The 70,908-nt window shown below is 51.8% G+C and overlaps 2 protein-coding genes and 1 long non-coding RNA gene across 3 annotated transcripts; 1 reads left to right on the forward strand and 2 right to left on the reverse strand.

The window, feature by feature from the left end:
- Positions 1-2,026: 2,026 nt before the first annotated feature.
- On the reverse strand, positions 2,027-41,322 carry LOC139008456 (uncharacterized). Its single transcript, XR_011471143.1, has 5 exons — positions 41,041-41,322; positions 8,277-8,380; positions 6,448-8,149; positions 5,305-5,587; positions 2,027-3,827 (listed from the first exon to the last, which is right to left on the reverse strand). It is a non-coding gene; the product is annotated as an uncharacterized lncRNA (long non-coding RNA).
- GAPT (GRB2 binding adaptor protein, transmembrane) lies at positions 17,229-17,856 on the reverse strand. Its single transcript, XM_070411715.1, is given in 2 exon segments — positions 17,229-17,666; positions 17,668-17,856. Coding segments are annotated over 2 exon segments (459 nt in total). The 3' UTR covers positions 17,229-17,396.
- A 120-nt stretch (positions 41,323-41,442) lies between the features above and the next one.
- PLK2 (polo like kinase 2) lies at positions 41,443-46,634 on the forward strand. The gene is made up of 14 exons (XM_070411712.1): positions 41,443-41,682; positions 41,841-41,948; positions 42,034-42,150; positions 42,314-42,443; positions 42,669-42,756; positions 43,197-43,292; positions 43,398-43,596; positions 43,681-43,828; positions 44,174-44,271; positions 44,775-44,904; positions 45,142-45,382; positions 45,470-45,599; positions 45,789-45,899; positions 46,026-46,634. The coding sequence occupies exons 1-14, from the start codon at positions 41,443-41,445 to the stop codon at positions 46,215-46,217; spliced, it is 2,028 nt and encodes a 675-aa protein (XP_070267813.1). The 3' UTR covers positions 46,218-46,634.
- The last annotated feature ends 24,274 nt before the right edge of the window (positions 46,635-70,908 follow it).

Genomic DNA, 70,908 nt, shown 5'->3' on the forward strand with positions numbered 1-70,908 from the left:
CATCCCCCATTCCCAAGGATCTCTGCACCTGGACAGCAATCACAGCCTCAGAATCAAGGAAGTGCCCCAAAGTTACAATATTCCAGCTCCTGTCGAGAACACAGGGAGAGAGCTTTGGAAGCCTTCTCCACTGTCAGAGGAATCTGGGGTTAGTTGATAGGAAAAAAGGGTTTAAAGGAAAAATGTAGTTAATAGAAAGCAAAGGGACCACCGTGAATGTCAGTCTGCAACGTGGGGCTCCCGTATTGACCCTGGAGCAGGCTCAGCGGCCCTGAGGTCTCACCCTCAGAGGCGTGGCGGGTGCGGACTCTCCAGTCTCTGTCATCGCTTTGTTTCTCCTCTTTGTCCCACATCACTATTCATTATAAACTGGCTTTTTGCTACCCTGTGTTTATTGAACATTTACTAATATTCACTTTGATTGTTGTATTTCTCTCGTTTTTCTATATCTGTTACCAGCTTGTGTCTGTGTCAGCTCTACTAAATAGTGAAATTCTATCAAGTAGGGTCAAGTGGGGACAGTCTGGCTAACACAGAGCCAAGAACAAAGGCTGTTAATTTAGTATTAATTAGTGGTATTGTGGCTGGTTGCGTCAAAAATAGAAATAGATGCTTTGTTTCCATCACTGTCACCACCCTCTGTTGGGATTTACACTGCAAAGTCAACGCCTGGGACTTGGTGTAAGAGGGCCTCACTGGCGCCCTCCTCAGGCCCCACGCACACCCACAGAGCGGATGGCAGGTGTCGAGCCTGGATACCGCCTGGCCATTTCCAGTCAAGGCCCTCTCGGACTCTGCCCCGGCTTTGATTTCAACTCTGTGCCTCCCTCGAATTAAAAATGCTATTGTGTCATGTTCCCTTTGGAAGAAATCAAGCATCCTACAATGTCATTGATTTATTCTTAATTAAAAGGAAAAACCATTTTAACTCATTCCTGCTCGTGATGTTTCCAACCCACACATAATCAATATAAGTAAAAGGTGTTTTTAAAAAATAAACACATGCACCCCAATTTTCTTTTTATAACACAAATATGAGTCTACTAATGGTAACTACCTTTCCTCCATATCTTTTTGTGGGAGGCATTTTGTATATGTTATTCCATCTAATCCTGAATAAGATTGCAAGGTAGTGTTATCAACCTTATTTTACAAAGAAGAAAACTAACAGGCAGGTTAAGTATTTTGCTCACAGACACCAGGCTAATAAGGTACTGGGCCAGGACGTGAAGCTCCGGGTCATCCGGTTCCAAAGCTCAGACTCCTGCCCATAGTTTTTCTCATGAAAGGTAATGTTGCTTCAAAATAATATGTTTTATAATCTCTTACAAAGAACTTCTATCCCACAAACATACTGAGTACTGTTCAGCTACAGGTGTTAGAAGTTTGGGTAAAGGTTATGTGACCTACATCTTTATTAAGGTGTACTTCTAAAAAATAGATATTATCTTTTAAAAAACCACCAGCACTCTTTTTTTAAAATTTAATCTTTATTGTTCAGATTATTACAGTTGTCCCTCTTTTTTCCCCCCATAGCTCTCCTCCACCGGGTTCCCACCCCACCCTCTGCCCTTACCCCCACCCCGTCCTCATCCATAGGTGTACGATTTTTGTCCAGTCTCTTCCCGCACCCCCCACACCCATTTCTCCCCCCCGAGAATAGTCAGTCCACCCCCTTTCTATGCCCCTGATTCTATTATATTCACCAGTTTATTCTGTTCATCAGATTATTTATTCATTTGATTTTTAGATTCACTTGTTGATAGATGTGTATTTGTTGTTCATAATTTGTATCTTTACCTTTTTCTTCTTCTTCCTCTTCTTAAAGGATACCTTTCAGCATTTCATATAATACTGGTTTGGTGGTGATGAACTCCTTTAGCTTTTTCTTATCAGTGAAGCTCTTTCTCTGACCTTCAATTCTGAATGATAGCTTTGCTGGGTAAAGTAACCTTGGTTGTAGGTTCTTGGTATTCATCACTTTGAATATTTCTTGCCACTCCCTTCTGGCCTGCAAAGTTTCTGTTGAAAAATCAGCTGACAGTCATATGGGTACTCCCTTGTAGGTAACTGACTTTTTTTCTCTTGCTGCTTTTAAGAGTCTCTCTTTGTCTTTTGCTCTTGGCATTTTAATGATGATGTGTCTTGGTGTGGTCCTCTTTGGATTCCTTTTGTTTGTGGTTCTCTGTGCTTCCTGGACTTGTAAGTCTATTTCTTTCACCAGGTAGGGGAAGTTTTCTGTCATTATTTCTTCAAATAGGTTTTCAATATCTTGCTCTCTCTCTTCTTCTGGCACCCCCATCATTCGGATGTTGGTACGCTTGAAGTTGTCCCAGAGGCTCCTTACACTGTCTTCATATTTTTGGATTCTTTTTTCTTTTTGTTTTTCTGGTTGGGTGATTTTTGCTTCTTCGTATTTCAAATCTTTGACTTGATTCTTGCGATCTTCTAGTCTGCTGTTGGAACTCTGCATAATATCCTTTATTTCAGTCAGTGTATGCTTAATTTCTAGTTGGTCCTTTTTCATAACCTCGAGGGTCTCACTAAATTTATCGGCAGTTTCTAGAAAATTCTTGAAAAACCTTAGAAGTGTGGTTTTGAATTCTATATCCAGTAGTTTGCTTTCCTCCATTTCTGTCATTTGTGACCTGTTTCTTTGTCTCTGCTTTTTTAATGCTTCCCTGTGTTGATAGAGTGGCTTTCTGTGCTAGGTGTCCTATAGGGCCCAGTGGCTCAGCCTCCCCAATTACCTGAGGTGGACACTCTTGGTGCACCCCTTTGTGGGCTTTGTGTACAGTCTTGTTGTAATTAAGCCTTGATTGTTATAGGTATCACTGGGAGGAATTGACCTCCAGGCCAATTGGCTGTGAGAATCAGCTGTGTCTGCAGTGGAAGAACTTCTGTGCTGAAGACACCCTTATGGGGCAAGACTTGTGTCAGTGGGACTTTAGTGCTGAGTCTGCCCCCTGAGTGTGTCCCTTATGGATCTGAGGAGTTGTAATCTGGATGGTCCCTCTCTGACCACTGGGCACACTGGCCTTGGATCTCTAAGGAGGTGCTAATTTAGCCTCTGCCTGAGGCTACCCAGCAGGAGCTATGGAGAGATCTGCAGATTCCTCTTCTTTGTTTGGGGTTTGGAGGTACCCAGATGAGGCCCAGCTGTGAAGCAATGCAAGCTGCTGTGGGGCCTTGGGACTTCTTTTGGAAGTTCTGTGTCTCTCTGACCCAGCTGCAGTTTGTTAGGTAATTTTCAGATTGCAAAGGGCCAGGCCTTTCATATGCAAAAGCCTCTGGGCACAGCTTGGGTCGGGCGGGGTCTCAGGGGATCAACAGGGTGGAGCAAGCAGCTATGGCTGCTCCTCAGTCCTAATCTAAGAGGCCCCACGTCTCAGTGTCCTGGTAATTGCTGCAAGCACCTCTGAGAGAAAGCCGCCCTCGAGTTCCACCCACTGCCAGACAGTCCAGTTTCTCCCCGTATGAGTCTGGGTCCCCAGAGACTCGCCTGGAACTGGAGTTCAAAGCAGTTGGGATCTTGAGACTCCCTCCGGATTGAAAAAGACAACCGCGTCCTCAGTTGCCAGCCCTTGCCGCATGCGCCTCCGTACCTCTGCACTGTACTTCCGCACCGCACCTCCTCTGAGTCTCAGTGTGCTTTTCTCTTTCCTTCTAGTTGTAGAATTTCCACTCAGCCAGCCTTCCTGTGGTTCTGGATGATGTCCGTTTTGTCTTTTAGTTGTATTTTTGAAGTAGTTGTGATAGGCAGCAATTTCTGGTGTTTACCTATGCCGCCATCTTGGTTTTCCAACACCAGCACTCTTATAAAGTTGCTACAAATTTTGAAAACAATGTTATAATCAAGGCTCACAGTTTAGATATAAGCTTTTTACCTCTTAAGTTTCTGACCAGAACAGAATAGAGGGTGGCTCTAAACAGAATCCATTATAGGACTTGCAAGGTGTGGAGCATGTGTGTGTGTATGGAGTGTGTAGCACATGTGTGTAAACTGTGTGATTTGGAAGCAGGGGCAGGAGGCTGGAGGGGGCTGAGGCAGACGTCATGCTGCTGGCACCCAGCCAGAGCACCTGAGACAGCCTGCACACCTCCCATCCTCACCCACTGCTCTAAGCTAAGCTCACATCTCAGAGCCAAGTCCAGCCATGAACAGGGTTCATGACAAACATTTCTGTCCTGAACTTCCAGAGCATGTAAGACATGACAGATCTGCACGTGGAGAAGTGCTCTCACAGATCACCCAGCTCGATCCTCCCACTTTGTGGATAAGAAATTAGGTTCCACCCCGGCTGGCATGGCTCAGTGGTTGAGCATTGACCTATAAACCAGGAGGTCATGGTTAGATTCCTGGTCAGGGCACATGCCCCGGTTGCAGGCTTAATCCCCAGTAGGTGGTATGCAGGGGGCAGCTGATCCATGATTCTCTCTCATCATTGATATTTCTATCTCTCTCCCTTCCTCTCTGAAGTCAATAAAAACAAATTTTAAAAAAGGAATTAGGTCCCAGAAAAGTGGAAAGAGCTGCCTAAAGCCCCACATTTCGCCTGATGCTGTGGGCCTCTGGCAAACCCTGGGCAAAAGACTGTTCTGAAAGTCTAATCTACATATATAAAAGGCTAAGTGACCAACTGTCTGTCTGTCCGAGCGGCCAGCCAACTGGCCAGTACATATGACACGCACTGGCAATCCTATATAATAAAGAGGTAATATGCAAATTGACCCTCATGCTGTTGCACAAGATGGTCACCCCCATGTGGTCAAAGATGGTTGCCACAAGATGTCCGGCAGGGGAGGGTAGTTGTGGGCAATCAGGCCAGCAGGGGAAGGCAGTTGGGGGTGACCGGGCCTGCAGGGGAGGGAGGGCAATTGGGGGGAACCAGGCCTGCAGGAGAGGGCAGTTGGGGGGACCAGGCCTTCAGTGGAGGGCAGTTGGGGGGACCAGGCCAGCAGGGGAGGGTAGTTAGGGGTGACCAGGCCAGCAGGGGAGGGCAGTTGGGGGGACCAGGCCTGCAGGGGAGCAGTTAGGTGTCAATCAGGCTGGCAGGGGAGTGGTTAGGGAGTGATCAGGCTGGCAGGCTGGCGAGCAGTTGGGAGCCAGCAGTCTCGGATTGTGAGAGGGATGTCCAACTGCCGGTTTGGATTGGGCCTAAACCGGCAGCCCGACATCCCCTGAGGGGTCCCAGATTGGAGAGGGTGCAGGCTGGGCTGAGGGACAGCTCCCGCCCCCCCCCCCGCCCCCCCGCCCAGTGCACGAATTTTGTGCACCGGGCCTCTAGTCATTAATATAATCACCTTTGTGTGTATCAGTAATTTCCATGGAGTTATTTTTAGGTTTACATATTGTAGTTAGAATGGAGAGTCAAAAGGGATTCTGTCTTCATCCTCAAGGGGGCTCCAAACTGATTCTGGAGGCCAGACCCAGAAACAAGTAACAACAACACCAGGGGCCTAGGCGGCACCAAGCAGGCCCGGCAGCGCCCACTCTCAGCTCTGTTCCTGGGGTTCATCCGAGAGCCACTGGTCAGGGCAGGTCTGCGGAGAGTAGGTGGTGCCTCCGGATGAGACAGGCCCCCAACTGCAAATGTGGAATGAGAGGCAGACTCAGAGGCCTTCAAAGGAATGGAAAGGTAATTTCGTTCTTCTTTCTGAGTCTGCAGATTAAAAAAAACCCAAGGCTCCAAGACCAATAAGGACTCAGGCAACGTCACACTAGTAACACAGCCAGGACTAATATGCCATTCACTGTCTCCACTTGACATTTACTTGCTATCTTAGAACTCAACCAAACTTTTGCCCTCAAATCACGCAATTGCCACACATAAAATCAGAATTAAAGCCTCTTCCCAAAAGACAAGTGTCTGAGGGTGACCTCGCCTGTGCTGGCTGAGCTGCAGGGCGCAAGGTCTAAGGAGAGTTGAGTATAATAATTGCTTCTTCAAATGAGGGCTTGGAAAATATTTTAAATTTCATTATTTTTAAAATGTGACAGTAATTTAGCTACAGAACCAGTGTCACTATTTTGCTAATTAAACTTGACCCAAGTCCCCACATGTTCAGAAGGTTACATAGTTCAGTATCCGATGGCTTCACAGAATGGGGGCAGGGTTTCTCCTTCCTTCCTCCTCTGATTACACAAGAACCCGGGACAGGCAGGACAGTCAAGTGGCAGGTGCTGGGAATCTCCAATGGTCACAGGTGCTTCTCTTTTCCAGGTCAGCATGGCCCGTTTGCAGGCAAGCCGAGCCTGGCCTCAGAAATACTGACCCAAACCCCCAGGGCGCAAGCACACAGTGTATTGGTGAGCTTTGCTGTGTAACAACTTCAAAGGTTAGTGATTTGACAACAATCACTGCTGGTTCGCGATTCTGTGGGTGACGGCTGGGTGTGCTGAGCCAGGTCTGCCCAGCAGGTCCCTTCTCGGTTGGGCACACACACCTGAGCAGCAGGTCAGCAGAGGGGCTGTGCTTCTCGGGTTGCTGGGCTACTGACGGGCGATGGGAGAGGGACCAGGCTGTGTGACTCTGACATCTCATAGGCGACCTCGAGTCTGTACCCAGAGCAGCTCTTCGGGTTCTAAGAGAAGGAGCAGAAACACCAGGCCTCAAGGGGCCTTGATTCGGAACAGGCATAGATTCCTTCAGCCAGAAGTCATGTTCAGCTCAGAGGCAAGACATGGAGAAATATACGCGACTTCTTGAAGAGGGGAGCTACAAAGTCACGTTTCAAAACCACTCACATGCTGGAAGGTGGAGAGTGTGGCACCGTTAGGACCCACCGCACAGGCCCGTGCTGCGTGGGGCGCAAATCCCCAGCCCGGCCCCTGCTCCCCACACAGGACCCCGTCACCTTCCTGCTGCGGGTTCTGTCAACCCCCTGGGCCCCGCTTCAACCCTCAGCCACCGCACTGCTGCAGATTAACCTTCCATTTGAGAAATGCAGTTTCATTATTCACAGGGACAAAAATGTGTCCAGGCAACTCCTCCAGCTCAGCCATGCCGGACGCACACCACCCCCAGCGGCAGGCAAGGTGAGGATTCCTGGACAGAACTCACAGGCCTGTCTCCACCAAAGAGACATGCTGAGCATCCTCAAGCTGCACATGAATCAGAGTCAGCATTTACAGAGACAACGTCAAAGGAATGGGTGGCAGCTCCCCACTGTTACAGTATGAATTGGGGGGACACAATCCATCAGTTCATAGCAGGCACTTAACTGAAACATGTTAGGCCTTATTATTTATAGGGGACGGAATAAAAGGGTAAAGCATGTTATTTAATGTGGCAATTGTCATTGATAGAAAACATGCCTGTGTGTGCAGACAGGAGAGATTATGTCCAAGTGAGATGACATCACATCGACCATATGAAAAGCCAATAAATTGTGGTCCAAGCATATTCTTAAGAAATGCAATAGTATTTACAAAAAGGTCTATTATCTGCAGCAGTGGTTGCCAGTGGAGAGGTGAATTAGGGCTGGTAACATTTAGACCCAATTAGTTCTGTCTCTGTACTATAACGTCTTCTATATTCTTTGATTTCTAAAAAAACAACTGTGCATGTATTATTTGGATAAAGCAGGTGTTTCAAAGAAATAAAAAAATACTGTAATTCAGTTTATTTTTTCTGCCCAATGTCCTAGGCTTTATTTTAAGCCTAGACAATCTGGAGGTTAAGAGATACAGAAATAGATGGAGCAGGATTGCATGTGGTTAGGAAAGATTATATCAGAAAATATCAGAAAACATATGCCCAGAAAACAGGACCTCTGGTGGCAGGAAGATTTGTGTAGAAAGAGGGGCAGCAAGAGAAAGACACAGCGAGCAATCTGGAATACAAAAGGCAGGCTATCCCACTGCTTTGCTATGTGGTTGCTCATGCAATCAGAACCCTTTGATTGAACACTTACTCTCAGGCTGTATTTAACAATCACAGTTAAATATTTAGGTTTGTGCCAGGACTGTGATGACAGCTCAGGACAAGGGCAGGAGGGATTCATGCCTTGTGCTATGATTACACAAAACGAAGTCACCTCCCAGGTGCCTGAGGTCGCAGGTGCTTCTGCTTCTGCTTTGCTCCAGCTTCTGGCCACCTCCCCCCACAGCAGTGGGCGGTGGCCGGGGCAAGCGAGACAGTGGCAGCTGTCATTGAGATCAGGTTCAGGGAAGAGAAAGGGGAATAAGTGACAATGAAATGAGCCATACTGTTACCACAGAAAACAGACAAATGGGGGAGAGGGGATGAAATTAAAGATTATAAAGGACTTACTCTGCCAGTGTTTCCCTGGAAGTGTCAGCTGAGCCTTAGAGGGCAGGGGTCTCAGGCCCGTGGTGAAGTGAGTGGCAGCTGCTACTCCCCTCCTGGTGACTGTCCTGTTGGTGGATTGGAAACACGCGAAATCGTGGGAGATTCATACTCTTCCATCGTAACTAGCAACAGCCTCACGTGATGAAGCCTCTTGCTTCCATAACACTACATCATAGAAAAAGCAGCCTAGAGATGTATAACAATGCAGCTTCCTCTGCTCCATTCCAAAGGTTTGGGTTGCAGAGTACAATAGTGGAAGTGGAGAATACAGTATAGAGAATCAACAGTGGAGTAGAGAAGCAGAGGATCAAACCAGCGATTTGGAAGATAAGGAAGCAGAAAGCACCCAATCAGAACAGCAAAAAAAAAGGAATTTTAGAAAATGAGGATAGTGTAAGGAGCCTCTGGGACAACTTCAAGCACCAACATTTGCATCAGGGGAGTGCCAGAAGGAGATGAAAGGTAGCAAGATGTTGAAAATCTATTTGAAAAAATGACAGAAAACTTTTCTTACCTGGTGAAGAAAATAGACATACAAGTCCAAGAAGCACAGAGAGTCTCAAACAAGAGGAACCCAAAGAGGCCCACACCACGACACTTCATAATTAAAATGTAAAAGGTTACAGACAAAGAGAACCTTAAAAGCAGTAAGAGAGAAGCATTTAGTTACCTATAAAGGAGTGCCCATATGACTGTCAGCTGATTTCTCAACAGACACTTCACAGGCCAGAAGAGAGTGGCAAGAAATAGTCAAAGTGATGAACAGCAAGGACCTATAACCAAGATTACTCTACCCAGCAAAGCTACCCTTTAGAGTTGAAGGTCAGATAAAGAGCTTAACAGGCAAGGAGGAAAAGCTACAAGAGTTCATCACAATCAAACCAGTATCACAGGAAATGTTAAAGGACCTTCTTTAAGAAGAAGAAAAAGATTAAAACTATGAATAATAAAATGTCAATAAATACATATCTATCATCCATATGTTCATTGCAGTATTATTTACAATAGTCAAGATATGGAAGCAACCTGAGTGTTCATCAATAGATGAATGGTAAAGAAGTGGTGCATGTATACAATGGAAAATGACGGCCATAAAAAGAAGGAAATCTTGCATCTGCAGCAACATGGATGAACCTAGAGCAGTGGTTCTCAACCTTCCTACTGCCGTGACCCCTTAATACAGTTCCTCATGTTGTGGTGACCCCCAATTTCATTGTTACAAGTTGAACATAATTAAAGCATAATGATGAATCACAAAAACAATATGTAATTATATATGTGTTTTCCGATGGTCTTAGGCGACCCCTGTGAAAGGGTCGTTCGACCCCCAAAGGGGTCTCGACCCACAGGTTGAGAACCTCTGACCTAGAGGGTATCATGCTGACTGAAATAAGTCAGAGAAGACAAATGCCATGTGGTTTCACTTACATGTGGAATCTAAAAAACAAGATAAATGAAAAAGCAGAACAGAAACAGACTTAAAAAACAAAACAAAACAGAACAGACTGATGGGTGCCAGGGGGGAGGGGTTGGGGAACTGGGTGAAAAGGTGGAGGGACTGAGAAGTACAGATTGGTGTTGCATTCCTGAGAGTCACAGGCATGTAAAGTGCAGCAGAGGGAATAGAGTCAATAATATTGTAATCGCTATGTATGGGTCAGGTGGGCACTAGATTTATCGGGGTGATCACTTCATAAGTTATGCAAATGTCTAATCACTGGGCTGTACACCTGACACTAATATAATCTTGTACATCAACTGTAATTGAAAAATAAAAAATATATATTAAAAAAAGAAAAATAGACCCCCCCCCCCCCCCCCCCCCCCCCCCCCCGCCACACACACACACACACAGACGCAAAATAGATAAAACAGTGAATGGATGGCGGGCAATTCTGGTTGTAATTTGAAAATATATCAAGTCAGTTGTGATGATGCTGATCATAACTTCTGATTAGTAGTTATAATATGAGATTGCTGGCAATTCCAAAAGAAATGATTATATAATAAATGAAGTTTATTTTGAGAAAAATACTTCAAAGCACAGTCTTTGAAGAAGAAAACCATGAGCCGTCCTCCCTGGAGAAAAGCCCAACACAACGCAGGCCACGCCACTGAGGCAGGTGGCACAGAGGCTGAGGTCTGTGCACCGCGGGCTGGCACAACCGTAACGTTTAAGATTTTCACATATTATCTCATTCCATTGTCAGAACAGCCTTGTGGGGGTTTTAACTCTTTCAGCTGTGGGTTTTCTGGCTCAGAGAAGTGTTAGCGAGGCCACATGCTAATGCTCATCACAACTGACAAGAGTATAGGTCTGCTATAGGTTTTATTTTCTCCGGTGAATTACACTGCCTAGAAATATTTAAGTTTGTGCCCCAGACCTGTGTAGAAGGAAAGCTCTATGAATTTTTCTCAACCAATATTTTATGTTTTTTTCTAATTATTTTTAATAGCAGTTTACAAACCCTTCAAAGCAATTTGAGATTTCACCTTTCAGCAAACGAGCTGTAGCACAAACGGTAATGTTCAGTAAGAAGGCCCGCTCTGCAGCAATGCGGTCATGAATTCCTGCTTCCTTCCCAGGTAAGCTCTGCTCATGCACTTCGTCCATCAGTGACCCAGGGTAGCAGCGTGCCCGACTTAGTAAGTCAGGTTCAAGATCTTCTATAGAAGCTTTAATATCACTGTTTCTTTCCTTCATAGCCTTTTATTTATATTTCTAATTATGCATTTATTGGTGTGGGGTTTTTTGTATTTCATCTAGACTGTAGGCATCGTATGTTTTTATTCACCATTCAGTCCTGGGTCTTTAACCGAATGTCTGAAGCGTTTTCCGTGCCTCATCTCATTTGACCCTCACAGAAGTCCTGGAGTAGGTAGATAGGAGACTCAATAGAATCCTATTTTCTTCTCATTAGCCGGAAAATGGAGATTTATAAAGCTTAGAAGCTTGACCCAACTGAAAAGAAGTAAGAAATGGTGGACCTTGAAAATGACTTCAGGTTTTCTCGCTGTGCAGAATATAGTCAAACACTGCTGCAGTTAAATATTTCACCCTTTGTTCTCCCTGTGTGATTTACAATAATAATCTGCCTTGTGGTGATATTTACTGCTGTGTTGCTGACAATTACCTGAAAGAGAAGTTGGGGTGCTTCACTGGGCTGGAAAAGTTTACCTAAATCAGAAAGCAAGTTTAATTAAGCAAGTTTATTCTATATCTATAAAAGGCTAAGTTGACTCGCACATGCACGATACATATAAAGCTCTCGCTGGCGCCAGTTGCACGTGTGTTTTGATCTGTCACTGTCGATCAAGAATGTGGTTGACACTCTATTATAGAGAAAGAGCGAATAGCGATATTAAAATATTTCTTCTAATTAATTTCCTTTCAGTGTGCACAAATCCATGCACTGGGCCACTAGTGTATGTATAAATGGGTAAATGGATAGACAGATAAAGGAGGGAAGTCAGGAAAGGGGTCTCTCATTTCGGACTGCTAGGATTGAAGACGGCTTCATAGGTGACCTGGGATTTAATCTGGGCTTTGGAAAGGGGGTAAGAGTAGGATCTCAGCCCACATGTTGAAATACACAACCTTTATCAGAGCTTTAATTTTTCTGTTAAGTGCATTCAAGGAGATGCATTCTCAATTGAGCCTCCCAGCTTTCTTCTTCAACACCTGTGGGTAAAGAAGGCATTGCTATGTTAAGCAACAGAGCTAATGAAAAGAGGAAGTGAAAACCATTCTTAAATGAATAGAGTCCCACTTCCTCTCCAGCTTCCTTTAATACGATGTATCCTTGTACAGAAAAATGTTTCACTAGAAAGGACTTTTTACCGAAAGGCAAAATTAAGCCATATTCACCTTTCCCACAGACCTGCAGGATGCATGAGAAACAGTGGGAACTTAGGGCTGAGGAATAAATTGTTTGCTGCTCTGCAGAATGTCTGAAATGCAATGCGACTCTGGCAGTGCTTCTCCTGCTCAACCCAGAACCCAAGCCTTTCGCGCCTACTTGGCGACTTTGTCCCCTGCCTCGCCTTGCAGATGGCCGAGTTTTCAACGTCTCACAAGACTCTCTCTTTTGATGACGATTAAGGGGATTATACGACTCCAACAAGGCTTCCTCCTTGTGCATGTCTTCATCCTCCTTTTTCTAAGTTCTCTTTCCCATGCACTTTCCTCCCCTCTTCTAAATGTTTGCTCTGAGATTTAATTTGTTGATCTAGCAAATTAAAAAGTAATTATCCCTTTGCATTTACTTTTACATCTTTTGGTTTTAGAAGGAGACTCCCTTCATGGCATGCCAGGTTTCTCCTTGCTCGCGACGTCCCAATATTCTCCTTGATCCTCCGCAGGACAGACTGACCTGGCTCCGAGGCGCCCCCTGCAGCCCAGAGCTGCCGTTTGTGGGCACTGACTTGAGGAGTTTTCATCTCAATTTGAGATTTGAAAAATCCTTTGCTAACAGGTCAAACCTCATTCACTGCAGTCCTGCCCTGAGCTCTGAGCAGCACATTAGTGTCCGGCTGGTACACAGGCCGCTGGGCAGGTGGTCTCAGGTTCCAGCCGAGCTCTGGGCTTCACTGAGCTTCCGTCTTTGCCTTTGGCAGCTTCCGGGCACCTGGGGTCTCATGGCAGCCCCGCTAGCCTTGCCTCCATCACCTGCAGGGACCTAGGATCCGAGAAGTGATGGATCGCCCAGCTTCCGAGATGTGCAGCCTTAACAATTCAGGAAAGCCAATCTGTCCTTCAAAAAGGGAAACACTGCAGGACCGCGGAGCATTGGTTTCCATGGCAACGGCATGGGTCAATCACACCGTCACCCCTTCCGCAGCCTTGACTGCATCTGCAACTACCATCTCCTGGCTTTCCTTTGTGTGAGCCTCTCTCCTTAGCTCAATTGCCATCTCTGCTGGGAGAATCTCAAGCTGCGAAACGACAGGAGCTGAATTTAAAGTAAAAGCTGCGGAAGCCTTAATAAGACACCGCAGCCCGGCCGGCGCGGCTCAGTGGTTGAGCATCAACCTATGAGCCAGGAGGCCAGGGTTCAAGTCCAGGTCAGGGCACATGCATGGGTTGTGGGCTCGGTCCCCAGTAGGGGGCTTGCAGGAGGCAGCCGGTCCATGATTCTCTCTCATCATTGTTGCTTCTCTCTCTCTCTCCCTCTCCCTTCCTCTGGGAAATCCCTCTCTCTCTCTCTCTCTCTCTCTCTCTATATATATATATATGTATATATAAATTTTAGACACCACAGAGCTCTGCTTATTTGGAAACTCAGACACATGCTCGCTGAAATCCAGGCCTGCATCTTGAACCTCAGAACCTTTCTTCCCACCTCCTGTCCCAGCTCGGAAATTCGTGAACTGCGATATCCGATGGTTTTGAAAAGTCCATGTCATTCTGCCTTCCAAGGCCGTGTGCATCGTGGACAGACACCAGCTTTATTAGGGCAAAGCCCACACCCTCCAGCTGTGGCAGACGCCCTGTGCTGTGCATGTTCCCCCACGTCCTGCGTGGTTCAGGGTTCAGGATCTGGAGGAGGGGCCGCACACAAATGAAAGAGACGAGACAAGAAATAATAATTTGGAAATATTGGGGGCCAGGCGGGCAAGCCCAACTCAAGGGGAAGGACTTCCACTGGTGCCCAGGCCTCGCCAGCCTTTTATTCAATATTGGATACACATCTAGCTCTTCGGCAGGCAATTGCGGTAGCAGACAGACTATCTTAAAGGTCAGTAAATATTAGAAGGATTTACTCTGAGACTATTTGGTCAGGAAATAGCTTGAGCCCCCATTGTCTGGACTGGACAATCGGTGCATAACTCTGGCCCTTGCCATGGGTTCAAGGGTCACCAGCGTTCCGGGCTCCTTGTTGGCACTTCTCTGCTAGTGAAGACAATGGGCGGCCTCCTGCACTGTGCCATGGGCCTTGGCTCACTCTTCAGGTAAGTGGCGTGTAGCTCTGTCCGGTTCTTGAACATACCCTGTACTCTGGGCCCCACACTGGCTGTCCCTCTTTCTGGAACACTGCTCCCTCAGCCTCTGCCTGTCTGGCAGGCATCTTGTGACGGGGGAGCTGAATGGGATGAGCTCACTAGCTGGGCGTCTGGGAGCAGAGCATCCGGCCGAGAGGCTGCCGTGTCCCCACGTTCAGGCAGGTGGGAGGCCTGGCAGGAAGGTCCAGGTCCAATACCCTCCCTGACAAGGGCATGCAGTTTCCCACGTGTTTACTAGTAGCCGGTTAGTATCTTCACTCAACCAGGTTATAAACGCAAACCCCCTCGCTCCTCTTTTTACAGCTAACCTTACTAGCAGTTGTGGGGGGCGGAAGAGGACAAGGAAATTATATTCAGTATCTCTTTTTCTGCACATACTCCATTCTTGTCCTCTCCCATCTCCTATTCTCTCTTTTCTCCTTCTCTCATTTTCACCCCCTTGTCACGTCTCCTCCTCCCTCTTCTTCCCGGCACCCCTTCACATTTCTGTCTCCTGTCTGCATCCTTTATGACAACATTTCTGTCTTCTTAGTCTCAAGAATAAAGCTGTCCCTGTGAGATAAAGATAGGAAAGTCTGTCTGTGTCTATTGAAAATAGCAGTTTGGATTTGTGTTGTGTTACTAGCGAAAGTGACCACATTACCGCGATTATGAGGAAGGATGTGTGTGGGGGGGGGGGGGGGGGGGACAGGAGACAGCGAGTGTGGCTTGCGTGTATGCACACAGGTGCAGGCTCGTCTGGCCTGGGACACAGATCTGGGCTCTGAGACCACGGCCAACAACGACGGGCAGCTGCTCTCAGCCTGAAACACCCCCTCCTCTCTGCCTTACACTTCAGTGCAGTCCAGGGCCTGCCTCTCGGATCAACCCCCCCCCCCCCCCCCCCCCCCCCCCCCCCCCCGCACACACACACACACACATACACCGGGACTCTCAGCCTGCTGCCTGCCGGGATCCCTGTCGTCCCAGCCGCTCCCAGTCCCTCCCAAGCACAGGCTATTCCCCTGTCACAGGTGCTGGGGAGGCAAGGGGAGTGGTTACCTTAGCAGAAGGCGTCCTCCTGAGCCTTGAACATGGCCACGTGCTCCAGCCCAGAGAGCGCTGTAACCTTTCCTCTCGAGAAGGGAAAGGAGCCATTTCTAACCTTTATGCGTTTCATGACGGATTCCCATCTGGCCCCTTGCCAGTCATTCCTCAGCTGTGTCTCCATTCAAAATGTAAATGTTATCATGCCCCTGCTCTGCTGGCCTCTGAGCCACACACCAGCCCTACAAGCAGCTGCGTCTCGGGGTCCTCCTGCACCCCCACCAGGTGTCACCCCCACCGGTGCCACCACAGGCCCCCACTACGCTCCAGCTACAGCGCTGTCTTAGGCTCCCAGAGCACCCTATCTTTCATGCCTCAGATCCTCTCCCCAAGCTGGCCCCATCCTGCCCACCACATTTACACGAATAACTCATTTCTTCCTCGTCTCACCTCAAGTCTGTCCTCAGAGAGGTCTCCTTTGACCGTCCCATTAAACCAAACCTTCTTCTTTTCCCAACTCCATGGCTCTCAAAAGCAGAACACAGAACACTGTTTTTTTCTTTAAAGCACCTGCTATACATTTTCTTTGTACCATTTGAAGTCCACTTGGGGGAAAAAACATACCAGGTTGTTTTAACAGGGAGAACCGAATACAGGAAATTGGCCGAAAAGGAACTGAGGGTTGGAAAAGTGGGAAATTAGAGAAGGAGGTAGGCTTGGCAGGAAGCAGCCTGAGCAGGAGGGCGGGGGACCATCAGGACCAGAAGGGGGCGCCTGCAGGGCTGGGCCAGAGCTGGGCGGGGCCTGTCCTTGGGGAGCTGGGAGGGGCTCTGGAGAGTGGCTCTCAGTCCAGCAGGTGGGAGGGTGCTGACCGACAGGTGGAGGGACAGGTGGTGGGAGGCCGGAAGGAACTAGATCTGCAAGCAGCAGTGATGCTGGGCCAGTCACAGGACGGCAGGACACAGAACAGTGCCCCCAGGTCTCCCTCGCGCCCCCACGTCAGAACCCAATGCGGGCCCACCTGTCGGAGGAACAGCGCCGGCACCAGGCAGGTGTGGAGACAGGTGTCGGCTCAGTAGCCAGCACAGCTGCTTGTCTTCACTGCATGTTCTTTGCTACCGGACTGTGCGGTCGGGACCCAGGCCTTTCCTGTGACGACTCACCCCTCCCCACCCAGGGCCCGGCACAGTGAGAAGTGGACAGAGGCATCAGTACATGTTCCTTGGACGCACACATTCGTTTTTAAAAAAAAACAAAAAGCCTACAACTGCTTAGCAGAATGTACGTTCATTCTTGTCCACGGAACAGTAATGATCCGGACCCTGTGAGCGCGAGGCCCTTCGCACGAGCGAGGAGTTGAAGACATTCCCCCGGTCACATGTAGAGCCAACGCCAAGCACAGGCGCAGGTTTAACTGCTCAGGGGGACAGGCGGCAGAGACCGGAGGCCGGGCAGGAGGAGGGCAGCGTCCTGGGCTGACAGGCCCCGGGAGGCTCTGGCCCGAGGCAGGCGAGGGCGCCCAGGAGAGCGGGGCCGGGGGCGCGGGGGGGGGGGGGGGGGGGCGGGCGTCCCAGGTGCTGGTGAGGAGCGCGGAGAAGTCCCTGAGAAGCAAATGGAAACCACCTGTGGCAGCCATGACCCCGCGGCCGGCAGTGTGTCCGGTCTTTTGCAAAACGTTACAGGCAAAGGAGTGAGGTGGCCCTTGAAGACGTTTTCTGGGGAGAAATGGGCAGCGTCCTGGGGAACTGAGGGCGCAGCAACCACATGACCATTCACCTGAGCAGAGAACCGTGGGAGCGCGGATGAAGGCACAGGGAACAGGTGAGGATCGGTGCACCGCGCGCAGGAGTCAGGACCCGCGGGGGAGGAGGGGAGAAGGGGGAGGGGAAGGGGGAGGAGGGGAAGGGGGGGAGGGGGGCGGGATGCCGGGGGTGGGGGGCGTGGGAGCTGAGCCTCATCCCAGGGGCGCCCGTGAAGGCTCGGGCCAGACTGAGTCGCGTTCCGTCCGAAGCCCGAGTGACAGCGGCGCCCCCGGCCCGCGCGGCCCCGCGCTCAGTACGCGTCCGGGAGGATGTAGATGTCCTCGTCCGGCGGCGCCGCGGGGGCCCCGGGCGCGGGGAGGTTGTAATAGTCGCCCGCGGGCTGGTTCCCGTAGACGTGCTCCTCGCAGGCGCCGCGCCCCGCGTTCTCGTACAGCCCGCGGGCGTGCGCGGCGCCGGGGTCCCGGGCGGGCAGGTTCTCGTAGTGGCCCTGCGGGTCCTGGGGGTCCGCCGCCCCGGCTCGGGGGTCGGGGGCCGCGGCCTTGGCGCCGAGGCCGGGGGGGGCCCGCGGAGAGCGTCTGGGAATAGTCCCCCCGCCGGCGCCGCGGCCGCAGGAACCCCGGGAGGGCGAGGGGCGCGCGGCCCCGGTGCTTCCAGCGCCAGACGCACCCGACGCCGCCGACGAGCGCCAGCAGCAGCAGCGAGAGCCCCACGGCCAGGGCCACGCCGCCGCCGCCGCAGCCCCGCAGCATCTGGGCGCAGGCGGTGCCGTTCGGGGGGACGCGGAGGCCCCCGAGGAACTCACAGGCACAGCCCGCGGTGAGGACGCGGCGGGTGTGGTTCTGGTTCCGGTTCTGGACCGACGGGAGCTCCTCCAGGCATCGCCCTCTCAGCCCCGAGAGGACGGGGCCGGGCAGCGTCGCGATGCAGGCGGCGGCGAGGCGGAGGAGGCGCGGCCGGGGGCGCCGGTTCTCCTCGTCGCTGCGGTTCCCCACCTCGTGCCCGGCAACCAGCAGCTGCGCGGAGTCGGGGGGCCCCCGGCTCCACGGTCCTTCCTGCGCGGAGTCGGGGGGCGCGGCGGGCGTGCGGGGCGGGCAGCAGCAGAACAGGAAACCCAGGGACAGGAAGGCGGGGCGGCCTGCCATCCAGACCTGCGAGGGGAAGCGCGTCAGTGCCGTCTGTTCGGTCCGAACGAACCTGCAGTTCCCACCCGCGCTGCTCGGCCCGCTCAGCTGCCGGAGGGTCACCGCGCCCAGCACCGCCCCTGCCCCGCGTCAGGGAGGGTGCAGGGCCCGGCGGTGCCGCGGCCACGCCCACCTCCCCGGGCGCCCACATCCGCAGCGAGACAGCCTCCTCCACCGGAACGGAAACCGTCTTCCCACCTGGTGACCGGTGGGCAGAGCTCAGGCCTGTGCATCTTTACAGTCTAGAGAAGAGCAAAGCCTGGCGCAGAGGAGGCCTCACTGTTCACTGAATGAACGATGAAATACACAACTGGCTCCAAACCTGAGCATCGCATGGCTTCAACTGACACTTTAAAACTCGAGATATGGCCCAGCTGGTCAGTGGTGTCCCGCGTGCCAAAAGGTTGCCGGTTCAATGGTTCAATGGCACATACCCAGGCTGCGGGCTCCAACCCCAGCAGGGGGAGTGAGGAGGCAGCCAATGGTTGTTCTGGTCTCAGGCCAATGTTTCTATCTCTTTCTCTCCCTTCTTCTATCTAAAAATCAATAATAATAATAAACCTTTAAAAATATACCTCAAGATATGTCTTCTACAGGAGGGTATAGTTTATGCTTAAGAGAAGAGCTCTGTGCATTGGCCTGTGGACTGAAGGGGCCCAGGATCGATTCCAGTCAAGGGCATGTACCTGGGTTGCGTGCGGGCACATCCCCAGAGGGAGGTGTGCAGGAGGCAGCTGATCGATGTCTCTCTCTCATCGATGTTTCTAACTCTCTATCCCTCTCCCTTCCTCTCTGTAAAAAATCAATAAAGTACATTAAAAAAAAGAAGAGCTCTGTGACATAAAACCAATTTCTTTCAAAGCCTTCCTAGCACCATTCTCAAAACTTCCAGCCAACAACTTCCATTCAATTAAGATAATGTTAGAGTGTTTTCTTCAATGTTTTAAAATTGCAAAGAGGAGAGAAACAGAAAGGACTGTACTGAATGTTCTACTTTGATTTTATCAACAAAATACTGTGTGTTTTCCAACTACACAGAGAAATAGTTACATCCAGTAGTTTTTTGTTTTATTGATATAATTGACATAATATTGGATATATGTTTAAGATGTGCAACATGATTTGACAGATGTGTATGTTGTGGAGTGGTTGCTACATTAAGTTTAGTTTACATTCATCACCTCCCATAGTTACAATTTTTTTCTTGTGATGAGAAATTTTAAGATCTATTCTCTTAGCCAATTTCAAACATGCAATATTGTTAACAATACAGTCATCCAGTATTGTTCATTGTGCTTGTGAAAGGATTCCCATCTTTAATTAATTACTCTTTAGTGAAGAGTTTATGTTGGGTCACCTTCTAATGCCTTTCCCTGGATTTCTATCTCCTTCAACCCTATGGCTGCCACAGGAAGCAGACATTACTGTAATCGCCACATGACAAATGAGAAAAGACAACATTAAAGTAGTTGAGTAAGTTCTTTAACAACCAAGAAGCTACTGAATCACGATTCAGGTCAAACTTCCCCCAAATATTACTCTTACCCAGATTCCCGCACACAGCTGTCAAGCACAGCTGTCACTGTGAATGGCTGGGTGACCTGCGTCTCCAGGGCTGGGAACTTATCTAACTCACCTGTTACCAGCACGGCAGTGGACACGGCACAGCCAGGTTATTAAATATTGGTTAACGAATGAGCAGCCTGCCTTAGGCAGCATAACCATAAACAGAACAAGGAAGCCCACAACTTGGGCCCGGCTTTCTGTGACTAGTCAAGTCCAATAGTGAGCCTGTCCAAGCTATTCGTGGTCAGAACACATCAGGTGGAGAGGAGATGCAGCTCATTTATAAAATATGGCTGAAACCACCACAGGGACAGGTGACCCCGGCCGAGACATGCTTGAACCTCCGGCACTTTTGTGGGGCCCTCCTCCTCAATCTGGACTCCAAGGACAAAGGTTTGGCAAATTACTCGCCACGGGGGACGCATTTCCCTTCTGAAACAGATGAGAGCTGATCACGTTATGTGTTACAGCCTAAGTACTTACTAAGCAATTATTTGCTAGCACATGTGAGCTGAATTCTAGACACTGATTGAGATGTGTCTGCTCTTCAGAAGGCCCCAGGCCTGCACCCCTGGGGAGGACTCTTGTCGCTGCAGAGGGTCATGAGTTACCCCTCAGTTCCCAAGAGGAGGCTGTGTTTGACCATCGATGCTGGTCTGAGCAGAACAGACACTGCAGGACATCCCAATGTTAGAACTGCTTGTCAGATGTGCCACTCAGACAAGAGAGGACTTTCTACAAGAAAATAAACGCACCCTTTCTTTTCTTTAAAGCAGTGGTTCTCAACCTTCCTAACGCCGCGACCCTTTAATACAGTTCCTCATGTTGTGGTGACCCCCAACCATAAAATTATTTTCGTTGCTACTTCATAACTATAATTTTGCTACTGCTATGAATCGTCATGTAAATATCTGATATGCAGGATGTATTTAGGCGACCCCTGTGGAAGGGTCGTTCGACCTCCAAAGGGGTCTCGACCCACAGGTTGAGAACCGCTGCTTTAAAGTAAGTTAACAGGAAAAACCCGAAATACATACACAAGGGCCTGGTCAAATGAAAACACATTAAACAAAAGCCTTCCAAATAGTCTCACCCTAAATAAGCTTCTCTTTGCCCAATCTGGAAGAAGACTTTTAGGGTTTTTTTTGGAAAATAGTTCCAACAGGTTACCCAACAATTCTTCATTTGTCTTAAAATCACAACTTGTTAATAAACTTCTGGATTTTCAAAGTCAGACCCTGCCCTTCTGTTTGGAAACAAAGCCACAGCCAAGCAAACCTCACACTTGTGAGCAGACACACCTGCAAAGAACCAGCAACACACCCACCCACCCAAGGCCGCCACCGACACGGCCCGATGAGGTAAAAAGTCACCAACTATTAAACTGAGCGCGGCTCTCAGCTCTCACCAGCACAGGCGGGTCCGCTTACCTCGATGGCACGCCCGGCGCTCCACTGCTCTCTGGGTCCGTTTTTAAACCTGCTTTGGTGGCGCCTGTTCCTCTTTTCACTGGGCCAGCACTTCCTCCTCCTCCTCCTTTCCGATGATTTCAGGCTTGCAGAGCTTCCTGGCTCGGGGGAAGTTCCTGTCAGATGCCCAGGTGTCCGATCAGGGAGGCCAGCCTTCATCTTTATCACATCATTCTCCCACTTCATCGAAACGATGCACAACGGCTCGATGGTCGCTTATTGGAGCAATATTTGCAGTCCTCACTTTAGAATCCATCCAATTCATTTCACTGACACTTCCGTTTATAAAGAGAAAATTTTTTAAATGCATTATCGCAGAGGTCTTGGTTATTTACTTGTTTCCTTCACAATGGCTGGGACAGTTCTCACCATGGACAGTATGTCCCAGTACCCAGATGCCTCCACACCGTGTCCTGATGCCCAGATGACTCCACTCTGTGTCCTGAAGCCCAGGAGCCTCCACACTGTGTCCCGATGCCCAGGAGCCTCCACACTGTGTCCCGATGCCCAGGAGCCTCCACACTGTGTCCCGATGCCCAGGAGCCTCCACTCTGTGTCCCGATGCCCAGATACCTCCACTCTGTGTCCCGATGCCCAGGTGCATCCACACTGTGTCCCGATGCCCAGATGCCTCCACTCTGTGTCCCGATGCCCAGATGCCTCCACTCTGTGTCCCGATGCCCAGATGCCTCCACTCTGTGTCCCGATGCCCAGGAGCCTCCACACTGTGTCCCGATGCCCAGGAGCCTCCACTCTGTGTCCCGATGCCCAGATGCCTCCACTCTGTGTCCCGATGCCCAGGTGCATCCACACTGTGTCCCGATGCCCAGATGCCTCCACTCTGTGTCCCGATGCCCAGATGCCTCCACTCTGTGTCCCGATGCCCAGGTGCATCCACACTGTGTCCCGATGCCCAGGTGCATCCACTCTGTGTCCCGATGCCCAGGTGCATCCACACTGTGTCCTGATGCCCAGATGCCTCTACACTGTGTCCCGATGCCCAGATGCCTCCACTCTGTGTCCCGATGCCCAGATGCCTCTACACTGTGTCCCGAAGCCCAGATGCCTCTACACTGTGTCCTGATGCCCAGATGCCTCTACTCTGTGTCCTGATGCCCAGATGCCTCCACACTGTGTCCTGATGCCCAGATGCCTCCACATTGTTTCCTGATGCCCAGATGCCTCCACTCTGTGTCCCGATGCCCAGATGCCTCCACTCTGTGTCCCGATGCCCAGATGCCTCCACACTGTGTCCCGATGCCCAGGAGCCTCCACTCTGTGTCCCGATGCCCAGGAGCCTCCACACTGTGTCCCGATGCCCAGGAGCCTCCACACTGTGTCCCGATGCCCAGGAGCCTCCACACTGTGTCCCGATGCCCAGGAGCCTCTACACTGTGTCCCGATGCCCAGGAGCCTCCACACCGGGTCCCGATGCCCAGGAGCCTCCACACCGTGTCCCGATGCTCAGATGCCTCCACTCTGTGTCCCGATGCCCAGATGCCTCCACTCTGTGTCCCGATGCCCAGATGCCTCCACTCTGTGTCCCGATGCCCAGGTGCATCCACACTGTGTCCTGATGCCCAGATGCCTCCACTCTGTGTCCTGATGCCCAGATGCCTCCACTCTGTGTCCTGATGCCCAGATGCCTCTACACTGTGTCCCGAAGCCCAGATGCCTCTACACTGTGTCCTGATGCCCAGATGCCTCCACTCTGTGTCCCGATGCCCAGATGCCTCCACACTGTGTCCCGATGCCCAGATGCCTCCACACTGTGTCCCGATGCCCAGATGCCTCCACATTGTTTCCTGATGCCCAGATGCCTCCACTCTGTGTCCTGATGCCCAGATGCCTCCACACTGTGTCCTGATGCCCAGATGCCTCTACACTGTGTCCTGATGCCCAGATGCCTCCACACTGTGTCCTGATGCCCAGATGCCTCCACTCTGTGTCCTGATGCCCAGATGCCTCCACATTGTTTCCCGATGCCCAGATGCCTCCACTCTGTGTCCCGATGCCCAGATGCCTCCACTCTGTGTCCCGATGCCCAGATGCCTCCACACTGTGTCCCGATGCCCAGGAGCCTCCACTCTGTGTCCCGATGCCCAGGAGCCTCCACACTGTGTCCCGATGCCCAGATGCCTCCACTCTGTGTCCCGATGCCCAGATGCCTCCACACTGTGTCCCGATGCCCAGGAGCCTCCACTCTGTGTCCCGATGCCCAGGAGCCTCCACACTGTGTCCCGATGCCCAGATGCCTCCACTCTGTGTCCTGATGCCCAGATGCCTCCACACTGTGTCCTGATGCCCAGGTGCATCACACTGTGTCCTGATGCCCAGATGCCTCCACACCGTGTCCTGATGCCCAGGTGCCTCTACACTGTCCCGATGCCCAGGTGCATCACACTGTGTCCTGATGCCCAGATGCCTCCACACTGTGTCCCGATGCCCAGGAGCCTCCACACTGTGTCCCGATGCCCAGGAGCCTCCACACTGTGTCCTGATGCCCAGATGCCTCCACACTGTGTCCCAATGCCCAGGTGCACCACACTGTGCCCCGTGCCCCTGTGCATCACACTATGTCTGCAGCATCTCTAAGACCCGCTCCCTGGAGCACCAAATGGGAAGAGGTGAGGTGGGCAGAGGAGAGGATGGGGATGGGTTCTGCCTGTCCCACGCACTGGTGACGCCTCAGCTGCAGGGTGAACAAGAGGGATCAGAAGACCGACTTCCTGAGGTGCCAAGTGGGCAGCAAGAGGTAAGGCAGCCCTGCAGCCTCCCACCGACCATGTCAGACCAGGAGCTAAGGGCTCAGAGCACACACGCACAGGGGCTGTGGGGCAGAGGCGCCCTCAGGGTGTCCTGCAGAGCACGGGCTGGTCAGGGGCAGCAGGGGGTCCTGCGGGTCCCAGCGTGACTGCACCTCAGCCGTCCCTCCAAACGGGGACACAGGGGTTTGCACAGTCACACACGCTCTCTGCAGGTGAGGATGGCGGCACGCGCACCCGGGCTTCCCTTTAAAACTGGGGAAGTTACTGAGCCCTTACACTCCAGGTCCCGGCAGATGAACAGGTGCAGGGACACTGCCTGGCCCCTCGCTCCAGACAGGAATTTTTTAAAGCAACAGGATCATTCTCTGAGGTGCTAGAAGGGACGCTATGTATATTCAAAACAGAATGACTGTGATGGCCTCGGGGGTCAGGTATTAGGCCTGAGGTCCGTGTTTCCTCTCTCCCATCTTTGGCCAGGACACACGTTTTTATTGTCACTGTCTGTCACGGGACCAAGCCTGGGTTCCTCCTCCGGTTTGGGTGGTTTCGGGAGCTCGGAGCCTGGGAGGTGACGCTCTGTCCTGCAGTCATTGGGTCTGGATAGTTTGTATCAAATGAACCTCCCTCTCCTAGTCCCTGATTAACAACCACTTTGTCTAATTGAAACTTAGATTCCCAGTAATTTCTTTTGTGTCAATTAATATATTTATTTTAACCATGTTTTTGTTTTACTTTTTTCAGAAACGTGGACGAGCACTGTGGGGCTGAGTGTGGACATGTTTGCTCCGTGGGCTCCATCTGGACGCTGCTGGATCAGAGCGCCTGCCTGCCTGCTCAGTGAGGAGCCCGCACTGCACGCCAGGCGTCAGGAGCCTCACGGGACCTGGGGAAGGTGGGATGCACCTTAGCCTAGAGGTTCATTAACATTGATTGGTTCACGGGATTAACCAAAAGCTTTAATGGAATGAGTCGCTGCCTCCCAACCATGTGGGCAAGGAGTTCAGGAAACATGTAAAGTGCGGGAAAGGAGCAGCTGAAGACGGAGAGAAGGCGGGTGAACAAGAAGTCACTTCAGTTCACAGGGGCCCGTCCTGTTGGCAGCTGGCAAACTGAATCCTATCATGTTGGATCTCAGATATGATGTAGCCAAGGAGCTCATTCCCAAACCTGAAAGTCTATCAAAACCACTTATGAAGCTTTCTTTTCTTTAAATACAAATTCCTCGGACCCTGGGGATAGTGCCTCATGAAGTCTGGAGTGGGGCCCAGGGATCTTTTAATTTAGCATTAAACACCCCAAGGCCTTCTCGGAGTGACGGACGGGGGTAGAGGGTTACTTTTCATTTTACACTCTTTCATATGATTTGACTTTTTCCATTCACATGCACCCCTTTTAACACAAAACAAACACTGAGACTTCCCAGATGCTGCTGGTTTGTGGTCGGGTGAGAAACAAATGAAGTTCTGTGAGGCTCGCTTTGGGGCCGCAGAAGACAGGGGAGCAGGCTGTGTCGGATCCGCTCCCCCGTCCTGAATGTCCGATTCCCTTTGCTCCCCCCACCCCCACCCCCTTTACTAAGACCCAGCCACCTCCCCAAACACTGGGGTGGTGACAGGTGTGTCTACATGCAGCCATTCTCCAGGCGGCCCTGTGAGACTCCTGTGCTATAACTAAATAGTATCGTAATTAAAAAAAGAAACAGGATAGATGGTAAGACAGTTATTTTAAAAGTCACGAAAAGTTGAGGCAATCGGCTAGGATATGTGTTTGGTTCTTTCCGATTGCCATCTTCCCTGTAAACCATCTCCTGGGTCTAGTCGAGGAGTCCTCGGTGACACGGGAGGGAGACGGAGCGGGCGCGTGGAGCTTCTCTGGAGCCCCCAAGCCTGGAGGCTGGCGAGGCTGGTGGGAGAGGCCTCGGGGCTGAACTGTGAGGGCCACCCGTCACAGCAGGGGTTTCTGCTTTCTAAGACTAAAGGCCCGTTTGCCCTGAAACCAGGTGCAAAGCAATCGTACACAAGGAAACAGTTCTGGCCTCTTGGGCAAGTGACACGGGACCTGTCTTGCTTTCTTCACCGACAGACAGCGTGCACGGGGCTGCACCGGGGAGCCCGAGTCCTTCGATGCTACCAGGCCGAGCGGCTGTCAGTCAGGGAACGTGTCAAAGCAGCCACTTCCTCTTAGTGCAACTACCTCTTTTCATCACAAGTCTTTCCTCATTGCAACGCAGGCCAGATAACAAGCCTGGACGCTTGCTTCAGCGCTAACCTCGCTCTCTCCCCCCATTCCTTCCCTGTTATCCCTTCAGAACAGAAAAGTAAGGGACAACGGGAAGCTGAGTAATTCCTCAGCATGGAAACATTTTACTTCTTCATGAAAACAACCGACAGCTGCATAATCAGCGTCCCCATAGCAGAACGTCCAGACTGTGAGCACAGTTTCCCAAGTCAGGGGTCTGATACATCACTTCAGCAGGTCTCGTTGTCACTGGAGGAGGGGCGTCCTGTAAACAGGACGAATAAGACATCCACTTGGACAACGTCTGGCTCTGCCGACTTCCTCAGTACCTGCTGACAGGTGCGCTGGACACTAGACCTCGGTAGCTGACACCTTCACCCAGGACCAGGGATGGCTGGTACCATAACCATTTCAAACCAGGGAAGCTCGGATCCCGTGGAGCGTGGACGAGGCCTCGGGGAGAAGCTGGCTGCGATCTTCTCTGGCGCTGGAAGTGGCGTGGACCGCTCTCCTGAGGAGCTATTAGATGGGCTCGTGCTTGCGTTCCAGGCCACAAGCATTTTCAAAAGATTCCTGAGGGTCTAACTGAACATTCGTAGTTTCAAAGGTCGCCAGCGAGCCAATCCTGACCTCGGGGTTTTCTGAGCTAGCACCCCTCTCTGCTGTCTGATCTTGAGCAAACCGTTCTGTTCCGTGTAAAAGGGAACTGGGGAGTGCTGCAAGGCACAGAAACAGCCTGCGAAGTGCTCCCAGTTCACCCCCCAGGCCACCCACCCTCGTCCACACGCTGTGCCTCGAGCTGCAGGGATGGTTTCAAATACACACCGGACCCATTCGCCCTCTGCTCTGCGTAAGATCCGTGACTCCCTCCCGTTCGAATTTAACTCCAACCCAAACTCGGGTGGGACGGATTCTGGATGGGGCCCTGCCCTTTGCGGCCACCCCCTCGGCCTCCTCCCTGCTCAGTGGCCTCCTCCCTATTCCCTTCTTGCTTGTCCTGCCTTTAGAGAGAATTCCTCACTCCTGACTCGACATTATCCCCCAGGGATGTCCCCACGCCTGGTCAGTCAGTCAGCCTTCCTCCTCAGCGTCCCCCCCTCAGGGAGGCTTTCTGTGCCCCCCGACTCGCTGTCAGTCACTGTCCCCCCACCGTCACTGTCCCCCCCACCGTCACTGTCCCCCCCACACACGCTGTCACTGTCCCCCACCATCACTGTCCCCCCCACCATCACTGTCCCCCCCACACACGCTGTCACTGTCCCCCCACCGTCACTGTCCCCCCACCGTCACTGTCCCCCCCACCGTCACTGTCCCCCCCACCATCACTGTCCCCCCACCGTCACTGTCCCCCCCCACACACGCTGTCACTGTCCCCCCACCGTCACTGTCCCCCCCACCATCACTGTCCCCCCCCACACACGCTGTCACTGTCCCCCCACCGTCACTGTCCCCCCACCGTCACTGTCCCCCCCACCGTCACTGTCCCCCCCACCATCACTGTCCCCCCACCGTCACTGTCCCCCCCACCGTCACTGTCCCCCCCACCATCACTGTCCCCCCACCGTCACTGTCCCCCCCCACCGTCACTGTCCCCCCCACACACGCTGTCACTGTCCCCCCACCGTCACTGTCCCCCCCCACCATCACTGTCCCCCCCCACACACGCTGTCACTGTCCCCCCCACCGTCACTGTCCCCCCACCGTCACTGTCCCCCCCCACCGTCACTGTCCCCCCCACACACGCTGTCACTGTCCCCCCACCGTCACTGTCCCCCCCACCATCACTGTCCCCCCCCACACACGCTGTCACTGTCCCCCCACCGTCACTGTCCCCCCACCGTCACTGTCCCCCCCACCGTCACTGTCCCCCCCACCATCACTGTCCCCCCACCGTCACTGTCCCCCCCACCGTCACTGTCCCCCCCACCATCACTGTCCCCCCCACCGTCACTGTCCCCCCCCACCGTCACTGTCCCCCCCACCATCACTGTCCCCCCCCACACACGCTGTCACTGTCCCCCACCATCACTGTCCCCCCCACCATCACTGTCCCCCCCCACACACGCTGTCACTGTCCCCCCACCGTCACTGTCCCCCCACCGTCACTGTCCCCCCCACCATCACTGTCCCCCCCACCATCACTGTCCCCCCCACACACGCTGTCACTGTCCCCCCACCGTCACTGTCCCCCCACCGTCACTGTCCCCCCCACCGTCACTGTCCCCCCCACCATCACTGTCCCCCCACCGTCACTGTCCCCCCCACCGTCACTGTCCCCCCCACCATCACTGTCCCCCCACCGTCACTGTCCCCCCCACCGTCACTGTCCCCCCCACACACGCTGTCACTGTCCCCCCACCGTCACTGTCCCCCCCACCATCACTGTCCCCCCCCACACACGCTGTCACTGTCCCCCCACCGTCACTGTCCCCCCACCGTCACTGTCCCCCCCACCGTCACTGTCCCCCCCACACACGCTGTCACTGTCCCCCCACCGTCACTGTCCCCCCCACCATCACTGTCCCCCCCCACACACGCTGTCACTGTCCCCCCACCGTCACTGTCCCCCCACCGTCACTGTCCCCCCCACCGTCACTGTCCCCCCCACCATCACTGTCCCCCCACCGTCACTGTCCCCCCCCACCGTCACTGTCCCCCCCACCATCACTGTCCCCCCCACCGTCACTGTCCCCCCCACCGTCACTGTCCCCCCCACCATCACTGTCCCCCCCACACACGCTGTCACTGTCCCCCCACCGTCACTGTCCCCCCACCGTCACTGTCCCCCCCCACCGTCACTGTCCCCCCACCGTCACTGTCCCCCCCACACACGCTGTCACTGTCCCCCTACCATCACTGTCCCCCCACCGTCACTGTCCCCCCCCACGCTCTGTCACTGCCCCCCACACACGCTGTCACTGTCCCCCTACCGTCACTGTCCCCCCACCGTCACTGTCCCCCCCCACCGTCACTGTCCCCCCCACGCTCTGTCACTGCCCCCCCACGCTGTCAGTCACTGTCCCCCCACCATCACTGTCCCCCCCACACACGCTGTCACTGTCCCCCCACCGTCACTGTCCCCCCACCGTCACTGTCCCCCCCACCGTCACTGTCCCCCCACCGTCACTGTCCCCCCACCGTCACTGTCCCCCCCACCATCACTGTCCCCCCACCGTCACTGTCCCCCCCACACACGCTGTCACTGTCCCCCTACCGTCACTGTCCCCCCACCGTCACTGTCCCCCCACCGTCACTGTCCCCCCCACACTGTCACTGCCCCCCCACCGTCACTGTCCCCCCACCGTCACTGTCCCCCCCCACCATCACTGTCCCCCCACCGTCACTGCCCCCCCACCGTCACTGTCCCCCCCACTGTCACTGTCCCCCCCACACACGCTGTCACTGTCCCCCTACCGTCACTGTCCCCCCACCGTCACTGTCCCCCCACCGTCACTGTCCCCCCCACACTGTCACTGCCCCCCCACCGTCACTGTCCCCCCACCGTCACTGTCCCCCCCCACCGTCACTGTCCCCCCACCGTCACTGTCCCCCCCACCATCACTGTCCCCCCACCGTCACTGTCCCCCCCCACACACGCTGTCACTGTCCCCCCCACCGTCACTGTCCCCCCCACCGTCACTGTCCCCCCACCGTCACTGTCCCCCCACCGTCACTGTCCCCCCCACACTGTCACTGCCCCCCCCACCGTCACTGCCCCCCCCCACCATCACTGTCCCCCCACCGTCACTGTCCCCCCCACCATCACTGTCCCCCCACCGTCACTGTCCCCCCACACACGCTGTCACTGTCCCCCCACCGTCACTGTCCCCCCACCGTCACTGTCCCCCCCACCATCACTGTCCCCCCACCGTCACTGTCCCCCCACACACGCTGTCACTGTCCCCCTACCGTCACTGTCCCCCCACCGTCACTGTCCCCCCCACCATCACTGTCCCCCCACCGTCACTGTCCCCCCACACACGCTGTCACTGTCCCCCTACCGTCACTGTCCCCCCACCGTCACTGTCCCCCCCACCGTCACTGTCCCCCCACCGTCACTGTCCCCCCCACCGTCACTGTCCCCCCCACGCTCTGTCACTGCCCCCCCACCGTCACTGTCCCCCCACCGTCACTGTCCCCCCACGCTCTGTCACTGTCCCCCCCACCGTCACTGTCCCCCCCACGCTCTGTCACTGTCCCCCCCCACCGTCACTGTCCCCCCACCGTCACTGCCCCCCCCCACCGTCACTGTCCCCCCACGCTCTGTCACTGTCCCCCCCACCGTCACTGTCCCCCCACGCTCTGTCACTGCCCCCCCCACCGTCACTGTCCCCCCCCACCGTCACTGTCCCCCCCACGCTCTGTCACTGTCCCCCCCACCGTCACTGTCCCCCCACCGTCACTGTCCCCCCCACCGTCACTGTCCCCCCACGCTCTGTCACTGTCCCCCCCACCGTCACTGTCCCCCCCACGCTCTGTCACTGCCCCCCCCACCGTCACTGTCCCCCCACGCTCTGTCACTGCCCCCCCACCGTCACTGTCCCCCCACCATCACTGTCCCCCCTACACACGCTGTCACTGTCCCCCCACCATCACTGTCCCCCCACTGTCACTGTCCCCCCCACGCTCTGTCACTGTCCCCCCCACCGTCACTGTCCCCCCACCGTCACTGTCCCCCCCCACCGTCACTGTCCCCCCACGCTCTGTCACTGTCCCCCCCACCGTCACTGTCCCCCCCACGCTCTGTCACTGTCCCCCCCACCGTCACTGTCCCCCCACGCTCTGTCACTGCCCCCCCCACCGTCACTGTCCCCCCACGCTCTGTCACTGCCCCCCCCACCGTCACTGTCCCCCCACCATCACTGTCCCCCCTACACACGCTGTCACTGTCCCCCCACCATCACTGTCCCCCCACTGTCACTGTCCCCCACCCACACATGCTCTCAGTTACTGTCCCCCCCACATACGCCGTCACTGTCCCCCCACCGTCACTGTCCCCCCACTGTCCCCCCCACCGTCACTGCCCCCCCACGCTGTCAGTCACTGTCCCCCCACCATCACTGTGGGGGGACAGTGATGGTGGGGGGACAGTGACGGTGGGGGGACAGTGACGGTGGGGGGGGCAGTGACGGTGGGGGGACAGTGACGGTGGGGGGGGGACAGTGACAGAGCGTGGGGGGGACAGTGACGGTGGGGGGGACAGTGACAGAGCGTGGGGGGACAGTGACGGTGGGGGGACAGTGACGGTGGGGGGGCAGTGACAGAGCGTGGGGGGGACAGTGACGGTGGGGGGGACAGTGACGGTGGGGGGACAGTGACGGTGGGGGGGACAGTGACGGTGGGGGGGACAGTGACGGTAGGGGGACAGTGACAGCGTGTGTGGGGGGACAGTGACGGTGGGGGGACAGTGATGGTGGGGGGACAGTGACGGTGGGGGGACAGTGACGGTGGGGGCAATGACCGCCCACATGCTGCTCGTCTTCCTCTCCCTTCCCACGTCCCAAGTCAAAAGCGACCAGAAAGCCAACCAGAAACGGAGCTCCTACGTGATTTCCGTGGAGTAAGCAGTCTCCAATTATTCCTTAAATGTCCTCTCTGGTTATTTTAAGTACATTTTCTGGCTCTCTGTTGCCCTCTTTTCTGAGGGAAAGGGAAGACAGATGCTGGGCTAGCCAACAGTTTATGTTTTATTACTTTTTTATAAAAAATGTTTTTATTGACTTCAGAGAGAGAGGAAGGGAGGAGCACTGACTTGAGAAACACCGACAGTTGCCTCCCAGACACGCCCTGACCAGGGCCAACCAGCGACTTCCAGGGCACGGACGACACGCAGCCAGCCGAGCCGCACTGGCCAGGGCCATCTTATTACCTTTTAAATAGATTTGCTTCTTTTCATTCTTCTTCGTCTCCTGGCATAAACACGGAAGCTACGACTTTGCCTCCAAGCGCTGTTTAGCTCAGAGCTCCCCCCTGTGCCGGCTTCCTGCACATCCCTGGCCTCCGCCTCCCCACTCGGGACACCTGGTGCCCTTTGCCAGAGGCCCCTCGTGGAAGGCAAACTGTCCCCGTCCAGAAACAACGCTTCAGCTGTATTCCATGAGGCCCGATGGCTAGTGTTTCCTCATTTTTCTACACATTCTAAGATTTAGGTTTGCATTTTTTATGTGATGCAGCTGTTTTTTTAAGATGGACTCTGACATACCTTACAAATGTTGTGGGATCTTTCCCCATAGTTCTGAGTGGGACTGAGAAAATGTCAGGCCTGGCTCTCGGACAGAGCAAGCCCAGGTGTGACCCTCTTGCTAAGGAGCTCCCGCTGTGGGAGGGGCTGTGGGAGAGCAGGAGGCCCGGACGGAGAACAGCGCCTGGCCTGGCCTGTCCGTCTGCCTGCCTGCCTTCCTTCTGAGGACACGAGACCCTCCCCAGGAGGAGAAGTCCCTCTGTCATTGCTGCTAAATACCCTTGTTCGCACTGAGTTGGTAAATACTCTACATGCACGAGGTGAGCGCCTTACCTCTCTTCTGCAGCAGGAGCAGTGTTTTGGGCTCTGACACGCTTCCTTGTATCTGCTGTGCTGAAAGCTGGGGGCGGGGGTGGGGGAGGGAGGAGCTAAAACTCACCGAGTTAGAGGTCCTTCCTGGTTTTCATTTCCCACCTGCAGTGCCCAGAGATTTCCCAATACGGTAACTGTCAAGGTTAATGAACAGGAAGCGACCAGTTTCTTCAAATAGTTTTTAAAATAGTAAAACTGGATCTCGTCAGGCGTTGGTATTAACACAGGATGAGAAAGGAGGGCCTTCGCTGTCAAGAAGAGTTTTTAAGGGCCATCGGTGAGGTCGGTCCACACAACATTCCACGTGAGCGGGTTTCTGGAGAAGTCGTGGCGAGCTCTCCACTGTCCAACCTCCAGCGGACTGGGAGGTCTGAGGGGAGGTGCACCTGTCTTGCTTTCTAAGAAACGGTCTTAAATGAACAGGAAGCTCAGACCTGCATGCGTGGAGGAGATGCAAATTGCAAGACGCAAACATTCAAAAGGGGAGGAGAGAGAGACGTTCTCTCAAAGTTTTATAAGACACCAACAAGGCAGCTCTTTCATATTAATACTTACAGAAGGTTTTCATTTCCAAGAATGAGGAAAAGCTGAAACATCTTGAGCTTACTTTTGTTACATTCTCTTAATGATATTTTTATTTGTAAAACTGTAAATAAATTGACTTTAGAAAAAAAGTGTGCCCTTTAAGACAGATCCAGAAGTGAGGTGACTTCCAGGTGGGCATGACTTGACAGCACTGAGTGGCGTTACCACTTTGTACCAGCAGAGGGAGCGCTAAGTCCACGGCAATGACAGCTGTGGTTTGTGCAACAGTGAATGGGGTTGGGGTGCTCTTGAAGGGAAGCAGCTGGCCCCACAATATGCCTTCTGGAATATTGATTTCAAGCTGGTTATTAAGGAACAAAAGACTCAGGAGAAGACCCGTGAACTCCCCTAACTGCCTGAAAGGACTTTAGACAGAGGACCTGTTCCTGGAGGGAGACGCCCCCCGCGTCCGGCAGGTTCCCGTGAGCTCCGTGACGCGCAGGAGGAGCGCGAGGCCCTCTGTTCACGGTGCCGTGTCCCGTGGTCCGCGAGGCGGCGGTCTTTCCCCAAACACTGGCTTTCCCTCCCACGTGAGTGTCTCCCAACCACACATGGAGGCAACCCTCGACGCCCAAGCTTCGTTGGGGCTCTGTGCTCATGGCAGCCCCGAATGTGTGTCCATCAAATACACTTAGGGCATTTTCTCCTGTTAATCTGTTTCTCTAATTTGATTATTAGCCCAGCTAGAAGAACTTAGAAGGTGGAAGGAAAAGTTCTTTCTTTAGCCCTCACACTCTCAAATACTGTTATTATTACCTTGTCCCAAACACTGACAGATGAATGGTAGGTAGGTAGGTAGGTAGGTAAACAGACAGATGAATAAGTAAAAGGTTTTGGTCAAAAACTTTAACAAATGTATGTATAATGTAAACTTCACCAAAGATACTGGCAGGACTTGCTGGTGAGTTTTATTCATTTACAAAATGCCAATATGTCAAAATGACCACAACATAAAGGATATGCAATATGCAGTCCTATATAATAAAAGCCTAATATGCTTAGTGACCCGGCAGTCATTCAACCAATCAAAGCGTAATATGCTAATGATATCCTAAGGCTGCTCAACCGCTCGCTATGACGTGCACTGACCACCAGGGGAGAGACGCTCTGACCGGTAAGTTAGCTTGCTGCTTGGGTCCGGCTGATCGGGACTAAGCGAGATGGGCCGGACATGCCCTGGAGCCCTCCCACAGTCCCTCCCTGGCTGGCCAACATCCTGCATCCCTCCCCAGCCCCGATCGTGAACCTGTGGGGTCCCTTGGCCTGGCCTGTGCCCTCTCGCAATCCAGAACCCCTCGGGGGATGTCAGAGAGCCGGTTTCGGCCGAATCCCGCAGGCCAGACCAAGGGACCCCACTGGTGCAAGAATTTGTGCACCGAGCCTCTAGTATACTTACTATTTAAATACTAAACATAACCTTTTATTTTATATTATTTTATATTCATTAAGTTAGATATTAAACCTAAATATCCAATCACATATATTGTGATGGACATAAAATGAGGTTTGGGCTCTTTTCACCTAGAGTAAAGCCCTGGTGCCCAGGACAGTTCGACAGACTCAACACGCCCAGCGGAGCCCTGCGGCCTCCTGACAGCACATTCCCAGGACACACTGTTCTGTTTGCTTTACTTCCCCAACATCATTATGCTCATCTGAATTTATTAAAATATATTTTTATTGCTTTCAGAGAGGAAGGAAGAGGGAGAGAGGGATAGAAACATCAATGATGAGAGCGAATCATGGATCGGCTGCCTCCTGCACGCCCCCTACTGGGGATGGAGCCCACAACCCAGGCATGTGCCCTGACCAGGAATTGAACCCTGACCTCCTGATTCATAGATTGACACTCAACCACTGAAGCATGCTGGCCGGGCTCATCAGGACTTTTTAAACCTGAATTAAGGTATTCATAACGGGGCTAACCCTACTCCTTGGCTCATGGCATAGTTATCATTGATCTACGCAAGCTATTCCTTTTTAGTTTCTGTAGTCCAACCCAAGAACAAAATCCCTGACAATAATTTACACAGACCCACATCTTTGTCTCTCCTCTATCCCTGCCTCACTCATGCAAGGTAAGCATTATCCTAAATTCTGTGTTTAACATTTCTTTGTTTTTTAAGATTTTGTGTTTTTAACATTTCCTTATTTTTTAAAAGAAATCAATATATATGCATGTATGAGCATAATATTTAGATTTAATTCTTGAATTTTATAAAAGAGTCACCTTAAATTTGCCATTTTAAAACACATTAAGATGTATTCATGCTGATGTGGATATCTATAATTCATTGATTTTCATATAATATCCCATTATGGGTATATACCCCATCTCCTGTCAAATGGGCATTTGAGTCTCTTTTAGGGTTGTGTTGTTGGGTTTTTTTGCTTTTACTAAGGTGTTGTCATGACTATGTTTCTATGTGTCCCTTGGTGCACAGAATGATCACTTTGCTGCTCTCCCAGAGTAATTATATAAGTGAACTAGAGGCCTGGTGCACGGGGTTCGTGCACTGGTGGGGGCGTGGCCTGCAGGGATCGGCCTGCTGCAGGAGCAGCGCTCATCCTGGTCAGCTGAGTGGCTGTGCACCCGCCTCTGAGCAGCTGCTCCCTCTATGGGGTGCACTGACCACCCAGAAAGCAGGGGGTAAGCTTCTTGGTTTTGTTTGTTTGTTTGTCTTGGGGGGTAAGCTTCTTGACGTTGGTCTTGGCAGAAAATAAGTGAGGCCACATCAAATTAAAAATCTCTGCACAGCCCAACAGAATGAAAAGGCAGCCTACAAAACAAGGAAAACCATTTCCAAATCCTGTATCTGACAAAGAATTAGTATCCAAAACACACGAAGAACTTATACAATTCAATATAAAAAAGAAAAACAATTTGATTTTAAAATGGGCAGAGGACTTGAATAGACATTCTCCCAAGAAGACATATACATGGTCAACAGGTACATGAGAAGATTCTCAACATCACTAGTCATCAGGGAAATACAAATCAAAACCACAAAATACCATCTCATAACCGCCAGATGGCTATTATCAAAAAGATGAGAAATAAGTGTTGGTGAGGATGTGGAGAAAAGGAAGGAAGCCCTCCCGCACCGTTGTAAACTGGTGCAGCCACGGCGGAAAGCAGTATGGAGGTGCCTCAGAAAATTAAAAATAGAACTACCACATGAGCCAGCAATTCCTCGCCTGGGTATGTAGCCAAAGGAAACAAAACCGCAATCTCCAAGAGAAAAATGCACTCCTGTGTTCACTGCAGCATGACTCATGATCGACCAGGTATGGAATCCCCCTAAGTGCCCTCAATGCACCCTGAATAAAGAAACTGTGGTACATACATATATCGGAACATTATTCAACCTTAAAAAAGAAGGAAATCCTGCCATTTGAGACAACATAGATGGATGGGCCTTGAGGGCATAGTGCTAACTGAAATAAGTCAGAGAGACAAATACATACTGTATGTTCCCACTGTTAACATAAAAACATTCAAACCTGTAAAGCATTTTTGTGAGTTTATTTGAGCCAAACTGTCGACAATTGCCGGGAAGCAGAATCTCAAGGGATTGGGATAGTGCTCCAGAGAATGGTGGCTTTTCACCTTGTTTTATACATTACAACGAAGGAGGAAGAGAGGTGAGTTACAGGAAATCCATTGGTGAGAGATTAGAGAGGCGGGAGAAAGCAAAAGGGGGCTCTGGGGTTGGCTAAAAAGTAAAATGATAGACACAGGATTCTTTTACTGGGGTGGGTACAGGATAGTTAACAGTCAACAATTAACGTGATAACAATAACAATGAAGGGATTTGTGTCTCTGTCCTGGCACCAGGACATTTGGTTGTGCCTTGAGGGGTCCAGGAAAAAGGGAAGTTACAAGTTACCCTGACATCTCAAGGATGTTATCATAGCTGCAAAATGACAACAGGCTCAGTTAAGGTAAAGGTGACCTTGTCAGGGAAGATACCAGCCTAGGAGGTGAGTCCCACCATAACTGCTTTTAGTTAAAGTTTAATTTCAGACCATCCTTGTGGTTACTTTAGGTCTTAGAGTTTGCAAGACCACCATGCAGGCCTCCCCTGAGCTTGTCAGGTTAGCATGTGGCCCCTTTCGCCCACACCACTTATATGTGGAATCCAGAGAACAGACGGGCGGTTGCCAGAGACAGGGTGGGGTGAGCAAAATGGGTGACAGTGGCCAAGCTTCTGTTAAAGATTAATTAGTCCTGGAAGGTAAGGCACAGCAGGGTGGCTGCAATGAATAGCACCTGCTGCGTATTTGAAAGTTCCTAACAGAGTAGATCTTAGTTCTCATCACAAGAAAAAAAATTTGTAACTATGCATGGCGGTGTAGACTTACTGTGTTAATCATTTCACAATATGTACCAATATCAAATCATTATGTTGTATAACTAAAGCAGATACAATGTTATACGGCTATTATATCTCAATTTAAAAAGTCTTTCCCTACTCTATGCTCAAAGAATTGGCTTCCTACATTTTCTACTTGATCTTTCCGCCCATACTCTGTCTGGAGTAGGCGTTTTGTACCTGGTGTGGGTGTTATGGACTGAACAGGGCCCCCTCCCAATCCACATGCAGCCCTAACCACAGAACGTGCCTGTATTTGGACACAAGGCCCGGGGAACTGAGATGAAATGAGGTCACATGGGCGGGTCCTAATCCAATCGAACTACTGTTCTGATACCAGGAAAGGTGGGCACACACAGGGACACCAGGACGCTCGGCCCAGAGCAACCGCCTGTGATCACCCCTAACCACTCTGCCTATCTGCCTGATTGCCCCTAACTGCACCTCTGCAGCTGGGCGGGGTCTCAGGGGGAACCAACCGCCTGCACTTGGGTCTTGGCCTTCAGCTGCAGAACCGTGAGAAAATCCGTTTCTGTTGTTTAGGACCCAGTCTGGGGCACTTTGCAATGGAAGCCCAGAGAAGTAACACAGTGTAAGGCATAAATTTAATTTTGTAGATGAAAAAAAGGCCACATGCTAACCTGACTAACTCAGGGAAGACCTGTGTGATGGACTTACAAACTCAAGAGACCTAAAGTAACCACAGAAAATGGTCTGAAATGAAAACATTTAATTAAAAAGCAGTTTGTGGTGGGTAGTCATGTCCTAGGCCAGTATCTTCCCTGATAAAGATCAACTTCTATCTTTACTGAGCCTGTTGTCTTTTTGCATCTACGATTACATACCTGAGGAAGGTCAGGGTAACTTGTAACTTCCCTTTATCCAGACCGCTCAGGGCACAACCAATGGGGCAGGGCACCAAGGTTGGAGACCACAAAGTCCCACATTGTTAGTTATCTTGTTAACTAGAGGCCCGGTGCACAAAATTTGTGCATGGGGGAGGGTCCTCAGCCCAGCCTGCACCCTCTCCAATCCGGGACCCCTCAGAGGATGTCCGACTGCTGGTTTAGGCCCGATCTCTGCGGCCTAATAGCTCGCCTGCCTGCCTGCCTGATCACCCCTAACCACTCTGGCTATCTGCCTGATTACCCCTAACTGCTCCCCTGCCATCCTGATTGCCCCTAACTGCACCCCTGCTGGCCTGATCTCCCCTAACCACCTCTGCCTGCCTGCATGATCTCACCACTAACTGCTCCCCAGCCGGCCTGATCTCATCCCTAACTGCTTGCTCCCCAGCCGGCCTGATCACCCCTAACTGCTCCCCTGCCGTCCTGATTGCCCCTAACCGCTTCTGCCTGGGCCCCACTACCATGGCTTTGTCTGGAAGATGTCCGGTTGATCCAGTCTAATTAGCATATTACCCTTTTATTAGTACAGAATGTTGGCTGTTAATATTCTGTACCCACTTGTGTAAAAGAATTATGTGTCTATCATTTTACTTTTTATCCAATCTCAGGGGTCCCCCCCTCCCTTTGCTTTCTCCTGCCTCCCTAATCTCTCACCAATGGATTTCATGTGACCCACTTACGCCTCCTCCTTTGATTGTAATGTGTAAAGCAAGGTGAGAAACCACCATTCTCCGTACGTAGCATTTTATAAAGACACTGAGATTCTGCTTCCTGGCAATTGTCCACAGTTTGGCTCAAATAAGCTCACAAAAATTCTTTACAGGTTTGAATGTTTTTTACGTTAACAGTTTTTTCAATATGGAAAACCGTTGGTTTCCAGTCCATTTACTGACCAGCCCCTCCACCCTGGGCCCCTCCCTCATTTCTCAGCATCCCACACACACGTGGGTGATTTCCCGGCTCTCAGCTCTAGCCCACTGGCACCTGCTCCTGTGAGAGGACCAAACTCTCCCGACAGCTACAGCTTCATGACCCTCCTGACGGCTGGGAAAGACAGGCCCTTCAGCTCTCCTTCCGGTGACCTTGATGGTTTTGGTCACTTACACTTACACAGAAAGTTCAAACATCAGCTTGTCAGCTAAAATTAAAAAATCAGCTTCTCAGGTTCCACGGAAAAATCCCATTGGGACTTAACTGCATTTGCATTACATCCATAGAACGAAAGAGAATTGGTTTGCAATTAAACATCCGTCTCCGCTGGAAAGTCCATTTTCTTTTGTGCTCTATGGACTGCAGTTCCGGTTCTGTCCACATGATGGCACCACCAACCAAAAAATCAAATGTCACAGCCGACCCCACAACACATACACAGGGTCAGTATTGTATTAAATGCCCAAGGGTTTGGGGGGTAGACCTACATTTCATACGAAGCGTTCAACAGCCTGTCCAATTCTTGGTACATTTGGTAAAGATGTATCAAGCAGTATGTGATAGTCAAATAAATGAAATAAGGAAAAATATGACAATCTCTTCTTCACAGGCCTTTTACCGTAGGAAACCATAACCAATTGTAGATTAAATTCATTACCAAACAAGAGGACAAAGGCACGGAGTGAAATCGGTCTCGAAAGGAAGGCTGCGTTTCCTAAACCAGCGAGCCCAGCACAGGCGGCGAGCAAAGTGCCCCAGGCTGAGGACCTGGTTCCGCCCGGCCCGCCGCTCAGCCCGGGGCTGGGGGAGGTCTTCCCTGGAGACGCCCGAGCGCGCCCGCCGCTCCCACCACCCATTCCCTCCGGTCCGGGGCCCCCTCCTGCTCCACGTCGGGGTGAACAGACAGAAGGTTTAGCAACGTGTCCACGGCATCTGAGATAACAGCTGGGCCGCGGGCGGCCTCGGCCTGGGCACCCCCCGGCCGGGAAGGGGCGGTCGCTGGCCGAGCGCGGAGCCGGCGGCAGCCTGGCAGACACCTGTGCGCAGTGGCGCCTCCCCTGGACGCTCCGGACACGGAGAGCGACCTCACCCCCGGCCCGCGCCCCCGGCTGTGGAGCGGGAACAGCAGGGCGCCCGGGGTGCAGTCGGGCTCTAACTCTGCCCGCCGCCCCGGGGTTCAGAGTGGCACCCGCCGCAGGAGCAGGGACCGCGGTGCCCTGGTGACACCGGGAGCGGGAAGCCCGAGGGGCCCGGGGTGACGCCCCTCCACCGGCGCCGGGCGCGCCCCTTCCGCCCCCCGGGAGAACGTGACGGCGACATCCCTGCAAACTCGCACCCCGCGCCGCACCTGCCGCTCACCTGGCGGGCGGTCCACGTGCCACCGGCGCGCGTCCATTGCGCTTCAGCAACGTCCCGCCAGGGGGCGCCCTTGCCCCGCGCTCGGCGGCCTGCGAGGCGGAGACCACGCGGGGCGTGCGGGGCGCGTCACCCCGGACACGAGCGGTCGGGCTGTTGGGGGTCCGCGGGTGCGGGGCCGGGACGGAGGGCTTCGGGCGGTGCCTAGACCCCCGCGGCGGCGACAGACCGGAGGGCGGGGCCGCGGCCCCGGGGGTGCGGGGATCTCGGCCGCCCCTGCGCCCCAGCTGCGCTCCGCCCCGCGCGACCGGTGGGCGTGGCGACGTCGTGACGTCCCCGGCCTGGCCGCGGCCCCCGTATAAGAGGCCGCGCGGCGCTCGCCCTCGCACCAGTGGCGGCGACGACATGGAGCTGCTCCGCACCATCGCGGTGCCGCCGGCGGGCGCCAAGGGCGGCGAGCAGCCGGGCCGGGCGGGCGGGGACCCGAAGCGCCGGCGGCCGTCCCCCGCCGAGGACCCGCCGCCGCGGGCGCAGGAGCCGCCGGCCGCCCCGCAGCCCCGCCACCACGCGGGCGCCGAGGTGTCCCGGGTCGTCGTGGACCCCACGACGGGGAGGCGCTACTGCCGCGGCCGGGTGCTGGGCAAGGTGAGGGCGCCGCCGGGGCTCGCGGGGAAGGAGCTCGGGGAGCAGCCTGCGCCCCGCCGCACCCCCGCTTTTCTTGCTGATTTTTGCTGGATTTTAGGTCGGCCCGCCGCCCACCGCTCGGCCAGGCTCAGTTCCGTCTCGGCTTTGTTTCCTTGCAGGGCGGCTTCGCCAAGTGTTACGAGATGACGGATTTGACCAACAACAAAGTCTACGCGGCCAAGATCATCCCGCACAGCCGGGTGGCCAAGCCCCACCAGCGGGAGAAGGTGCGTGCGGTGGGGGCGCTCGGCGGGGCCGCGGGTGGGAGCCGCCTGCCGCGCGGCCGGCGGGGCTGAGCCTGTGCCTCCGCAGATCGACAGAGAGATCGAGCTGCACCGGCTCCTGCACCACAAGCACGTCGTCCAGTTCCACCACCACTTCGAGGACCAGGAGAACATCTACATCCTGCTGGAGTACTGCAGCCGGCGGGTGCGTGCGGGCGGGTGCGTGCGCGCGGGGCGGGGGGCGGCGGGGGCGGGGTGCGCGCGCGCCCTGGGCGCCGCGGGCGCTGGGGTCCGTGTGGGGGTGAGGGAACCCCACAACCTGAAGCTGACGGCCCCGCCTGACAGCGCCTCCTCTCCCCTCCCCCCAGTCCATGGCTCACATCCTGAAAGCAAGGAAGGTGCTGACGGAGCCCGAAGTCCGATACTACCTCCGGCAGATCGTGTCGGGACTGAAGTACCTTCACGAGCAGGAAATCCTGCACCGGGATCTCAAACTCGGTGAGTCCTTTGGGACATGGACTTGCTGGAGGGGCCCTCTTCTCTCTCGCTCCCTGACACATGCACGCCCCCCCCCCCCCCCCGCCCCTCCACCATCCAGCCTTCAGTCTTGTGGTGAATGGGGGGCTTGAATAGTCAGCAGCTGGCCGCTTGCCCCCAAAGCGTGTGTGTGCACTTGGTTCGAGGGCCTTCAGAGGACTCAGGCGCGTGCTGTTTGTCACCCAGGGAACTTTTTTATTAACGAGGCCATGGAGCTGAAAGTCGGGGACTTCGGTTTGGCAGCCAGGCTGGAGCCCTTGGAGCACCGAAGGAGGTGAGAGCCAGGAAGACCCCTCCCCCTGGGGTCTGTGCAGATCAGACCCCGTTATTTCCCAGTTGACTGGCAGAGAAGGTCAGTGGATGCTCAGTGTAAAAACCACCACAGTGTGAACTTGGGTCCACGTGGGGCCAGGGCCAGCGCCCTATGTCTGCACGTTGGTCATGAAATAAACCTGTCCTCAGTTTGCCTGCTGTGGGTAAAAGGCCTGGTCCCAGTTGGTTAAAACACTTAGTCCATGTGGGCGGAGGAAACTGCATGCCTTAAAAAAAATACCAAGAATCACTTGGTCAGATGCCAGCTGTTCAAATGCCAAAACCAAAAGTCAAATGTTTCCAAATAGAAACTCCACACAGTGCTTTCAAGGTTTTATCGAGGGAGCCAAATTCAAACAATGGAACAGTCCCTAATGAGCTCTTCCTATTTTGTCTTTGCAGAACAATATGTGGTACCCCGAACTATCTCTCCCCCGAAGTCCTCAACAAGCAAGGGCACGGCTGTGAGTCGGACATCTGGGCGCTGGGCTGTGTAATGTAAGTAACTGCACCTCGATGACCAGAAGCAGATGTGGGTTTAGGTTTTGATATTTGAGAAGCGTTGCTGTGTGACCGTTCCTGAAGACGAGCTTCCTTTCCCAGGTATACCATGCTACTAGGAAGACCCCCGTTTGAAACCACGAATCTGAAGGAAACGTACAGGTGCATCCGAGAAGCCAGGTACACCATGCCGTCCTCCCTGCTGGCCCCTGCGAAGCACTTGATAGCGAGCATGTTGTCCAAAAACCCCGAGGACCGGCCCCGCTTGGATGACATCGTTCGCCATGAGTTCTTTGTGCAGGTGGGTGTCTCCTGGGTCTCTGGGTGGCGTGCTGTGGGTGCCCCTCGCCAGCGGGTTACTGACAGCCGTTCTCACGCCCCACAGGGCTTCACCCCCGACAGGCTCTCCTCCAGCTGCTGCCACACGGTCCCCGATTTCCACCTGTCCAGCCCCGCAAAGAATTTCTTTAGGAAAGCCGCTGCTGCTCTTTTTGGTGGCAAAAAAGACAAAGCAAGATACATTGACACACACAGTAAGTTTGAAGACCTCTCACTGTTCTGAATCAATTGTTATGTTTAAGTTGGATCCGTTAGTTCAAAGAGGCTTTGGCAGTGGCGTAGCGTAGCCAGTGTGTTTGCACGCTCTTGCACTTTGTGTGGCACAATAAATCCGCACTGCAAAATGGGGTTGGTGGCTCTCTGTGGGTAGGCAGTGAAGTGTGCTTCTTGCATAATTGAAGCTAATGGCAGCGATGAAATGCTGTTTTTGCCCTGGATGCTCAGAGCTCGTTATTAATGCAAAGTGAGGAAGTATGCTAGCTCTGTTCCTACCTGGTGAGGATAGAGTAACGCTCAAAATCCTTGTCCTTGATTTGCAGATAGAGCATCTAAAGAAGATGAAGACATTTACAAGCTCAGGCACGATTTGAAAAAGGCTTCAATAACGCAGCAACCCAGCAAACACAGGACAGACGAGGTATGCTGGGAGAGACCAAAGTAGATCCTGATGCTTTATATCACTTCACTCTGTTCACTCTCGCTTGCTCTGGGATTGTCATAGTTCGGGCATGTCAGTGTGTTTATTTTCTTCCATCCCTTTACCCTTTGAGAGGAAAGATTTCTGTCTTTCAGTTGAACAATGCATGCAATGGAGCTGCTGCAGTAGCTCTTACCTGGCCGTGTCCACTGCTCTTATCTGCTGTGTCCACTGCTCTTACCTCCATGTCCACTGCTCTTACCTGGCTGTGTCCACTGCTCTTACCTCCATGTCCACTGCTCTTACCACTGCTCTTACCTGGCCGTGTCCACTGCTCTTACCTCCATGTCCACTGCTCTTACCTGCTGTGTCCACTGCTCTTACCTGCTGTGTCCACTACTTTGAGAAGCTTTCCCAGCAGTGGCCACGATCTCCTCTGAACCTGGACTTCTCAGGCCTAAGTCACTTTCAGGCACTGGACTCATTGTGTGGTTCTCTTCCAGGAGCTCCAGCCGCCTCCCGCCACAGTGGCCGGGTCGGGAACGGCTGTGGTGGAAAACAGGCAGCAGGTTGGGGACGTGATTCGGATGATCGTCCGAGGGACCCTTGGCAGCTGCAGCAGCAGCAGTGAATGTAAGTGATGCCAACAACGCTTCTGGCCATGAAACGTCGGTGCCCGGGCTCAGCACTGGGTAACAGGCCCTTCCCTGCACTAACTAACCTGCCATCGAAGGAGCAGGCGGAGGGCCTGGGAGCAGTCTGGGCGGAGTTCTGAGTTCCACGTCCTTAGGAGAATCAGTGGAGGGAAACGTGGCATCTGCCGAGCCGAGCAGCTTTGTTAATTATTCCATCACTTTCTCGACTTCCCAGGCCTGGAGGACAGCACCATGGGGAGTGTGGCGGACACGGTGGCCAGAGTCCTCCGCGGGTGCCTGGAGAACATGCCGGAGGCCGACTGCATTCCCAGGGAGCAGCTGAGCACCTCCTTCCAGTGGGTCACCAAGTGGGTCGACTACTCCAACAAGTACGGCTTCGGGTACCAGCTCTCCGACCACACGGTGGGCGTCCTCTTCAACAACGGGGCCCACATGAGCCTCCTTCCAGACAAGAGGTGAGTGGCACGCGCCGTCCTGCGCACCCGGTCTCGCGCTGAGACGTGGAAACAGCGACTGACGTGTCTGTCCTCCCCCGCCCACAGGACCGTCCACTACTACGCGGAGCTCGGCCAGTGCTCTGTCTTCACAGCGACAGCCGCCCCTGAGCAGTTCATCAGCCAAGTGACGGTGCTGAAGTACTTCTCCCACTACATGGAGGAGAACCTGATGGACGTAGGTGCTGGGCTCAGAGCAGATGCTGGGAGGGGGGTCCGGCCGGGGCGGCTGCGGGGGGCAGTTGGGGGGGAGGGGTGGGGATCCCCGGGCCACCGGACATCTGCTTCCTTTGGAGAGGCACTTGCCTCGAGAGGAATGGAGTGCTCGCTGCAGTCTCTCCAGTCCCCTCTCTGCCAATCTCTTCAGGGTGGAGACCTGCCCAGCGTTACTGACACCCGGAGGCCTCGACTCTACCTCCTTCAGTGGCTCAAGTCCGACAAGGCCTTAATGATGCTCTTCAATGATGGCACCTTCCAGGTGAGCAGCCCGAGGGAAGGGCCGGGGGAGGTCCTGCAGAGTCACTTGCACTTGCCGTCTAGTCCGGGACCCGGCGTTCCCCATTCACGTTCAGAGACCTAATCATGTCTTCGTTTCCTCTCCAAGGTGAATTTCTACCACGACCACACGAAGGTCATCATCTGCAGCCAGGACGAGGAGTACCTGCTCACCTACATCAACGAGGACCGGCTCTCCACCACCTTCCGGCTGACCACGCTGCTGGTGTCGGGCTGCGCGCCGGAGCTGAAGCAGCGGATGGAGTACGCGCTGAACATGCTCCTGCAGAGATGCAACTAGCGGACTGGGACGGAGGCCCGCAGCTCCTCCCAGGGAGCCATGCGTCATGGAAAGTTCCGCACGTTGTGAGGCGGGCAGCGGAGGTACGAAGGCCGTCCTTCTGGCTGCCGGACTGTCTGAGGATGCCGCTCTTGACCGGGACAGTCCGAGTGGGAACCCGAGTGCAGGGACCTGTTTTAAAAGGTTTTCCGGACAATTTCAGAGAAAGGTGCATTGACTGACTCCTGTTGAGAGTTTCAGGCAGAGGACGGGCTGTGACCTTCCCGAAGGGGAGGAGCTGCGTGGAGAGGCTGTGACGGGGGAGCGTTGGGCTGCTTAACTGTGAACTATGGCCATCGACAATGTTTTTGGTTACTTTTTAAGACACTTGTGGCTGGAAAAGTGCATTCCTTGTTAATAAACTTTTTATTTATTACAGCCAAAGAGCAGTATTTATTATCAGATGTTTTTTTGTTTTTTTTTATGTTGACCATTTTAAACTGTTGGCAATAAAGCTCATGGAAAAGCAGCAACACTTGTCCAGTGGTCTGTCTGTCATGGTGCGTCGCTGGGCGCAGCCTTCTTCGGTCTGGACTCAGCATTGCATGGGGCATAGACGCGTACTGGAGAGTTAGATCTTGGCTTTTCTACTAGGTTCTAGGCAGGCAGGGTAGATCTCGCTTGACCAGAGTGTAACAAAAATACTGCTCTCATTGCAAATACAGGCCTCCTACTAACTCCAAAACCAGTTTCTCTCCGGAGGGTTCAGCTCGGAGCTGAAGCTGCTGGGATCTGTGTAAACAGACTCTGTTATTAGTGTCAGGAGGTTCAGGAAGTTTATCTTAATATGGACAAAATGCTATGCTGTGTGTGCCCGAACCTGCCCCAACGCCTCCCGCGCCCCCGGCAGGACCAGCGCCCTCTCGATGGGGGAAGGGTTTCCTACACAGTCGTTCTGTTTGCCTTCTGGTGCGCGGTGGCGAGGATGGCCTGGGAACCAGCTCTGCTTTCAAACGATCAAGTCATCCCAGAGCAGACCAAGCTTCTCTTCAGTGGGACCTGCCCTGGGACAGGCACGGAAAGCTGCCCGGCCTGTTCCCTGAACTTGCAGTGACCCGTCCAAGAGGCAATGCCTTGTGCTGGGTGGTGACCTGCTGTGAGGAAGGTGCTGTCCTGAGAAGTCAGCATCTCTCACAGCCGGGCGAGGGCCGCGCTGGGATCCTGCCCTGAGGTGTGATCGTCCATGTCTCTTAAAATTATCACCAACTGCTCCTGACGTACTTTATTACTAAAAGTCAAATCTGGAGAATTTGCCTTGGATATTCCTCAGGTCCTAGTTGGCGGGAATACTCCGGCTGTGCATGCAATGTGAGTCTTTGTTAAATGGGTTAGAAATAGCTGAAAAAAAAATTACACTAATCGCTGGGTGTGCAAAAGTAGAATCTATTCTAGGCAGAGAAGGAAAAGCAGGAGCTGGCAAATGGTAGAACATGTTCTTTCACTTTGAGTTGCACAGTGTCAGGCTATATATTACTTTGCAGCTTGAAAACGTGCTTGTCCATCGTGTGTGCGGAGGGTCCCTGGGTTGGAGGTGCGGAATAAACCCACACGCCTCCCTGCCCGCAAGGAAGTCCCGGCGAGCGGAGGAGACAGTGCGTTTACTTATTAGCCTGATACATGCCGTGATGTGATGACCCAGGTATGCGCTGGGTGTTCTGGGAACCAGCCGAGACTAGGAACCATGAGGAAGGAGCCCCGGGCATGGGTGGGCGCAGAGACTAAATTCCAGAGGAGGAAGTTCTTGTTCGTTGGGCTTTGAAGATGAGAGGGGTTAGGAGAGGAATGCGCAGGGACGGGTTCTCAGAGTGGGAATATGGGCACGGTGCCCGAGGACGAGCCTTCACAGTGCCAGTGGGTGTGTCGCCCGGCAGGTAGAGGCTGGAAGGAGCAGACGGCAGGCCTTCTGCGTGCTGCCCGGGCGTGTGGGCTGCACCGAAGGTTATGCTGGTCACAAGGTTTTGAGGAGGAAAGGGACCTTGTATTTCAGTTTTAGAGAATTCATTCTGGGGGCAAATGGACGGGAAGAAGGTGGAGAAAGAAACCGAACTGCACAGCGCTTGGTGCTCTGATCCAGGTGAGAAGGGGCCGAATGACAAGGAGGATGTGGAGTTAGACACAGCAACTCCTTGCCCCCTGGCTCATGGCAGCGTCCTGGAGCTGGGTACCAGGCCTAGCGGAAGGCGGCAGATCCTGAGGGAACAGCGGATGACAGTAGGTTGGGGAGGGATTTGGAAAGAGGACTTGCAGAGCCTCCGCTGATGGACTGTGAAGCCTGAGGAAGAGGGTGGGGCTCAGGATGATCGGCTGGGGCAGTCCCTGGGGGGAGGGGTGTTGTGTGGGGCCGGGGACAGAAATAAATTAGGAATACAGAAGGAAGAGCCGAGTCAGGAAAGGATGGTGCGTTCAGGACGTGCTGAGTCAGACCTGTGTGAGGATGCCCAAATAGGTCCAGAGAACAGTTGAACATACACGTCTATGTCTTGAGAGAGCAAGACTGGGGAGTAGCCAGGCTTGGGCAACATCATAGGAGGGCAAGAGAGCACAGAGGCTGGGCCCCTGTCACCCAGCCGCGTTCCTACGGTGCTGAGGGCAGCCACAGAGGACACAGCAAAGCCGTGGAAGTGGGGGAAAGAGGCTAAAATATTCCCCAAGACATTCTACTCCTCCAGACCAAGGGAGCCTGCAGTCCGAGAAAACACCAACCTGACAGCTGTGCTTCACGAGCCCCTTTGGCCTCGGGAATGTCTCTCAGCCGCCTCCAGTCCTGGAAGCAGATGGGCTGAGGGAAAAGGCGGTATCTGAAGGCGCCCTGACTTCCACGCGTCCTCACGAAATGAAAGGGAAGGTGAAGTCGACATGAAGGCTCAGGCACTGCAGAGCCAGATGGGGAGTGGCCAGCAGACTCTTGGTTGGAGTCCATTGTCCAATAATTGTCATCATTGAACCACTGGGAGCTTTCAGACAAAAATGAGCATTTCCAACTTCTTTTAAAAAATGTCAAGATTAGGCAAAATTGAGTTTGCATTTCTGCGTAAGGCTGGTCAGCTGGAGCTGAGAAGCACCCGCCCCTGAGGGAGGGACAAGCCCTCCCCAGGGTCCTCACCTGATTGCTTTTCTCACCTGACCCCTCCCCTCACCTGGCCGGTCCCCTCACCTGGCCACTCCCCTCACCTGGCCCCTCTGGACCTGTGAACGAAGCCTCTCTTAGAACCAGGTGAGACTGAGGAAACCTATCTTCAAATTCTGATTACAAAAGCTGGTTTCATGTCTATAAATTTCTGGTTATTCAAAAGAATAACAAAGGAGAAATGACAATGTAGGTTTTCTCTATTTTAATATTGTCTTTATTAATAATTCCCTGTCCATTACCTCTTTGTTTCATGTTTTGGATGAATTGGGGGAAAGTGTGGGTTGGATGTTGAAGGTCAGGTGAGCTGAAGGGAAGTGAAGCAGTAAGTCCTGACACAGACAAATGAAGACCTACCAAACTTTCAGAGCCGTGGGTTTCACCAGAACGTGCTTGACTTCTGTTCATCAGGATTTCTACCTAACCAGCAGAAGGTGGTTACGGTCATCTCACATAATTCATGATGAAATTCAGGGTGAAGGTGAATTTGAAGGTTTTGTAGATGAGGAACAAGAGATCATTCCTCATCTGACTTGCACGCTGGTTCAGATATAAATCTTGTTAGCAGTTACCATAACGGTTATGGTGACCCATCCCCGCTCCCTTCTGTCGACCGGCTGCTAGACCCGGTAGTTGACTCAGAGACGCCTGAGCTGTGGGCTGGCGGCTGGTTGTTCGCTCCCGCCCACCCGGGTAGAGGGGGCAGGGCATTGAGGTGGACGCTGCAGCAGCGGCCCCTGCCCACCTGGGCTTAACCGTGGGTCTCCTGTTCCCATCCGCTGCCCTGCAGGCCTGCAGCTTTGCCACAGGGATTAGGACTAAACTCTGAGGAATGTTCTCCTTTGGGATCAGTCACAGGGAGGGGCAAGTGACCAAACTGGCCCAAGACCAGCACCAGGCCTTTTGGTTTTATCTAAATAATACACTGAGTTGAAGCAGTTAAATGTTCCTCCAAATACAACGTTTGTGCCTAAAAAATAGAGTAACTTCTGACATTTGTGCAATCTGACATACTGCTCTCAGGTTCACCCCTTCCTCAGCAAATGTTGGCCTTGCTTTGCTCAAGTTAAAACGATATACTGGACGGTACAGAGCTGGTGTTTAACACAGTAATTTAAAAACTGCATTAGAAAATGTCATTGCCAGTAGACTTTGATAACTGCATTCAGAAATAGCAATGAAAACATGATTGTTCATCTGAACCCAAGAATGTAAGTTAATACATTTCCAAAGTCCTAATGTGTTAAAAAAAAACCATAGTTTACCTCAAAGGAAACATGCAAGTCAAAACTTACGGCAAAAACAAAGTTAGTTCCCCAAATAAGAAACATTTGTGGCTGAAACAAAAAGTAAACAAATTATGGAAATAGATGATGTAGCAGAAAAAGCTTAGACTTCTCACCAGGCCTCAGGCTGGATGCAGCCGGGCCAGTGCTGCTGGCTGGTCCTGAGCAGCCACTCCGGTTCCGACGTTGCTCCGCTGCGAAGCAATGATCACGATAAAAACTGTGTTAGAATCTATTAGGTCGATCAGTGTCATGCTGCCAATATCTGACCATTTTTGACCTAGAACAAAAGCTATTTCTGGTCATTCAGAAGAGGAGAAATGACAATGTACGTTTTCTCCCCTTGTTGAACCTTGTCTTTATTAATATTTCCCTTGCCCATTACCTCTGGTGTCATATGGACCCCACATCACGTTGTATCGTCGTCATTCAGTAAAAGGCACAACTTAACTATGTAACCGTTCTCAGCACCTTTCATCCGCAGTCGCCACGTCGTCACGCTCCTGGGAACCACGTCCAGGGCTCCAAGTGGGCGCAGTTTTCTTTCTATGACTGACAGCCGTGCAGGCAGGTCACGCAAACCTTCCCCACGTGTTGCGTTTGCCTGTGAGACTTCCTTTTACGTCCCCTCACCCCCATTCAGAACATATTCCCCACTGTTTTCTAAGGAACAAAATGCCTTTGATGTCAAAATATCCCCTGTGAGACATAGCCATTGAATTTGCAGCGTCCTCTGAGAAGAATACATCTCACTGATTTTTAAAAAATATTAAAATACTCTGTGGACTGTGGTAATGCTCTAATGGAGATAAGAGCTTAAATATATCCACACCATTTGGGGAGGGGGGGGGGATCAATATTAGCTTAAATGCCAATACTAAGTCTACCCAGATGTCACGATTGTTTTTCCAGGAAAGGAAGTAATAAAATAATATTCTCCTCAGTTCCTAGATACACCAAAGAATTCCTCCTTGCCCTTGGTGCATTGTGACTTACGGGTGCGTTTAGAACTGCGGTTGCATTGGTATCATGGGCTCCGCTAAGAATTAAGTGTAAGAATGCTCTTCGTGTCGGGCACGTGCCGCTTGTTGGCTTTCGTGAGGTAGATGATGCACTGAGCCTCCCATGTAGCGATTTTTTCAGGAGGGTTTGCCAGATCCCACGTGGCCTTCCTTGTAGCATCTGTGGTACAAGAGGGACATGTCACAGTACCTGCAGCTGTCCTTCTACTTTAATGGGGAGAAGAATAAAAAAGGAAGATTAGGAGTCATCATTTTAAAGAAACTTTTATTACAAGCATTTAAAAATTTCCAATAATTAATAGTCAAGAGAAAGTTTTTTTAAATCTCTGGGCTAAGTCAATATTTTTGTTTAAACCTGAAAGTTCGTGATTTAAAAAATGCGGCGAGTACAGGGCGCATCACAATGGTCCACACTCTTGTGAAGAGAGGACTCAGCTCCTTTCCTTCCACTCTGCCAGCTCAGCACTCACATGGCTGAGTCACCTACTTTGTGTTAAATATCATTGATTTTAGTTACTCAGAGAAGTCGTAATTTGCCCAGGTGTTTTGGTGACTTCTTTTCAGGGAAGTGCTGTGGCCTTTTTTAGAAAAAGTATTAAACATACTGATATTATGTCAGCCTGATGTTCACGCACAACGGTGTCTGTCAGGCAGGTTTCCTGCCCAAGTGAAGGGACTTGGGGTCAACGAAGCCGCAGAAGCTCCATGTGGTCGTGTTCCGGTTTTCAGAGTCTGTTTTAAGTGGCTGCGAGATGAGCGAAAGTCGGTCTCCTGACCAGTGAAGGGTAGAACAGCGCTCGCTTTACACAACGAAGCAAAACCAACAGAAAGCACATCCCTCGCAGAGTGTCCACAAGGCAAGGCAGATCCTAGGAAGCGCACGTGCTGGAGCACTGAGCAGGACCCCCTGCGTTTAAGAAAATGAGCGAATCACTAAAACCTTTCGGGAGATGAAGGGTTCAGTTTGCTCCATGCCCGGCCCTTTCTCGTGTGCACAGGGGACCTGTGAGCTGAGGTCGGAAGCGGGTGGGGGAGGTAGAAGAGGGGGAAGAGTTATTTTGTTTTTTGGATTACATGCATCTTCGCAAAGAGAAACCTATGAAATAAAAACAAAACCCAAGCTTCATGTTTTTTCCCCGTAGGTACTTTGAAGCATTAAAGTTCGATTTCCAAAAAGCGCCCCCGCAGTGGGAGGTTTGGGTTGAAGAACAGCCGCTTGTGTTGTGAAGTCCTCAGCGGGTCTCATCGCACGGGCATCCTTTTCCTCATGAGGAATCGGTGCCAAAGCTTATTTCAAAGTGTAATGATGACTCAGCTGCTGGAAATCCTGTTCTCTCCACGAGGAATCAAATCCCTTACAGACAACACCAGCTCACTATCAGCGTGAACGCGGGACCCCTGGGTTGTTGGGGGCATTCTCGATCTCATCGCACAAGCAAGACTGCACGGAACCAAGTTGTTACAAGCACATTTGTACAAGATCAATTCTCCCTCCACTGGGTCAGCTGACACTCTCGGATGGTGTTGGCCAATAGCAAAATTCAGACTATTTTCTATTTTTTCTGTCCTTTCCTAGAGGGGAGGTCCTGGGATTTTAAGCCCTCAAGTCGTTAGCTGTACACAATTACCGATAATCACGGGTGAAGGTGCAGTTCTGTGAGAAGGGAGGAAACCCAACTGTATCTCTACTTAACCAGGGAAGATGTAGAGACGCTGCTGAAAACAGCGAAGGGTTTGAATAATAAACACATTACTGCCAGGTCAAGGGTGTCACAATGCATCTAATAACGGGGAGCATTTATTTGTTAGGATAAATAACAACTAAAGTAAATTTTACATCTATGCTACTTGCAAAAATTACATCATTATCAAAATAACACCACATTATTGACAATGTGGTATAGGTTTTACATTATTTTATTTTTTACTGTGGGTTTTAGGTTCAATCTATGCTTCTAAACTATCAAATCTTAACATTTCAAAATCGAGGTCCAAAAATCAGCTTCCATCAAACAATCAGATCCAGGGCTCAAATATCAGGCTGAGGAAACATGAGCATTGTCCTTTATGGCGTCGACCGGCAGTCCCACAAATTTCAAGAGACTCGAGAAGTTATTGTGAAGTAACAAAGGAGAGATGGCTTTTGTTTGTGGGTGGTTTCAACAGTGATAAGGAAATGTACTTAGATGAGTTGAGTCAGACTGTGACATTTTTGCTAAAATGGGTATTTACCATTTCCAAAATTAAAGACCAAAAATATCTTCATCACAGTCAATCATTGAGCTCAGATTTCTCTGTCACAGCTCTGAGCACTGAGGGTGACATTCATTGTGGGTGTTTGCTGATCTCGGTGCTCAACTCATTTGAAAAGCAATGATACTATTTTCAGAAGGCAATTAACTTTGAACTCCCAAACATAGCACATCCATGGCTTTGCGATCACAGCATTCACATCAGCATTGTTGAATCATCTCTTTGAAATCCCCAGTCTCACGCAGAACGGATGCTCCTTGGTAGACTTGCTTCTCTTTAGAAGCAACGAAAGTGAGGCTACGTCCTGGAGATTCAATGATGGGTTTTCTCTTTTCTGGTTATTTTTGTGGTCAAACAACCAGGATGTTTGACTTCATTAGCAAAAAATAAATTTCTTTTTAAAAGACAGAACAAAACAAACCAAGAAAAACAACAAACAAACAACCGGACTGAATTTAGCTCTCCTTGCTCATCAAGACAGCATTTTTGGAAATGAGACATTTCTTAAAGGAAAGACACTTTATATGGAGACTTCCTCTGTAAAACTGGTGTTGGGTGTTGGGGTGCTGGCGTGTTGGGGTGTTGGGGTGCTGAGGAAGGTGGCTGTGCCTTTGCTCTGGACTACTTCTGAATCAGGCACCTTTCATTTTACAAAGTGGAGGATGTTTTAAACCCTTTGCTCTGATTGGCGGCTGCAGGGAGGGGTGTTGTTCAGAAGGGTGGTCTGGCCGGGAAGGGATCAGACCCGTGTCAGGTGGGCCCAGGATCTGCATCTGTAACAAACGTCCAGGGTTCTGAGCTGCTGACCCTCAGTCACATCTGAGACCACGAGGCAGGATCACGGGGGTTGTTTGGAAAATGCTTTATTTGCTCAAGAAAATGAAATAAGAATCATAGATCCTTCCTGCAAACAGGACTTTCCCGTGAAGAAGCGGGTGATGGGTTCACCGACGTACGAGAGAGGGAGACTGGCTGCCTCTCCAAATGAAATCTTCTCCCCTTTGAGGCTAAAGGTCCTCACTGAGGCAGCGGTTAATCTTCAAATCAAATTCTGCGGGTGGAGAGAGTCTATTTATGGAGGATCTGCTTGGGAATTTTTTTTTCAAATATATTGTATTGATTTTTTACAGAGTGGAAGGGAGAGGGATAGAGAGTTACAAACATGGATGAGAGAGAAACACCGATCAGCTGCCTCCTGCACACCCCCCACTGGGGATGTGCCCGCAACCAAGGTACATGCCCTTGACTGGAATCGAACCTGGGACCCTTCAGTCCGCAGGCCCATGCTCTATCCACTGAGCCAAACCGGTTACGGCTGTTTGGGAATTTTGAGAACGACACCAGTTAGAACTGACATTCTCTGCCATGAACTTATTGTGCTCTTCTGTTCTTATCATGGAAAACTCGGTGTGGCTGGGAGTTAATTGACGGACTGTGTGCTGTACCATTTTATCCGTTTCTATCTGTGGAACGTCCACTCTTTCAAAGGCCACTCATACGAGGTCCTCACTATTTCTGACTTACACTTGTAGCTCCGGAGATGAAGAAAGTGGTTGTAGGGCCACGGGAGGGATCGGCAATAATGAGCCGCGTGTGCCAGGTGGACAGGATGTTTCCTTAACAGCACAGTGGCCGCCGTCAATAGTGCTGGTTGAAGGCAAAATTGTGAAGACATCTTGGTAACCCTAGGTCAGTGATGGCGAACCTATGACACACGTGTCAGAGGTGACACGCGAATTCATTTTTTTGGTTGATTTTTCTTTGTTAAATGGCATTTAAATATATAAAATAAATATAAAAAATATAAGTCTTTGTTTTACTATGGTTGCAAATATCAAAAAATATCTATATGTGACATGGCACCAGAGTTAAGTTAGGGTTTTTCAAACTGCTGACACGCCGAGCTCAAAAGGTTCACCATCACTGCCCTAGGTCCTCGATGCCCTCGCCCTCCCTCTCAGGTGTCCCATGTTCTATCCCTCCCAGAGGACCTATGGCGTTTATCTCTCAATCTTTTATAATCTCTCATAGAAAACAACCGGACAGCATACATTTTCACCCAAATGCATGACCTCTTTAAGTCTACTTTAGAATGGACATTATCCCATAGAAGAGAACTTCCGGTCTGAGGGGACGGAATACTCGTCTATGCAGCCTGAAACCTGCAAAGTGGCATGTTCAGTGCCAGGGCGTGGCCTAACTTTAAAGGGTGCTATGGCTGTGAGGATGTCATACAAATTGGCATTATAATAGAATGTTTATTTTACTCAGACACTTTTTGTAAATTAAAATATATACATTCCTACACGTTAAAAAATGTAAAACAAGATCAATACATTTATTTTAATGTACTCATACATGGAAAGGATGCAATTTCAGGGAGCATGAATATATAAATTTGCAAAACGTGTGATACTGAAAGCCATTATGACAAGGTTCCTTAGACTGCAGGACAGACAGGCAAGGCAATTTAGCCTCAATCTTCAAAAACACACTGCCCCAGAACCCAGCCTGCCATGCTGACCCAAAGAATGCAAAATCTTCCTTTTTGAGGTCTTTTAGTTCAGAATTGCTAATCTAGAGGTAGAATTATGATCTAATTATGAGTTATATACAAAAATATATTAAAGAAAGACTGCCTTTACACCCCTTGTTAATTTAATCTGCTGAAATACAGTCTATTTGCAAAGTGGAAACCTGAATTAACAAGGCATCATTCATACAGAGATGACATATAAACCTCTATTTAGCTTCTGGGCTTCTACATACATTCTGAATTTCCCCAATCAGGTTTCATTGCTCATACCACTGAATTAGCTTAGTGCATTTTCAAAGGAGCTGGTATAGGGTGAGTGAATTATCATAATCTCCATCATCATCATCATCATCATCATTATCATCCTGATAAAAACACACATACATATCCATAGATATATTGATAACATAGCCGAATAGTAAAATGCTTGAAAAACAATATTCCCTGGATCGGAGTGGTTTTTATATTTGAATATTAACTCCTTCACTCTGGGTAAACTTAGGGTTCACAGCATTGGAAACAAAAACCAAGCTTCATAAGTTTGTGAAATTGGCCAAGATCACATCCTCATGTGAGAACCATCCAGGACAGCTGGGACCCGAGCCTCTTTCACACACAAACATGAGGGAAGCCAAAGAAGCCACACTGAAATATAAAGATAAAAAAATTATGATCGAACATCTACACTAATAAAAGAGAAACATGGTAATTGGCATACGACCGCTACCCTTCCCATTGGCTAATCAGCGTATCCTTATGCAAATTAACTGTCAGCCAAGATGGCGGCCGGCAGTCAGGCAGCTGGAAGCGAACATGAGGCTTGCTTGCTCCAGGGACTGCAGACTCCAACGTTCCCCGCCTGACTTGTAGGCCTCTCAGCTGGCAGTTTGAAACATTCTAACAAATATAGCCGGCTGGGATCTCAGAGCTGAAGTTATACATTGTTTCGATTACAGAACGGCAAACAAACCAGCAGCGGAAGCCTCAGAGCTAGAGCCAGAGCTAAAGCTGGCCCAGAAGAAAAAAAAAAAAGAAAAAAAAGAGTGGTTGGGAGCTTCAGTCAGCCTGAAAGCAGCCCTCAGCCCCTCACCCAGACTGGCCAGGCACCCCAGTGGGGACCCCCATCCTGAAGGGTGTGTGACCAGCTGCAAACAGCCATCATCCCCTCATCCAGGCTGGCCAGGCACCCCAGTGGGGACCCCCACCCTGATCCAGGACACCCTTCAGGGCAAACCAGCCGGCCCCCAGGCCTCTGTCCTATATAGTAAAAGGGTAATATGCCTCCCAGCACCGGGATCAGCGGAGCCGAGAGGTCTCCTGGCACCAGATCAGCGTGACAGGGTGCAACGCCCAAACCCCCTGATCACCCTGTGGCTCTGTGTGTGACAGGGTGTGGCATCCCAACCCCCTGATCGGCCCTGCTCTGTGTGTGACAGGGGGTGGCGCCCCAACCCCCCCCCCCCACCACCACGGGCCCTGCTCTGTCTGTGACGGGGTAGAGCCATAACCTCCCCATCGGCCCTGCCCTGAGTGTGACAGTGGTGGCGCCCCAACCCCCTGATCCACCCTGCTCTGTGTGTGACAGGGGGCGGTGCCCTAACTCCCCTATCGGCCCTACTCTGTGCGTGACGGGGGAGCTCCCCAACCCCCTGATGGGCCCTGCTCTGTGCGTGACAGGGGGCAGTGCCCCAACCCCCTGATTGGCCCTGCTCTGTGCATCACAGGGGGTGGTGCCGCAACCTCCCCATTGACCCTGCCTTGAGTGTGATAGGGGGCGGTGCCCCAACCCCCCAATCAGCCCTACCCTGAGCATGACTGAGGGTGGCATCACAACCTCCCAATCCGCCCTGCTCTGTGCATGACAGGGGGCGGCGCCCCAACTCCCCAATCAGCCCTGCTCTGAGCCCGACCAGGGGCTGCACCTAGGGATTGGGCCTGCCCTCTGCCACCCAGGAGCAGGCCTAAGCCAGCAGGTCGTTATCTCCCGAGCGGTCCCAGACTGCAAGAGGGCACAGGCCGGGCTGAGGGACCCCCCCTTCCCCCCCGAGTGCACAAATTTTTGTGCACCGGGCCTCTAGTCTATAATAATAATAGGGTAATATGCTAATTAAACCAGACGTCTTCCGGGCATCATTCCAGACGTCCTTCCTGAGTAAGCCGGGGCCTGAGGGAAGCCAGCCTGGGTCCCACATGCCAGAGAGAAGCCGGTGAGGCAGCCCAGGTCCTGGGTGCTGGAGGGAAGCCGTGCCGGCAGCCAGGGGAAGGAAGGCCTACTCTTGCATGAATTTTCATGCATTGGGCCTCTAGTATTAAATATTTTCAAAACCCAATGGCAGAACAGGCCCTTTTTTGTATTTAAAAGTACAGTCTAATGTTTTTCCTATTTCTTCTGATGATGAAAAAGATTCATGTAGTAACTAAAGGTCTTTGAAAACTTCGACCTTTGTTAAATATCTAGATGAACACAGTTTTCAAATATATTATAAATACACATACTATCCTATACAGTGGGGCCTTGACTTACGAGTATCCCGACTAACGAGTTTTTCGAGATACGAGCTGTCTCTCGGCCGATTTTTTGCTTTGAGTTTCGAGCTAAAATTCAGGTTACGAGCCAGCTTCAGATACCCCACCGCTAGTTGGTGCAGCGAATGTCACAGTGACGCCACAACATCAGCCCAGCATCACGTGTCTCACTCAATCACTTTTTGATTTGACATACGAGTAATTTGAGTTACGAGCTCCGTCACAGAATGAATTAAACTCATAAGTCAAGGCCCCACTATATAATAAAAGCCTAATATGCAAATTGTCCCCTCAACTGGGAGTTTGACTGGGAGTCCAACCGCTCGCTATGACATGCGCTGACCACCAGGGGGTGGCTGGAACATGGCGGGCGTCAGCAGCGTGGCACTGGCAGCGGGCGGCAGTGGAGGCGCTGCCTGTTGGGCCCCGATGAGAGCGAGACCCCGGAGGGATGGTGGAGCAGGTGAGTGGGGGTGCCAGTCCAAGGCGGGTGCAAGTGGGGGCCTGATCGCCCCACAGATGGTGACCATCGGCGGCTCTGACACTTCCATTACAGAGAAAAGGCAAATAACAACGTTAAAACATTTCTTCTAATTATTTTCCTCTCAAGGTGCACAAATCCGTGCACCGGGCCACTAGTTGTTATAATAACATTTCACAGATAAGAAAACTGAGTCTCAAAAAAGCAAAATGAACTTTATTCAACGTCAAGAGCAGAAAAGTGACAGAATCAGACTCAAACCCCCGTCTCACACATCAGGTGAACTCTTTATAAGGCACTTTGCACTCTGAACAGGATCACTCCCCTGCCTGCCCTGCCGGCCCTGCCTGCCCTGCCATTCCCTTCTGTCAGCATGTTCAATGCCTGCATTTTGCTTTCAGTGGCTGGGTTTGTGCCCCCACTTTCAAGGAACTAATAGAAAAATAACAAGTGAACAAATAAGTACAAAAAAATCTAACACGTGATAGAATTAGTCACAGGCTGCTCGAATGGGGGCGGTAGGTGGGAGGGCAAAAATATCAGTAAAAGAAGTTGAAAGGCCAAGAAAGATCTTGTTGACTTTTTACAAAAAACAATATGTTTCTCCAGGAAAATGGGTTTATTTGCGATAAGGGTTGCAATTGGATACGTGTGGTCTGATGGTGAACCAAGCCCAAGCCCAGGGGCACAAAAGGACAGGACCTTCTTTTATGGATTTGGGAGGCGATTGTAAGCAGATGCCATTGGAGGACAGAGATGTCTCATTGGCTGAGCTCTGGTAGCCTCCCATTGGCTGAGCTGTTACTGAGGGCAAAAGGTAGAAACTTCTCATTGGCTGAGCTCAGGCAGCCTCCCATTGGCTGAACTGTCCCAGTAAGGAGGGAGAAAGATAGAGACTTCTCATTGGCTGAGATTAGGCAAGCTCCTATTGGCTGAGCTGTTACGGAGTCAGGAGGGCAGAGAGACTTGTCATTGGCTGAGTCCAGGCAGGCTCCCATTGGCTGAGCTGTTACTGGGCGAGGCGGACGAAGGACAGAGACTTCTCATTGGCTGAATCTGACAAGCTGCTCTCGGGAAGAGAAGGGTCAGAGGTTCGCTGACGGACTCCCTGTTGCAGGTGCGTCCAGTGAAGCAGCGAACCGACCTGCCGGAGCTCCCGGAGGGGACAACGGACCGTTCCCACCTGGGCAGGTGCACGGAGCTCTGTCCGGGGAACGAGCCTGCGGAGCTGGAGCCCCCGTGGCGGTGGGGCCGCCCGCGTCCCAGGTAGGACCCAGGGCCCTGACGCCGGCAGGAGGCGGCAGTGGGTGGGCGGGCTCCTCTCTCCCCGAAGAAGGCGCTCACGCCCGACCGACCGACCGACCGACCGGAGGGCGGAGGCCCCGACAGCAGCCTGCGAGGCGCCCTGAGCTCGGGCAGAGCGGGCCACCGGGCAGGAGTGAGGGGATGGGGGCGGGGGGCGCAATCCTTAAAGCGGGAGGACGAGTGTTTTGTCCCCAGACCCCGACCCTTCGGGACACAGATGCTTTAAGTCGGATGTTGAACGATGGCGCCGTTATGACGCGGCGGCTGAGTCTTGGGCAGCAGCTCAGGCCGGGCGGTTTGCGCGCATCGAGGGGGCGGTGGGGGCGGCGAGGACGGTGAGGGCTGCTCCGGCCCGGTCCCTGATCCTCCGCCGTTTGCACGGACACGTCACAGGAGAAGCGAACCCTGGGCCCGACCCATCGAAATGGGAATTTGCCCTTGACCCTAAAGAAGGTGAATCAAGCCAGAGACTCAGGGTTCAGAGGTCAAGGCCACGACAAAAGGCATGGGTGTGCCCTTCCCCACCTGGAGGGTGTGTGTGCAGAAGGCGCTACCGGAGGTGACGGCTAAACTAAAGGACGGGTTAAAAGCCCTTTTAGAGCTGGGACATGCATGTGGACTTGGACATTTCCCAGGAAGTTTATTCTTTCCACGTCGCCTCCAGCCTCGCCCGGAGGAAGCCTTCGGACTTGCTGACCTTGTTGTGGAGCGAGGAACGGGCATGAGCAGCGGTTTGCCAGCTTCCCGGCTGCTCAGTGCGGGGACGTCACAGCCCTTTGCTCGGTGCCTGTCCTTTCACCGGCAGGTTGGTTTCCCAGGTTCCAACCACACAGAACCGAGCTGGGTGTGGGGGAAGGGATGTTCGACATTCGCTCTTTTCAGGTTTTCTGGGTTTTGGAGCATTGGACATGCGTATCACAGCTCCAGAAGGGAGCGGACAAGAGATGAATGGAAAGGACTCCCTGTTCTATTCGCTCAGGCCACAGTCTGAAAACCACAATAAGAGAGAAAAAATACTGCTTTGACTTCTTCCAAATTGTGCGAGTGGGGTCTCGGTCACGCCTATCTCCACTCCCCTCCGGGCAGAGCACAGGTGTCCCTCCTAATAAGTGGGGTTGGGATTTTCCAAAGCTGAAATTTGAAGTTAGAGGCACAGTATTGAATAGCTCTTTGGGGATCATTGCATTTGAGTTTCTCGACATCGTTTACAAAAAGGGGTCTGAGAACATGTATGTCTGCACTTGGCTCATACAGTCAAAGGGTTTTTGAGAGAAAAGCCATTTCGCCTCGCTCAGGGTCTTAAACACTCTGCTTTCCTTATGGATTAAAGAACTGAGACAACAATAAATTGAGTTTATGAAGCAGACATCAGTAATTTAGTGTGTTGAGCTTAGCAGAACTATTGAGTGCTATGCAGTCATAATTTGCTTTAATCCTCAAAAATCAGAGGAGGTAAGAGTATTGTTTTCCCATTTTACAAAACTTCTAGATAAATAACTTGTCCACATCATCAATAACAAGGGGCGGAGCCAGAGTGTCCCGTCCTAGCCGAGCCCGGTCCGTGGTGCTTGCTCTGCTGCCCTGCACTTGCTTCTGTAACCAGGGAAGTTCCTGGTGCAGAGGGTACCCACAGGCCAGTGCACAGCATGGGCTGGGCTTCGCTCTGCCTGAGGGCTCCGTGGGGTTATGGAAAGGCTCTCCTGGACAGGAGCCGAGTCCTCAGGAGGCCATGGCGGCGGCCGATGAAGGGTGTCAGGCTCAAAGGCTTTAAGGTGTTTGGGGCTTTCCCCCCATACTCCCAGGTTGTTTGCTGCCTCTCCTGCTTGAATGTCCCCGTTCCAGACGGGAAGCAGGAGGGGGAAGATGAGTCAGCTCTGGGGGCTCTTTTGTCAGAGAACGTGAAAGTTTCCCTCAAATGTCCCAGCCGTTGTCTAGTCCTATGATGCCACGGACACTCCAGGGGGAAGTGAAGAACAGCGTGACCAGGGCCAGTCTGATCGTGGCCCTTCACCAGGGCAGGCGGCCCCCATTTCCTGTAAAGGGCCACACGCTAAGTGCCGTAGGCTTTGCAGCCCAGCTGGGGGCTGTTCTGGTGGAAAAGCAGCCACAGACACACACAAATGGGCTCATCTGTGGCTCCCGCAGAACTTCACTTACACGTGGGCAGTGGGACCCATTGGGCTGGTGGCTGTGGTTTACTGGGCCCTAGCCTGGGACTTGGTGCGCTGTTTCCAAGACAGATGGGTGTGTTATGAGTAAGGAAGCGGGGAGGGGATCATTAGTGGAAACCAGCAACATCTGCAGTGGAGGGTAGACACATTCTCTTAGCTTGCTCTTTCTTCGTGCTGTGGGGTTGTCGGGGAGGCCGTGTGGACTAGCAGCGCCTCCGGAGAGCCTGCGGGGAGGTGGTTGCACAGATAGACTGACTGCTTTTGGCAATGGCTACGACTCAGGTGGGCACCAGGTGGTGGGCAGCTTTGCTACCTGCCTCCTTCCATTCGCTTCCTTCTTCCTTATTATTCTGCGAGGAGAGTGCTGTGCTCAGATAGGAACTGTCATTCCGGCTGCCCAGGCAGCGAGAAGCGGCCATCGGACCGCCTGCTGGCCGCGAGACCGTTTGGAAGTAGACGGAACGCTCCTTCCTTCGGTGCAGCTCCCCTGGGCAGGAGCCCGCCCTCCTCTGTCCCTTTTTGCCCCCCTGCAGCCGCAGTGCAACAAGCCTGGGGAAAGCGCCTGTGAGCGTGCCTGGCCCAGGAGGGAGGAGCAGGTCCTGACGACCTTGGAGAGCTCGGCCTGAGCTCTTGCGTGGAGCTCCTGTGGTCAGTGCGTCCAGGGCAGAGGCACAGGAGCCTGTGCTAAAGGGGAGGGGAGCGGCTCTCCTCCACCTCGGGGTTGGGGGCCACAGGGCTCCCCACTTTCTGCTTCTGACTTGGTGCTAACATTGGAAGCTTCTTAGTCAGGGTTCCGCTCCTGCAGTTTTGATGCCGTTTTGCTGAGATTGGCGCAGTGTGTCCCAGGACAGAGGACACGAGGTGAGGTGAGGTGGCGTCTGGGATCCTGATTTTCCACTTTGGTTCCCACCACACCTTATTTGTTTATTAGGTCACAGGTGTTTCTCCCATCAATTCAAGCAGGTAGTTACTGGGACTGCTCTCCTCAGCTCATCTGTTGAATGAATGTTGAGTGTCAGGCAAATACATTCACTACAGAGTTCATAACATTTCGATTGACATGCAGTTTGGTCACATATTTTCTCCATAAAAATAATTTGAATTCCACCATGCAGAGCTTGCATTGTTAGCATGTAATAGCAGTGCCTCCTGGACACAGACAGACCGTATGTTGCACACACTCATCGGCTTGAAGTCTCCATGCACACGCAGCTTTGTGTCTTGCTGGTTTCTCACATTATATAGTGAACTCCTCTCTGGTCTCCCTATAGCATATATAGTTTTTAAAACGTGATTTTTAAAATTACTGCATAAAATTGCTTCATACTACAAATTTATTAGTATTATTTCTTTGTTAGTCCCCACCCAAGGATATTTTTCCATTGATTATAGAGAGAGTGGAAAAGGGGGGTGGGGGGAGATAGAGGAGAGAGAGAGAGAGGTAGAAACACTGACGTGAGAGAGACACAGTGATTGGTTGCCTCCCCCATGCGCCCTGGGCTGAGGATTGAACCTGCAACCCAGGTACATTCCCTTGACTGGGAGTTGAACCTGAGACCCTTTGGTCCTTGGGCTGGCGCTCTAACCATTGAGCCACTGGCCAGGGCCAAACTCTATTATATTTTTAAAACTCACTACAGGTGAATGTTTTAGTTGTTTTTTAATATCTGGCCATCATAAACGATACTGTCATGAACAATCTTATATGGACATTTTGTACTCTTGTATTTTCCTAGGATGGATTACTAGAAATGAAACTTATAGATCAAAGAGTCACGGTCATTTTTAAATTTTGCCAAATGGCCCTTCAGAGTAAGTGGAACTGAGTTCTGATTCCGTCAGTGGTGTGTGTGTAGCTTTCTCTGTTCGTGCTCCTCCCACACTGTCATAACTTCAGCCAAATTAAACCAAGTTGAAGTTAGTCTTTAAATCTCACGTGTCTCTAATGAGTGAGACTGAGTATCCACCTCATATGCTAATTTGGCTATTTTTAAAAAAATATATTTCTTTATTGATTTCAGAGAGGAAGGGAGAGAGGGAGAGAGAGATAGAAACACTAATGATGAGAGAGAATCATTGATCAGCTGCCTCCTGCACACCCCCTACTGGGGATTGAGCCAGCAACCCAGGCATGTGCCCTTGGCCAGAATCGAACCTGGGACCCTTCAGTCCACAGGCTGACGCTCTATCCACTGAGCCAAGCCGGCCAGGGCAAATTTAGCTATTCTTTATTTCTCTTGTGAATTGTTTGGACATGAGCATTTTACTTATTTTAATTACTTATATATTAGCTAGTAGCCCTGCACACGAATCCGTGCGCCAGTAGCTTGCCAGTAGCTTGCCGCTGCCCACCAGTAGCTCTTCACCTGCTGCCCTGCCCTCCTGTAGCTCCCCCTGCCCCCACCCCCATAGCTTGCTGCCCTGCCCCCTCCTATAGCACTCCGCTGCCCACTTGTAGCTTGCTGTCCCACCCTCCTGCTAATCCGTGATCCGGTCGTTACGTGACCACAAATAGTGACCATTTGCATATTACATCTTTATTATAGGATGATAGAAGTTTTCCTTCTCTGTGTTTATGAGAAATGTGTTCCTGGTATGGATGACTGACAGCTGGTCTTTCTGTGATTCTTCTATGAAAATTGTAAATAGTGAACCCCGTGCAATGCAGCAGGAAGCCTTGGCACTTCTTTTTCTAGGCTGGACTTGGAGGATGTTAGATTCCCGGCATTGATGTTCTAAACAGAAAATGTGTCTTTGCTCCTTTTTCACAACTGGCAGCACTCGGGGGGGTGGGAGGTGGGGGAGCTGTTTTCTTTCTTTTAAAATATATGTTTTTTATTGATTTCAGAGAGGAAGGGAGAGGGAAAGAGAGATAGAAACATCAGTGATGAGAGAGAGAATCATTGATCGGCTGCCTCATGTATGCCCCATATTGTGGATCGAGCCAGCAACCTGGGCATGTGCCCTTGACCAGAATTGAACCCAGGACCCTTCAGTCCGAAGGCCGACACTCTATCCACTGAGCCAAACAGTTAGGGCACAATCTTTTCTTAAACTGAAACAAAGTCTTACATGGGACACGGTCTTCAACATTTTTATTTTAATAATATATTATAAATTAGATAACTCTCAAATACCTTGCTCTTCAACCACTTTAATCACCCCTTTTGGTCTCATGAAAAGATTCTAGAATTCCTGGAAAGCTTATTTCAAATGGATATATTTTTAAAAAGTAACTGTTCTTCAGAGTTTAAAAAATTTAAATGCTAAAGAAGTTGCCTCATTCTCCCCTGACTATGGAGTGAGACTCCGCATTGTGAAACCAGAAACTGATGATGTCATGTCTAAGAATTTCATTGTGTAGCAGTTACAGTGGGAAGGAAAGTACTTTTTTTTCTTCCTCTCTGAATGAAACACTGTATTATTTCTCACTCTTGCCTAAAATGCACGTATTCTATGCCTGATTATGGGACTACTATAGGACTATGAGCCGTTCTCTAACCTGCCAGACAACTAAGTCGGTTATTATGTTTCATAATTAAAGTAAGGGGTAGAGTCTCTTTTAAAGGAAGGTTCCTGTTTTCAAAGCTTGAGGAAGGCCACCACATCAAGGGATCCTTTTGGCTAGTCCTGAGCGTGCAGTGCACTCTGTCTGGCTGAGGGCTGTGTGTCCATCCGTTCACAGCCCCACGTCCTTGGTGTCTCATCTGTTCTGAGACACCATCTCTTTGAGGCGGCCACTATTTAGGCTCAGTAATAAGAGTTATAATGACTAGGATTTATCAAGCTGGTGCCATGTCCCAGCATAGCCTGCACTGGCCCACACAGGGCCTTCATATGACTTAGAAAGAAGCCCGCTTCTGGCGGCATGAGGCTGACCAGCCAGGGCACCTTTGTGCAGAGCAGACCAGGTGCTGCCTCACCCTCTAGGCCAGTGATGGCGAACCCTTTGAGCTCAGTGTGTCAGCATTTTGAAAAACCCTAACTTAACTCTGGTGCCGTGTCACATAGAGAAATTTTTTGATATTTGCAAGCATAGTAAAACAAAGACTTATATTTTTGATATTTATTTTATATATTTAAATGCCATTAACAAAGAAAAATCAACCAAAAAAGTGAGTTCGCGTATCACCTCTGACACACGTGTCATAGGTTCGCCATCACTGCTCTAGGCTGACCAGCCCCAGGCCAGGCCGGGGACTGGAGCGTGGCCTGCATTAGAGGAAACTGTCTCCCTTGCTCAGTTAGAAACCTTGTGGCTTACATGTATCCTGGAAGCGCCTCAGAGGGAGGGAGGGAGCAGGCTTGGGACATGCGGGCAAGCAAGCTGATAAAGGAAGCGTAGGAACAGTTGCTGAAGCCACAATGAGGGCGGCCCGCAGGCTACACAGGTTGCATCACTTGGACTCATCTCTCGCTTTAGATAAATCAATGCACCTGGACCAGAGAAGATGAAGTCATGTGCTTAAGTCACCCTGGACTCCACAGTTCCCTGGACGACTTAGTGCCATCAGATGCGACCGTGAGCGAGGGGCAGAGTGGGCAGGGACCCTGAGGCCATGCTGGGAGGGTGTGTGATGACAGCTCAGGGTCCATGGAAGGGTGATTAGGAGGAGGATGAGTGACGTGTAGCGAGGCGGCAAAGCCAGGCACCAGCACAGAGGTGACATGGTCCCAGCCAGGAGACTGACTCCCACAGTCCCCGATCAGGGAGGGGTGCCTGGAGGTTCAGAGCCAAAGACAAGACCATTTCCACATGCTACTTTGAAGACCCCTGTTCCCTCCTGGACAGCAGAGGGAAGAACGGAGGCGACATGGACTAGTAATCAGAGAATTTGTACAGAGAGAAGGGACGGGCATCGTCAGGATGGGGGACACCCCGGTGTGATTGAGAGCAGTGTGTCCATGGGTCAGGGAGTGGGTCCAGCTGGGATGGACACTTTCTGAGCCTCTTCTACTTGCCAGGCAATTTATATACATACGGTCATTGCATTCTCACCATAGTGACTGTTTTTATTTATTTTATTGATGAGGAAGATGAATTTCAGGGAGGTCAAGTAACTTGTCTGATTTAGAGGTAGATCAGGGATTTCAACCCTAATTTATTTGATTCCAAAACCCAATCACTTTTTATTTTATTTTATCCCGTGCTATCAAAATTCAGTGAGGGGATTCTTGAAAAACATGATGAAATTAATGTCTGGGAAGATGAAAATGAATGCAAAATAGAGTCTACAGATGTCGTATTATAAAATGATGCGCCTGAAATTTATGTAATATTAGAGGTCCGGTGCATGAAATTTGTGCACTGGGGGGCAGGGGGCCTCAGCCCGGCCTGCGCCCCCTCGCAGTCCGAGAGCCCCGCGATCGATCCTCCCAAAGAGGTAGACCCTGCCCACCCAGCCGGGGCTCCACAATCGGCGCTATGCTGAGGCGGGTGGGCAGGGCCCCCCTCTTTGGGGCAATCATGGAGCCCCCCCAAATGATTGCCCCGCCAGCCGGTTGCCTGGACCTCCCTCTGCAGGGCGATAGTGAGGCGATGGCGCCCCCCACCCCCCAGACCAATCGCATTGCACCCGCCTTGGCTGGCCTGGCTCCAGTGCGTGTCATAGCGTGGTCGTCTGGACGGTAGTTCTGCTGTTCGGTGGTTCAATTGATTTGCATATTATGCTTTTATTATTATAGATTATTGACCAATGTTATCCCAATAAATTACATTTAAAAAGCAAGTAAAGCCCTAACCGGTTTGGCTCAGTGGATAGAGCGTCGGCCTGGGGACTGAAAGGTCCCAGGTTCGATTCTGGTCAAGGGCATGTACCTTGGTTGCAGGCACATCCCCAGTAGGGAGCATGCAGGAGGCAGCTGATCGATGTTTCTCTCTCATCGATGTTTCTAACTCTCTATCCCTCTCCCTTCCTCTCTGTAAAAAATCAATAAAATATATTTTAAAAACAAGTAAAAATGTAACTTTGGTGAGCACAAAGGGCTGGAGGCATGAAACGTTTTTAGGAAGTAATTTTAAGTGGAGCATGGCTAGGCTGGCGGCAAAGGAAAGGACAGACATGAGCCATGTTCCAGGGAAGGTAGTGTCTGGCTGCATAAAAGTGAGGCAGGGGAAGAACTGGGGGGCAGTGGGGGGAGCACCTCAGAGGGGCCCCACAGAAACAGGAGTCCTTCCCCTGCAGTCTGGGTCTGAAGAGTAAGGGGATGGATTGTGTGCACCCATGACTTCACCAGCTCTAACATTCTGTGCACTCTGACTCAAAGATGACTCAAGGCTGCCAGCCTGTGTTGTTGAAGGAATGTTCTTTCATTGATGGAAAGACACTAATAAGGAGTGGTTATGATTTTGGATTTAAAAAAACTTGTTTTCAAGCTTGCATATGACCTTTGGCCCACACGCACCCTCACCCTTCACCTACTTCCCCACCACAAACATCTTCCACCTCCCCACCCACCGACCCTCCATCTCCCAGTGCAGCCCTGCATCCCCGTCCTGAGGTCCCACGGCCCCACCCTGCGCTGATACCACGCTGCGTGCTCTCCTTGAGGCTTACAAAGTCTATCCCTACACTCCCCAGTCTACCTCCTCTTTTCCTAAAACAGAAGGCAAGACCAAGAGAAGCTCTCACATTCTTTACTGAAGGTATACTTGTAGTTTGACATCAAAACTATGTATCTTGACGTCATCATCACAGTAAGATCGGGTGTATGTGGAGACCTTTTCTCAAAATATTTGTAATTCCCTTTAACCAAGAACAGCACGTGGAAATCTAAATTGGCAAATTGAATACATGTGAATAACCATTACTTGGATAAAGCTTTTCAGTAGAGACTCCCTTAAGTAGTGAAATTATCTAAAGCATTTAAAACATGACTCGAATGTTAAAAAATGTAATTGGCATGAGTTTTTAGGAATTTACATGTGGTGTAACCGGGTACAGTTGTGAATGGAAAGGTAACCACAGCAACCACATTAGTAATCAACCTGAAACAGTGTTTGAAGAAAGATGACTCAAAAGGGCAACAGGAAACATGGTAATTAACTCTTCCCAACCTTCTAGTTCAGACCAGATCTGCAAAACAGCAGGGAGTGCTGCTCCTCAGAATTAATTCTTCGACATTCCTTGGCGAGACATTTTCCCCAGTGTTCCAGGTGACATTGTGGATAACACAGCCGCAGTTTCTCCCATATTTTTGCAAAGCAGGACTGCAGGGTGGGCTGCCCCCTTCAGGCCACATGGAGTGGCCCTGGGCTTCTCCTAGGTCCCAGGCATTCCAGGTAAGACTGCTGGTCACACCTGTCTGTCAGCACTGACATTCCACCATTAGAAACTGCCCTTGATGTCAGGGAACTTTGGTTCCAGGAACAGTGGTTAAAGGCAAGCGTATGATCTGAATAACAACACGCAGATTTGCCATGATCCCTGCCTCCACCTCTCAGGCCTGTGGAGCTTTAGGCCACATACGAGCCCGCGTGTCCCTTTTAGCTCACAAATGTGCCTCTAGTGGGTGCTCCCAGTAACGAAGCCCAGGACAAGGATTTCATTGTCAGGTGGAGGAATAAGGAACACTGACTGTCGTGAACTCACAGAGTTGGACATGAATGTCTACAAGACTCCTCTGAGTGTGTCAGTGACTGATCCCAAGGTCCCAGCATCAGTTAATGGCAGAGGGGAAGCCAGGTCTTCAAACTGTGACCTACAAAAGCATCGCTGCTGGGGAAGGCCCAGGGGTCTGCAGACTGCGGGCCCCCGGGATGCTGAGGAAGCCGTCAGTGACCGTCACAAAACAAGGAGCATGTCCGCAGGCAGAGGGCAGGGGAAGGCTGGACACAGTTTCCCAGCACCCACGGGCGCCCAGGAGACGGTCACAGACGTGGACTCGCAGCAGCTGCTCACAAAGGTGCTCTTCTCGGGATCCACTCAGAGGCTTCCTGTTGGGT

This window comes from Myotis yumanensis, unplaced genomic scaffold, assembly GCF_028538775.1.
Source record: "Myotis yumanensis isolate MYYU_CA2020_CCGP unplaced genomic scaffold, mMyoYum1.0.hap1 SCAF_4, whole genome shotgun sequence".
Classification (NCBI taxonomy): domain Eukaryota; kingdom Metazoa; phylum Chordata; class Mammalia; order Chiroptera; family Vespertilionidae; genus Myotis; species Myotis yumanensis.

What these genes read in the sequence shown, in the direction of transcription:
- PLK2 (XM_070411712.1), top strand. Translation starts at nt 41,443, where the DNA reads ATGGAGCTGCTCCGCACCATCGCGGTGCCGCCGGCGGGCGCCAAGGGC. An exon ending in GCGGCCGGGTGCTGGGCAAG is followed by an intron (nt 41,683 to 41,840) that starts GTGAGGGCGCCG and finishes GTTTCCTTGCAG; the next exon opens with GGCGGCTTCGCCAAGTGTTA. An exon ending in TCAATGATGGCACCTTCCAG is followed by an intron (nt 45,900 to 46,025) that starts GTGAGCAGCCCG and finishes TTCCTCTCCAAG; the next exon opens with GTGAATTTCTACCACGACCA.